Source organism: Mustela putorius, unplaced genomic scaffold, assembly GCF_011764305.1.
Source record: "Mustela putorius furo isolate JIRA1106 unplaced genomic scaffold, ASM1176430v1.1 tig00003929_pilon_pilon_pilon, whole genome shotgun sequence".
Taxonomy (NCBI): Eukaryota; Metazoa; Chordata; class Mammalia; order Carnivora; family Mustelidae; genus Mustela; species Mustela putorius.
This window is the reverse complement of record NW_025422074.1, coordinates 215811-287899: the sequence shown is the minus strand read 5'-3', so window position 1 is coordinate 287899 and position 72089 is coordinate 215811. Positions and strand designations below refer to the sequence as shown.

At 42.7% G+C, this 72089-nt stretch overlaps 1 protein-coding gene and 1 pseudogene across 6 annotated transcripts; both read right to left on the bottom strand.

Annotated features, from left to right (window-relative positions):
* Positions 1 to 9670: 9670 nt before the first annotated feature.
* Positions 9671 to 16117, bottom strand: LOC123388953 (annotated as a pseudogene).
* Positions 16118 to 23167: 7050 nt separating this feature from the next.
* LOC101686484 (butyrophilin-like protein 1) lies at positions 23168 to 38978 on the bottom strand. Of its 6 annotated transcripts, none has more exons than XM_013050881.2 (10): positions 38670 to 38978; positions 37222 to 37316; positions 35108 to 35455; positions 31899 to 32180; positions 31585 to 31785; positions 31314 to 31334; positions 31195 to 31221; positions 29265 to 29291; positions 25685 to 25711; positions 23168 to 25270 (listed from the first exon to the last, which is right to left on the bottom strand). In XM_013050881.2, the coding sequence occupies exons 2-10, from the start codon at positions 37304 to 37306 to the stop codon at positions 24603 to 24605; spliced, it is 1686 nt and encodes a 561-aa protein (XP_012906335.2). In that variant the 5' UTR covers positions 37307 to 37316; positions 38670 to 38978; the 3' UTR covers positions 23168 to 24602. The 6 variants fall into 6 exon arrangements, with proteins under 6 accessions (XP_012906335.2, XP_012906336.2, XP_012906333.2 ...); XM_013050882.2 differs by having other exon boundaries at positions 35108 to 35371; XM_013050879.2 differs by lacking the exon at positions 38670 to 38978 and adding an exon at positions 37564 to 37698.
* Positions 38979 to 72089: the final 33111 nt, after the last annotated feature.

The window sequence follows — 72089 nt, the reverse complement described above, 5'->3', positions numbered from 1 at the left end:
CCTTTGGTATTTTGATTGGGATCAGATTGACTCTGTAATGGTTGTGTAATATGGTCATTTCAACAGTATTAATTCTTCCAATCATAAACGTGGAACGTGTTTCCATTTGTTTGTGTCTTCAACTTCTTTCAGGAAAGTCTTGTAGTTTTCATTGTAAAGGTCCTTCACTTCCCTGGTTTCTTATATTCCTATTTTGTTGCTTTTGATGCTGTTTTCATTTTCTGATGCTTCACCATTAGCGTACAGGGATGCCACTGATTTTTGTAAGTACATTTGTAATATGTCACTTTATTGAATCATTGATTACTTTCAACAGATTTTTTTATTGACTCTTCAGATTTTTCTGTATGTAAGATGATATTTGTAAAGAGTGACATTTTCACTTCTTCCTTCCTGATGTCGAAGGATTTTCTTTCTTTCTCTTGCCTAATTGCTCTAGCTAGGACTTCTGCTACTATATTGAATAGAGGTGGTAAGAGTGTCCTTCCTTGTTATGTTCCTGTTCTTAGAGGAAATTCTTTCAATTTTTCTTCATTGAGTAGGATGTTTGCTATGGGTTTCCTGTAGGTGGCCGTTTACGCAATTCACAGCACTCACCATAGAAGTTTTTTAAAATTTTTTAGTAAACATATAATGTATTATTATCCCCAGGGGTACAGGTCTGCGAATCACCAGGTTGATACATTTCACAGCACTCACCATATCACATATCCTCCTGAATGTCCATAACCCCACCTCCCCCTTCCTACCCCCCTCCCCCCAGCCATAAAGAGAGCTCCTTTGTATGTCAGATGCAATTTGGGGGCCTGTAGGCCCCATGTGATCCTCAACCCCAGGTTCTCAGGTGTTTGTGCCTCCCCTACAAGCCCGTCTTCCTGACCTTCAGCCTCCACCTGTGCCTCTCAAATGACTATTCTGGTCTTTTCAGGTTGTCTCCATCTTCCTAAGTCAGTCTTGTTCAATTGTGTGTTTCTAGGAATGTACCCATTTCCTTTTTTTTTTTAATTTATTTATTTTTATTTATTTTCATCATAACAGTATTCATTATTTTTCCACCACACCCAGTGCTCCATGCAATCCATGCCCTCTATAATACCCACCACCTGGTACCGCGACCTCCCACCCCCCGCCCCTTCAAAACCCTCAGATTGTTTTTCAGAGTCCATAGTCTCTCATGGTTCAACTCCCCTCCAATTTCCTCCAACTCCTTCTCCTCTCTATCTTCCCATGTCTTCCATGCTATTCGCTATGCTCCACAAATAAGTGAAACCATATGATAACTGACTCTCTCTGCTTGACTTATTTCACTCAGCATAATCTCTTTCAGTCCTGTCCATGTTGCTAAAAAAAGTTGGGTGTCCGTCCTTTCTGATGGAGGCATAATACTCCATAGTGTATATGGACCACATCTTCCTTATCCATTCGTCCATTGAAGGGCATCTTGGTCCTTTCCATAGTTTCGTGACCGTGGCCATTGCTGCTATAAACATTGGGGTACAGATGGCCCTTCTTTTCACTCCATCTGTATCTTTGGGGTAAATACCCAGGAGTGCAATGGCAGGGTCATAGGGAACTTCTATTTTTAATTTCTTGAGGAATCTCCACACTGTTCTGCAAAGAGTCTGCACCAACTTGCATCTCCACCAACAGTGGAAGAGGGTCCCCCTTTCTCCACATCCCCCAGCATATGTTGTTTCCTGTCTTGCTAATTTTGACCATTCTAACTGGTGTAAGTTGATATCTCAATGTGGTTTTAATTTGAATCTCCCTGAGGGCTAGGGATGATGAACACTTTTTCATGTGTCTGATAGCCATTTGTATGTCTTCACTGGAGAAGTGTCTGTTCGGATCTTCTGCCTATTTTTTGATATGATTGTCTGTTTTTTGTGCGTTGAATTTCAGGAGTTCTTTATAGATCCTGGATATCAATCTTTTGTCTGTACTGTCATTTGCAAATATCTTCTCCCATTCCGTGGGTTGCCTCTTTGTTTTCTTGACTGTTTCCTTTGCTGTACAGAAGCTTTTGATGTTGATGAAGTCCCAAAAGTTCATCTTTGTTTTTGTTTCCTTTGCCTTTGGAGACATATCTTGAAAGAAGTTGCTGTGACTGGTATCGAAGAGATTACTGCCTAGTTCTCCTGTAGGATTCTGATGGATTCCTGTCTCACATTGAGTTCTTTTATCCATTTTGAGTTTATCTTTGTGTATGGTGTAATAGAATGGTTGAGTTTCATTCTTCTACATATAGCTGCCCAGGTTTCCCAGCACCATTTATTGAAGAGCTTGTCTTTTTTTCCCACGGTATATTTTTTCCTGTTTTGTCAAAGATTATTTGACCATAGAGTTGAGGGTCTATATCTGGGCTCTCTACTCTGTTCCACTGGTCTATGTGTCTGTTTTTATGCCAGTACCATGCTGTCTTGGAAATATAGAGACAATCTACAGAAAGAAAGTCTTCCTTGACTTCTTAAGTCTTTTTCTACTTTCATTTTTCTTGACAATTTATCAATATTTTCTGCCTTTTTTGCTTCCTTTCACTGTATTAATTTAATTTTTGTGTGTATATAAGTTTTGCTTCCTTTCCAATTTTGGGATTGAGTGCCTTCTAACAAATAGATTAAAATGCACCCAGGACAAGTAGATCACCCCTTTTTTCCATCTGGGAAATTATATTGTCTCTTCTTCCTCTCTCTTTTTTTTCCTTTATTTCTTCTTCTTTTCTTTTTGGATTTGACTTCTTTGCATTTATCTGGTGTGTATTTCACAGGGATCATGGTTGATGTTTTTGATTGATTTCACTTGTTCATCCATTCTTCTCTGAACAAAATGACTAAAAGTGGGAATTCACAACAAAAGAAAGAACCAGGGTTAATGCTGTCATGGATCTAATCAATATGGATATAAGTAAAGTGTTGGAGATGGAATTCAGGATAATAATGATAAAGTTACTAACTGGGCCTGAAAAAAGTTTAAAAGACAGTTGACAGTCTCTTTAGTGCCAATATGAAACCCAAACAGTTCTAAATTTAAAATGCTTTAACTAAGATGCAGACTAAACTGGATATTTGAACAGCAATGGTAAATGAGGCAGAAGAGAGAGTAAGTGACATAGAAGACAAGTTGATGGAAAGGAAAGAAGTTGAGGAAAAGAGAGAACAACAAGTAATGGACCATTAGGGGAGACTTTGAGAAATCAGCAATGTCATCAAATGAAACAATATTAGAATTTTGGGGGTCCCTGAGAGAGAAGAAAGAGAAATTGAGGGCCAAAAGGTATATTTAGCAAATCATAGCTGAGGTCTTCCCAAATCTGGGGAAGGAAAGAGGTATTCAAGTCTAAGAGGTAGAGAGGACACTCCCAAAATCAATAAAAATAGATCCACACCACAACATGTAATAGTGAAGCTTGCAAATTTCAGAGATGAAAGCAAAATAATGAAAGCAGCTCAAGACAACAGGTTCTTAACCTACAATATTAGAAACACTAGGCTGGCAACAAATAAAATATGCGTTCTTCTGAAGCACGCATTGAACATTCTCCAAACAGATCACATCCCACATCACCAATCAAGTCTCAAGCAATACCAAAAGACTGGGATAACTCTCTGCATGTTTTCAGACAACAGTGATCTTGAATTCAATCACAGGAGGAAATTTGGAAGGTAATCAAACACTTGGAGGTTAAAGAGCATCCTATTAAAAAATGAAGGGTCAACCAGGAAATTAAAGAACTTTAAAAATTTATGAAAACTAATGAGAATGAAAACACACTGTTCAAACCTTTGGGAAATAGCAAAAGCTGTCTTAAGAGGGAGCTGTATTTCAATACAAGCCTCTCTCAAAAATTAGAAAAATCTCACATACACAAGCTCTCCTTACACCTAAGAGAACTGGAGAAAGAAGAGCAAATATGGCTTAAACCAAGCTGGAGAAGAGAAATAATAAATACTAGAGCCGAAATTAGTGAACTAGAAGCCAGAGGAATAGTAGAACATATCAATGAAAGTAGAAGCTGGTTCACTGAAATAATTAATAAGATTGATAAACTCCCAGCCAGACTTTAAAAAAAGAAAAGAAAAAGGACTCTTGGGCACCTGGGTGGCTTAGTCAGTCAGGAACCTGCCTTCAGCTCAGGTCATGATCCCAGGTCTTAGGATCAAGTTCCGTATCAGGCTCCTGGCTCTGCAGGGAGTCTGCTTCTTCCTCTGTCCCTCCCCCAACTTGTTCTCTCTCTCGCTCATTTTCACATTCTCTCTCTCAGAAATGAATAAATAAAGCCAAATAAATTTGTTTAAAAGAAAAGAGAAGGGACTCAAATTAAGAAAACGATAGGTGAAAGAGGAGAGATCAAAACCAACACCAAGGAAATAGAAACAAATTTAAGAACATATTATAGCAGCTATATGCCAACCAGCAAGGAAATTGAAACAGTAATCAAAAATCTCTTGACAAAGAAGAATCCAGGGCCATATGACTCCAGGAGAATTATACCAAACATCTAAAGAAGAACTAATACCTACTCTTCTGAAGCTGCTTTAAAAAAAAAAAAAAAAAAGAAAAGAAATGGAAAGAAATTTCCCAATCATTCTATGAGACCAGTTTTACCTTGATCCCAGAACCAGATAAAGATCCAACCAAAAAGGAGAGTTACTGACAAATAACCCTGATAAACCTAGATGCTAGAATTCTCACCAAGATACTACTAAATAGGATGCAACAGTACATTAAAAGGATTATTCACCACGACCAAGTGGAATTGATTCCTGCGATGCAAGCAAGGTTCAATGTTCACAAATCAATCAATGTGATAGATCACATAAATAAAAGAAAAGGCGAGAAGCATATGATCCTTTAAGTTGATGCAGAAAAAACATTTGATAAAATTCAAAATTCTTTCTTCATTAAAACTCTTCAAAGTGTAGGGATAGAGGGAACATGCATCAGTATCATTAAATTCATCTATGAAAAGCAGCAAATATCATTCTCAAAGGGAAGAAACAGAGCTTTTCCCTTAAGGTGAAGAACATGACAGGGATGCCCAGTCTCACTACTATTGTTCAACATAGTACTAGAAGTCCTAGCTTCAGCAATCAGACAACAAAAACAAATAAAAAGCATTCAAATTGGCAAAGAAGTCAAACTTTCTCTCTTCCCAGATGGCATGGTACTTAATGTTCATCATCACTAGCCCTCAGGGAGATTCAAATTAAAACCACATTGAGATATCACTTATAACAGTTAGAATGGCCAAAATTAACAAGACAGGAAACAACATGTGTTGGAGGGGATGTGGAGAAAGGGGAACCCTCTTCCACTGTTGGTGGAAATGCAAGTTGGTGCAGCCTCTTTGCAGAACAGTGTGGAGATTCCTCAAGAAATTAAAAATAGAACTTCCCTATGACCCTGCCATTGCACTCCTGGGTATTTACCCCAAAGATACAGATGGAATGAAAAGAAGGGCCATCTGTACCCCAATGTTTATAGCAGCAATGGCCACGGTCACGAAACTATGGAAAGGACCAAGATGCCCTTCAACGGACGAATGGATAAGGAAGATGTGGTGCATATACACTGTGGAGTTTTATGCCTCCATCAGAAAGGACGAATACCCAACTTTTTTAGCAACATGGACGGGACTGAAAGAGATTATGCTGAGTGAAATAAGTCAAGCAGAGAGAGTCAGTTATCATATGGTTTCACTTATTTGTGGAGCATAACAAATAGCATGGAGGCCATGAGGAAATAGAGGAGAAAAGGCTTGGGGGAAATTGGAGGGGAGTTGAACCATGAGAGACTATGGACTCTGAAAAACAATCCGAGGGTTTTGAAGGGGCGAGGGGTGGGAGGTCGGGGTACCAAGTGGTGGGTATTATAGAGGACACGGATTGCATGGAGCACTGGGTGTGGTGGAAAAAAAATGAATACTGTTATGCTGGAAATTAATTAATTAATTAATTAAAAAAAAGAAAACCCAAAAAACTCCACCCCAAAATTGCTAGAACTCATACAGCAATACAGCCATATGACAGGATACAAAATCAATGCACAGAAATCAGTTGCATTTCTATACATTAATAATGAGAGAGAACCACACACCATACACAAGGATAAACTCAAAATGGATGAAAGACCCAATGTGAAGCAGGAATCCATGAAAATCTCTGAGAGCAAAGGCAGTAACCACTTCAACCTTGGCCAGAGCAAAGTCTTGCAAGACATGTCTCTAAAGGCAAGAGAAACAAAAGCAAAACTGAACTATTGGGACACAAACTGAGGGTTGTGAAAGGGGAGGTTGATGGGGGTATGGGGTAAATGGGTGATGGGCATTAAGGAGTACACACGAAGTGATGAGCACTGGGTGTATATGCAACTGATGAATCATTGAACAGTGCATCAGAAGCTAATGATGTACTAAATGTTGGCTAATTGAATTCAAATTTTAACAAAATGTTTTCCCTGTGTTCAATGATTTTTTTTTTTTTTTACCATTGTCTCATCACTCTCATTATTTTTGTTTTTTATTATATGGAGAGGATATTTTTATTTTTCATGTTTCCACTTTTTATAGGTATTTGTATATATTTCCCATTATTTTATTCCCTTAGACTGCTTTGTTGAATCACTGTTTAGTATCATGTTGTTTAGACTCTACGTGTTTGTGTGTTTTCCCGTTTTTTTCTTGTGGTTGATTTCTAGTTACATACCATAGGGGTCAAGAATAGTTGCATGGTATGCTTTCAATCTTTTTAAATTTACTGAGGCTTGTTTTATGCCCTAACATGTGATATACTCTAGATGTTCCATATACACTGGAAGAAAATGTGTATTCTGCTGTTTTGGGATGGAATGGTCTGTATACATCCATGTTGTCCACATGATCTCATTTCTCATCCAAAGACATGATTTCCATATTGATTTTCTGCCTTGATGATCTACCCATTGATGTACTTTGGGGTTAAAGCCCCCTATTCTTGCTGTGCCATATCATCTTGTCTCCTTATGTCCATTAATATTTGCTTTATATATTTAGGTGCTTCAGTGTTGGGTGCATAGATATTTAGAATTGTTATATCTCCCTGTTGGATTTACCCCTTTGCATTATGTAATGTCTTTCTCTGTCACTCGTTACAGTCTGTGCTTTTTGTGTTTTTTTTTAAATATTTTATTTATTTATTTATTTATTTGACAGAGAGAAAGATCACAGGTAGACAGAGAAAGAGGGGGAAGCAGGCTCCCTGCTGAGCAGAGAGCCTGATGTGGGGCTTGATCCCAGAACCCTGAGATCATGATCTGAGCCCAAGGCAGAGGCTTAACCCACTGAGCCACCCAGGTGTCCCACAGTCTGTTTTTTAAATTCCATTTTTTCTGATATAACCATTTCTTCTCTGGGTTGTTATCATTTTGTTTGTTCGGTTATTTTTTGCTTCCAAACACATGCATCTACGTTTTCCATACCTTAGCTTTTACTCTGCATGTATCTCTACATCTGAGATGATCTCTTCTGGGCACCATACAGATAGGTCTTGCTTATTTATCCATTCTCTACCTTGTTATTTGATTGGAATATTTAGGCTCTTTACATTTAACGTAATTATTCACACATATGTCCTTATTGAAATTTTGTTATTTGTTGTCCGGTTGTTTGTAGTTTTCTGTTCCTGTCTCCTTACCTTCCTGCTTTTCTTTGTGACTGATGAGTTTCTATAGTGCTGTTTGGCATTCTCTTTTTTAAAATTTTGTATATCCACTACAGATTTTAGGTTTTCCATTACCCTGATGTTCTTATATAATATCCTGCATTATAGCAGTGTATATGAATTAGACAGTCACTTGAGTCTAAACACATTCTTTACACATCCCTGGGTGGCTCAGTTGCTTAAGCCTCTGCCTTCAGCTCTGGTCTGATCCCAGGGTCCTGGGATCAAGCCCTACATCCAGCTCCCGGCTCAGCAGCCTGCTTCTCTCTCCCTCTGCCTGCTGTTCCCCCTTCTTGTGCTCTCTCTCTTTCTCTCTCTGTCAAATAAAAAAAAAAAAAAAAACCTTTAAAAAATAAATACATTCTTTAAAAAAAAATTCTCTTCCTTTTTCCTTATCTATTCCATATATTATGTACATGCTATCATATTGACATTTTTTTTGTATTTTACATCTTTTAACTCATAACTTAGTTATACAATTTCTGGCTGCTCATTTTCCATTTATTTATTTATTTATTTATTTATTATTTGCCTATTTATTTGACAGACAGAGATCACAAGTAGGCAGAGAGAGAGAGAGGAGAAATCAGGCTCGATCCCAGGACCCCGGGACCATGACCTGAGCCAAAGGCAGAGGCTTTAACCCACTTATCCACCCAGCACCCCTCATTTTCCATTTTTTTAAAATGTCAGTTTCACATTTATTTTAAGAATGTTTTGGCGGTGGTAAACTTCTTTAGCTTTCATTTCTATAGGAAGATGTTGATCTCTCTTTCAAATCTGAACAATAGTCTTGTCAAGTACATTCTTCTTGGTTATAGTTCTTTTTCCTTTCAGGACTTTGTATATATCATGCCACTCATTCCAGCTTGCAGAGAGCTTCAGTTATTTTGACACTGTTAAGATGAAGAGGTTCACTGAGTTATCTTCTGCTGCAGGGTAAAATTTTTTGCTTGTTTGCTACCTGGAAAGATGTGGAATATGACAACACACACACACACACACACACACACACACACACACAGTCATAGTATTCTTTTGGCCTTTCAAAATTTTCCTTCCTCCTCTAACCAGGATTACTCTAGCTGGTGGGCTGAGTTTTGCCCTGGCAGCCTGCTATGAGGCGTCAAAGGGTACAGTGGGAATGTTCACCATCCTCTGAGCCCACACATCTGCCCCTCGGTGATCACAGCCCCTCTCAAGAGATTGTCATCCCATAACCCAAGTATCAAAACATAGGTGCCCTGAGAATACCTTAAGGAACCCCCAAGGGGTGGAGCATGCTGATGTCCACCCTGAGGTCAGCTGCACAGTGCATGTGACAGTGGGCCCTCTCCCAGCACCCTCTGAGTAGGAGATCCACTCTGATTCTAATGTCTGAGATTCCAAGTTAAGTGAGGAGGCATCACTCCCACCAAAGCCCTGAGCTATATAAAGGCAAAGGACTCACAAACAAGGAAAAAGATATTCTTATAGACACTTGGAGAAATTTTATTACACTCATTAATTAACAATGAGTAAATAAGAAATTAAAAGAAAAGCAAGTGCAGAGTAGGCTCCCCTGGAAGTGCCCCTGTGTAAGTGGCGGGGGCATGTCTCCAGGAAGGTCCGCGTGCAGTTACCCTAGAAACGCACGGAATCTGGCGCAGATGTGGTTACAACCCGCACAGTTCTTTTTCCTAATGAGCTCTGAGCCTGTCTGAGGGCCCTCTGGCACGACACCATGGAAGTAGTTGAGGCCACGGCAGCTCAGCTTGAAACTCTGAAATTTAATGGCACCGGTTTGGGGTATGGCCAAGATCAAGCAGTGCAGTCTCGGAGCTGTATACCTGTCCCGGGGTCATGGCCGTCACTGCAGTCGCATGAGGTGTCCCTGGGCAGCAGACAGGACGTGGAGGTTCCGCCTGCCAAGGGGCAGCCACCTGAATTCCCTCCACAGTCAAGGCCAGGACCTCCCCCTGCAGGGAACTGCGTCACCGCCCCTGCGCCTCCTCTTTCTCATCATCTTCCTCTTGTATATCACTTCCTCCACTGCTGTCAGATGGAGAAGATGACTGACAAACTGAGAAGGAAAACACGAATTTTCTTCTTAAAACAAAAGATGAATTACTCCTTAATGAACTACCTTCTGTTGAAGAACTCACTATTATTCTGCATGAATATACTGATTTAAAGCCCTTTGGGATGGTTTCAAGTATCATTGAGCAATTGGTAATAATTCCATTAATGATTAACCTACCTCCAGTTAAAGGGAATGTAATGTTTTTTTGAGACTGTAATTTTTAAAAGCAATCAACAGGCAGCAGGAAAGATATTTGAAATATGTGAACCTGTTGCACATCCATTTATGTGTCACAGTTTAATTCTTCAGAGCACATTGAGAGTAAAGGTCTGAAAATTAAGGACACTATGTATTTTGCTTCATCAGTGGAAGACTTCACTCAGTACATATTCACAGAAATGCCCAGAGTGTCTCAATCACATTCCTCAGTCCCTGCGATGTCAGTGAATCATTTTCCAAGAGCAAGTGTGACCTGAGAGAATGTACCCACTCTCTCAGGCACATGTAGGTCAGGCCCATCCAAGGTCAAGGCTGAAATGGGCAAACTGGGTGGAAGGGATGTGAGTGCCAAGTTATGGGAAAAGGCCTGGAGAACTGGCACTTTGGGCTCTCACCTTGAAAGCGTCAAGGGAGAGAGGCCTGGGGCAGTAAAAGCAAAAGAGATCCTGACCAAACCTGAGAGGCTAATTGGAATCAGCCTGTGTCAGAGTCTCTGTCAGAGAAACTTATCTGCAAAGGCTGGACTGTATGCTGAAACCATGAGGCCAGGATCCAGCTCTCTGCTGACCTTCACCAAATAATCAGGCCCACCGTTCACCAGGTGCCATTTCATTCTGAACATTATGTACTTTATTTCAATAAATAATTTACTCTAATCCTCAGAGGAGAGTCTTTCCTCATTTTAAATCTGAGTGACAGAAACTCAAGGTTCATTTGGTTGTGTGGCCAAATCCTACAGGAGCCAGGTGTACCCCAAGCTCAGCTGAGCTCTAAACAGAAGGCATCAGATTGGGAGCACCAGCAATAGGAGTGCTCCAGAGATCAGACAGGCAGGAGGGGAGACAGAGATCATATTCGAACTTCTACCCTAAATAAGGGAATTTCTATTAGAAAGCTTTGAACTTAACTCTCTTAACATGTTTCTTGAATTTCTTTTTATAATCTGTATAATGTCTGTAAATATTTATTAGCTGCACATTGAAAATATATTCTGAAAGGAGTAGATGATCCAAAGAGTTCATTGTTCTGCTTGTGTTTCTCCAGTGTTCCCAGCACCATTTCTTTTTTTTTTTTTTTTTTTTTTTTTTTTTTTTTTTTTTTTTTTTTTTTAATTTTTTTATTTTTATAAACATATATTTTTATCCCCAGAATGGGAGAAGATATTTGCAAACGACATATCAGATAAAGGACTAGTGTCCAGAATCTATAAAGAACTTAGCAAACTCAACACCCAAAGAACAAATAATCCAATCAAGAAATGGGCAGAAGACATGAACAGACATTTCTGCAAAGAAGACATCCAGATGGCCAACAGACACATGAAAAAGTGCTCCATATCACTCGGCATCAGGGAAATACAAATCAAAACCACAATGAGATATCACCTCACACCAGTCAGAATGGCTAAAATCAACAAGTCAGGAAATGACAGATGCTGGCGAGGATGCGGAGAAAGGGGAACCCTCCTCCACTGTTGGTGGGAATGCAAGCTGGTCCAGCCACTCTGGAAAACAGCATGGAGGTTCCTCAAAATGTTGAAAATAGAACTGCCCTATGACCCAGCAATTGCACTATTGGGTATTTACCCTAAAGATACAAATGTAGTGATCCAAAGGGACACATGCACCCGAATGTTTATAGCAGCAATGTCCACAATAGCCAAACTATGGAAAGAACCTAGATGTCCATCAACAGATGAATGGATCAAGAAGATGTGGTATATATACACAATGGAATACTATGCAGCCATCAAAAGAAATGAAATCTTGCCATTTGCAACAACATGGATGGAACTAGAGCGTATCATGCTTAGCGAAATAAGTCAAGCAGAGAAAGACAACTATCATATGATCTCCCTGATATGAGGAAGTGGTGATGCAACATGGAGGCTTAAGTGGGTAGAAGAATAAATGAAACAAGATGGGATTGGGAGGGAGACAAACCATAAGTGACTCTTAATCTCACAAAACAAACTGAGGGTTGCCGGGGGGAGGGGGTTTGGGAGAAGGGGGTGGGATTATGGACATTGGGGAGGGTATGTGATTTGGTGAGTGCTGTGAAGTGTGTAAACCTGGTGATTCACAGACCTGTACCCCAGCACCATTTCTTGAAGGGACTATACTTTTTATTCAGTCTTCTTGGCTTCCTTACCTATTATTGGTTGACCACATGTGTTGGTATTTAATTCTGGGCTCTCTATTCTGTTCTATTGGTGCATAGGTTGCTTTTTTTGCCATTACCACATTGGATTCTGTTACTATGGCTTTGAGGTATGGTTTGAAATGAAGAAATGTGCTACCTCCAGCTTTGCTCTCTTTTTGCAGGATTGCTTTGGTTTTTTAGTCTCCTATGCTTCCACACAAATTTCAGAATGATTTCTTCTAATTTTGATTGAGATCACATTGACTCTGTAATGGCTTTGTGTAATATGGTCATTTCAACAGTATTAATTCTTCAAATCATAAACATGGGATGTGTTTCCATTTGTTTGTGTCTCCAACTTCTTTCAGGAAAGTCTTATAGTTTTCATTGTAAAGGTCCTTCACTTCCCTGGTTTCTTATATTCCTATGTTGTTGTTTTTGATGCTGTTTTCATTTTCTGATGTTTCACTGTCAGCGTACAAGGATGCCACTGATTTTTGTAAGTCAATTTGTAATATGTCACTTTATTGAATCATTGATTACTTTCAACAGATTTTTTTTAATTGACTCTTCAAATTTTTCTGTATGTAAGATAATATTTGCAAAGAGTGACGTTTTCACTTCTTCCTTCCTGATGTCGAAGGATTTTCTTTCTTTCTCTTGCCTAATTGTTCTAGCTAGGACTTCCACTACTATATTGAGTAGAGGTGGTGACACTGTCCTTCCTTGTTATGTTCCTATTCTTAGAGGAAATGCTTTCAATTTTTCTTCATTGAGTGGGAGGTTTGCTGTGGGTTTCCTGTAGGTGGCCTTTATATGTAGAGGTATGCTCCTTCTATATCCAATCTATTAAGAGTTTTATCATAAAAGAATGGTATATTTTGTCTAATTTCTTTGAGCAACTTTTGAGACGATCATGTGATTTTTGCCTTTCATTTTCTTGGTGTATTGAATTACACTTATTGATCTTTGTAGGTTCAACTATGCTTGCATCCCACAGATAAATCCCATTTAGCCATGGTGTCTAATTTTTTTCATGTGTGAACTCAGTTTGATAACACTTTGCTGAGAATTTTTCCATCTATATTCATCAAGGATTCTGGTTTATTGCTTTTTTCTTATGGCAGTGTCCTTATCTGGTTTGCTATCAAAATAATACTGCCGTTGTAGAATGAATTTGAAATTGTTGCCTCCTCCTTAACATTCCGGAAGAGTTTGAGGAGTATTGATATTAATTTTCCACTGCATGTTCGCTAGAATTCACTAGTGACGTCATTTGACCACGAGGTTTCCTTTTGGGCATTTTGGGGTTTTTGTTTTGTTTTTAATTTTTAATTGTTTTTTAATTGTTTTTAATTTTTAAATAAACATATAATGTGTTTATCCCCAGGGGTACAGGTCTGTGAATCACCAGGTTTACACACTTCACAGCACTCACCATAGAAACTTTTTTAAATTTTTTAATAAACGTATAATGTATTATTATCCCCAGGGGTACAGCTCTGCGAATCACCAGGTTGATAGACTTCACAGCACTCACCATATCACATATCCTCCCCAATGTCCATAGCCCCAATCCCCCTTCCTACCCCCCTACTCCCAGTCACCCTCAGTTTGTTTTGTGGCAGTAAAAATCTCTTATGGTTTGTCTCCCTCCCAATCCCATCTTGTTTCATGTATTCTTTCCCTACCCCCCCCAAACTCCCCACGTTGCCTCTTCACTTCCACATATCTGGGAGATCATATGATAGCTGTCTTTCTCTGATTGACTTATTTCTCTAAGCATAAAACCCTCTAGTTCCACCACATTGTCGCAAATGGCAAGATTTCATTTTTCTTTGATGACTGCATAGTATTCCATTGTGTATATATACCACACCTTCTTGATCGATTTGTCTCTTGATGGACATCTAGGTTCTTTCCATAGTTTGGCTATTGGGGACATTGCTGCTATAAACATTTGGGTTATGTGCCCCTTCTGATCACTATGTTTTTATCCTTAGGGTAAATACCCAGTAGTGCAATTGCTAGATCGTAAGGTAGCTCTATTTCAACTTTTTCAGGAACCTCCATGCTGTGCCCAGAGTGGTTGTACCAGCTTGCATTCCCATTAACCATATAGGAGGGTTCCCCTTTCTCCGCATCCTCGCCAGCATCTGCCAGGCACTCCAGCCAGGGCTGCCACAATCTCATTACAATAACGTGGGAGGACTCTCCTGCGAGGATGATGTTGGGCCCTGAGCCATGGCAGGAACAGAAGGTTAAGCTGTGGTGGTTGAGGGCATGGGGGTCCTGGAAGCCACTAACTGGCCCCTTGTCCCCTAAAAATAAAGGCCCCTCAGAAAAGCTGGGGGGTCCAACACCAGGCTTGTTGATGGGCTTCCATGCTAAACCATTCCTGCTGCTGAGATAGAGTGTGTGCATGCCAGGGGACAAACAAATCAGAGCAGCAGTCATCAAAAAGCACGCTGTGAGGAAACAGGTTTCCCAGGCTGAAGTCCCTCACTGGCTGATGGTAAAATGCTTGCTCATGCCCATTGAGCTGGGTGGGTATAGTGTCCCACAGTGTGGTGGGCAGCCCCTGGGCAGGCACATTGGCAGGCTGGTCAGGCTGGTCAAAACACCTGCAGGTCTGAGAGGACATCGCTGGATGCTATAGAGGCTTTGGGGTAGGTATCTGGGTGGGCAGAACCAAATTTGGGGGGCTTTATGGGAATGGAGGCAGCCTCTGATCAGTGGACAATGTGCTGATATCTGGGGGACACCCTGAGTGATGCAGGACAAGGCATGTGGCATTGTTGTCAAAAACTTTTTGGGCAGCCGCTCTTGGGTATCAGCTGGGCCCTTGGGCAACCTCAAGCAGCTGAGGGGCACATGGTAGTGACAGGAAGGGATTCCAAGGGGAGAAGCTGGGTAAGGGGGTTACCCAGCACAGGAGAAGAAGCAGAGGGGGAGGAATTGGAGAATGTGAGAACCAGAGCACTGAGTGAGGAGGGAGAAGGCTGATAGTGAGGGATAGCTATCAGAGCCTCGAATATGGGGATGGGGGAATGCTCCAAGAAACCTAGGGGTTAGGATTGCTCAGGAAAGGCCACAGGATGTGTAGCTGAGCAGGGAGTAAAGTCCTCTCTCATCAAAGCCAAGGTGGTCCAGGCACTGGCTCCCACTGATCCTGAGGTGGATCATGCTAGGTCTTAATTTGGAGGTACTGATAGCCTCACTCAGGCTGGGGTAAGCTGTCTCCTCAGGGCCCTGGGGGATGGGAAATGCCAGGGGAAAGTGAAAGATGGTGAGATCAGGTAAGGAGCTTCCTGTGTTCATGGCTGGTGAAAGGGCAGGCACATTGGCAGGCTGGTCAGGGAGCACGTGGTGATCTCATTAACATCAGATAACTGTTAATTCCAGGGAGTTCACAGGACAAAGATCAGGACGAACATAGGAACAGCTTCCAAGAATGGCATGGCTTCAACAATTCTTTGTCCTCTAACAAGTTTTCTTCAATAACAGGGGCTTTGGAGTGCACTTTGCCATTCAGAAAACCTCCATGGTGACTGTGCAAGATGCTAGGAGAGGCAGGGCCTGCTTAAGTGTCCTGAGGGCTAGGGTTCCTCATACTGGTGTGAAGTCAGAGTCAGTACTTGTCTTATTCAGTCAGATGGTAGTAGAAAGAACAGTCCCTTCTCAGCAGGGATATTGTCCCAGGGCACATCCTCCACCAGCTGGGCTCTGGGGGGAAGAGACAAATAGGCAGGTCCAAAGGGAGAGCTCTCTTTCTGGAAGGGATAGCAGTGGAGTAGGGATGAGATTTTTCTGGAATCTCACTGTAGCTGTTCCAAGTTCCTGGTGCCCAGATATCCACAATGAATACAGAGGCAAGGTGAGAGGCCTCTTGGAACTCAGCCAGGTCAGAGCTAATCTGGTTATCAGTGGGAAGAGAATGGCCATAAGGAGAGCTCCTTTGTATGCCATGTGCAATTTGGGGGCCTGTAGGCCCCATGTGATCCTCAACCCCAGGTTCTCAGGTGTTTGTGCCTCCCCTACAAGCCCGTCTTCCTGACCTTCAGCCTCCACCTGTGCCTCTCAAATGACTATACTGGTCTGTTCAGATTGTCTCCATCTTCCTAAGTCACTCTTGTTCAGTTGTGTGTTTCTAGGAATGTACCCATTTCCTTTTTTTTTTTTAATTTATTTATTTTATATTTATTTTCAGCATAACAGTATTCATTATTTTTCCACCACACCCAGTGCCCCATGCAATCCGTGCCCTCTATAATACCCACCACTTGGTACCCCGACCTCCCACCCCCCGCCCCTTCAAAACCCTCCGATTGTTTTTCAGAGTCCATAGTCTCTCATGGTTCACCTCCCCTTCCAATTTCCCCCAAGTCTCTTCTCCTCTCTATTTCCTCATGGCCTCCATGCTATTTGTTATGCTCCACAAATAAGTGAAACCATATGATAATTGACTCTCTCTGCTTGACTTATTTCACTCAGCATAATCTCTTTCAGTCCCGTCCATGTTGCTGAAAAAGTTGGGTATTCGTCCTTTCTGATGGAGGCATAAAACTCCACAGTGTATATGCACCACATCTTCCTTATCCATTCGTCCGTTGAAGGGCATCTTGGTTATTTCCATAGTTTCGCAACCGTGGCCATTGCTGCTATAAACATTGGGGTACAGATGGCCCTTCTTTTCACTCCATCTGTATCTTTGGGGTAAATACCCAGGAGTACAATGGCAGGGTCATAGGGAAGTTCTATTTTTAATTTCTTGAGGAATCTCCACACTGTTCTGCAAAGAGGCTGCACCAACTTGCATTCCCACCAACAGTGGAAGAGGGTTCCCCTTTCTCCACATCCCCCAGCATATGTTGTTTCCTGTCTTGCTAATTTTGACCATTCTAACTGGTGTAAGGTGATATCTCAATGTGGTTTTAATTTGAATCTCCCTGATGGCTAGTGATGATGAACATTTTTTCATGTGTCTGATTTGTATGTCTGCATTGGAGAAGTGTCTGTTCATATCTTCTGCCTTTTTTTGATATGATTGTCTGTTTTGTGCGTGTTGAGTTTGAGGAGTTCTTTATAGATCCTGGATATCAACTTTTAGATATATAATTTGTTGGTATGCAATTATTCATAGCTTTCATGATTCTACATATTCCTATCCTATTGACTGTAATAACCCTCCTTTATTTCTTCTTTTTTTATTATATTATATTAGTCACCGTACAGTACTATGTCTCTCTCTCTTTTTTTTTTTTTTAGAGTAGCTAACTTTTTGCCAGTTTGTGTTCATCATCTTCTAGAACCTGCTTTTAGTTTCACGGATCCTTTCGGTTGTTTTTTTTTGGTCTCTATTTCATTTACTTCTGCTCTGATTTTAGTATTTCTTCCCATGTTAACTTGGGGATTAATTTGTTCCTCTTTTTCTAGTTTGTTGAAGTGTAAAGGTAGATTGTTTATTTGAGATCTTCCTAATTTTTTTGTTGCTCTAAACTTCCTCTCTGAACTGCTTTTACTGCAACCCACAAAATTTGATATATTGTATTTTCATTTTCACTTGTTGGAGACCATTATTTTATTTCCCTTTTGATTTCCTCTTTGACCTATTGATTGTGTTACCAAACTCAGACTAGTTGAGCACCCAATGCCCAGTAAGCCAATGTCTGAGACATGGGTGTTGAGGCAAAGAAAGCCTCATTATCACAAGGAAAGCCCAGTGAGAAGGCTGGCTATCATTCCCAAAGCTGCATTGCCCTCTGGAGGAGAAGGGACAGCCACTACTTGTTTTGGGAAGGAGGTGAATGTATGAGAGGAGGATGAGGTGTTCCTGGAAACTTTGAGACAGTGGGCCTTGAAACAATCTGGAGCTCTATATTCTTCTGGAAAATAAGGCATCCCATTCAGGACCTGGAATGATCAGGTATGTCAGATAATTTTGAGACAAATGTTTCTTTCCACTCCCCATTAGGTTCCTATAATCAGTGGGTAAACAGGGAGTCGGGGTAAAAAGCAAAGTAAATGATTGATCATGCATGAGGTTAAGTAATGTGTAAACGTCCTTAGTAGGGAATAAAACGTGACGTGCATGTAAGTTAATAATGCACCTAAGACAATATTGTTCTGCATATGCTTTCAAGACTAGCCCAAAAACCAGGTATTTGGCTTCAGTTGTTTAAAACTTTGTCATCTCTCTCCCACATATTTTTAGGTCTACTCAGTTTCCTCTTGTTCATTTTTTACTTTCATACCAACTTGGTCACAGAAGTTGGCTGATATGGTTTCAATCTTCTTAATTTTGATAAGATTTCTGTGTCCCATCAGGGGATCCATCCTGGAGAACATTCAAGGTATACATGAGAAGAATATGTATTCCTCTGCAGGTGGACAGAATGTTCTGTAAATGTCTGTAATTTTTTTCTGAAGTGTGGTTATGCTCTGTTTCCTTACTGATTCTGCACCTGGATGGTAAATCCACTGTGGACCATCAGGTATTGAGGTTCCCTGCTGTTATTGGATAATTGTCTATCTCTCCCTTAAGATCTGTATTTGTTTAATGTATTTCAATACTCAGGTATTGAGGGCACATCTATTTACAACTGTTATATCTTCTTTTTGGCTTGAACTCTAACTTGTCTGATACACACATGGCTACACCTTCTTTCTTTTCGGTACCATTCGCTTGGGTTATGCACATCTGTTCCTTCACTATAAACCTACGTTTGTCCTTACAGCTAAAATGACCCTTCTGAAAGCATCACATACTTGGGTCTTGTTTTTAATTTCTCAAGGCACTCTCCGTCATTTGATTGGTAAAGTCAACCCACTTACGTTTAAGTGATTATTGATATGTAAGGACTTACTATCATCATTTTATCTTTTCTTTTCTGGTTGTTTTCTATCTTTATTATTTCTTCTTCTTTGTGTTTCTGTCTACTTTTATCACTTGCTGGTTTTCCATGATGATTCCCTCAGTTTGCCCCTTTTTAAGGTTCTCTCTGCTCTAGATATTGTTTTGTCTTACCCTGAGGTTTGTATAAACTGTCTCATAGATTAAATGGTGCTTCTCCTGCTGTTAGCAACTTTTCTTCATTTGCCTACATGGCTGTTCTCATTTTCCTCCTCCCCTTTTACATTTTTGCTGTCACAAACTCTTTTCCTGGTATAGTTTGTTACCAACTGTAGTAGCTCTAGTTATTTTTAATAACTTTAGCCATTGCTGTTTTCATTGAGTGTTTAATGCCTTATTCTAAAATAAGCTTACAGTTTCTCACTCTGTCTGCCAGCTTACTCAGAGTCTCTGTACCATCATTGTTTCATTACACTATTAAAATTCTGCTCAATATGTCTTGGAGGCAGGGCTGGTAGTGGGGAATTCCCTCAAGTGTTCTTTGTGTCGGAAAGTCTTTATTTCTCCTTCATGTCTGAAAGATAAATCCTGGATACAGATTTCTTGTCTGGCAATATTTATTTGTTAATGCTATGAGTATGTCATTCCTCTCTCCTGGCCTACAGAGTTTCTACTGAGAAACCTGCTGATTATCTCTCCTATGGGGGCTTAATTTTACATTACTTTCTTTTATACTTACAAGATTCCTTCTTTATCTTTGACATTTGACAGTGTCAATGGAAAGTGTATTGGAGATGATATTTTTGTATTGAGATAATAAGATTATCTATTAAATTCACAGACTTCTATGTCCAGTTCTTTCCCCAGGATTGGGAAGTTCTGAGACAACACTTTTGTAATAAGAGCTCTGCCCCTCTTCTCCTTCTCTTCTCTTATTGATATACCCAATATTCTTAATTGGCTTTCCTAATGGAAACTGGTAGCTCTTGCAGAATTTCTTCATTTTCTAAGTTGTTTTCCTTTTAAGTAATCTCTACATGCAATGTAAGGCTTTGGATCACAACCCAAAGATCAATAATCAGATGCTCCACTATCTGAAGCAGCCAGGCACCCCAGGGTTTCTTCATTTTAAAAAATAATAATAAACCTTACTTCTCTTCACTTCCACCTGAATCATGTCTAGATTCCACCTTTCAGACCATGTATTCTCCCTTTCACCTGATCTGCTCTATTTCCAATCTTTCTAATGCATTCTTCATCTCATTTACTGAGTTCAGCTCCAAAATTTCTGTTTGGTGCTTTTTTAGAAATTTGGTCTCTTGGGTAAAGTACTCCTTATATCCATTCATTTTTTTACTGAGTTCATTGGATTGCCTGATTCTCTTGTATCTTGTTGAATTCTGTTCTGACCGTTATTTTGAATTCTCTATTACTTAGATCACAGTCTTCTGTAAATGTAGGCTTGGTGGCTGGAGAAATGTCATTTCTTTTTAGCAAAACCATATTACCCTGATTTTTCATGCTCTTTAATGAGATTTTTCTCTGCCAAATAGTTTGAAGTAGCCAACACCTTTTGTATGTAGGCAAAAATTTGTTAACTATGATTCTAACGTTCATGGGTGGGAGGTTAGAGGCCCTTCTTTAGTATTACAGCAGGTGGCAGAAGAGCATAAGTTTTTGCTTTCTCTTACCAGAGTAGCTCTGGTGGCTGGTGGCTGTATAGACCAGGCTCAAAGGGAAAAAAAAAAAAAAAAAAGAGGACACTGGCAACTCTGGGGGGGCCAGTATGTACTAAGTCCATTGGGTTTGGGGCATGCCCCACACTCCAGGAGGAGGATCCTCAAGTTCATGAATCCCACGGAGCTAGGAGCTCTCTTGCTGAACTCTCAGGGCAGACAGAGAATAAAGTATTTCTTCTTCTCTGCCTCCTTCCTTCCCTTGCCTTTTCCTTTCCCCCACAGTCCTCTCCTGGTCACAGATGTCCTACCTCAGAGGACATAGCTCTTCACAGCTATGGGGTCCTCCAATCATAGCCCAAAGGGACAAGTAGCCTTTCACTCACCCCTATCCAGCCCCACCTTCTTGACTCCAGGAGTCACAGGTGAGCATTACCACCACTGTAAAAGCCAAGGTAACAGGCCCCACCAAGCTGCCTGGGCTTTGGTCTCCCTGAAGACCAATCCACACCCTCTTGGATGTAAACATGGATGGATCTCTTTGGTGTCTCGTGTGCTGTCCAGAGGAACCTTTGTTGGGTTTTGGAATCCTACTACATAGAATGCGGGAGACAAATTGAAGGACTCATTCTGCCATGATGCTGACCTCACTTCTCCCATGAATGATGGTTTTAACCATTCTTTCTGGAATTACATGGGCAGCTGGTCCACTAGTTTCAAAAGATTCCTCTTTTTTGTGTGGATAATTCGTATCACATCCATACCTTTGTTTCCTCTCCATTTCAAAGGAAACATACCCATAGCCCATCTAAAAGGAATCCAGTGTCATAAAGCCACAAGGTAGACTGTAAGAGGAGATGAACATGTCAGATAATATATTAACACATAGAGTATTTTTAAAAATATACAAAGATACCAAAGAGTATATTTATAACTTTATTGTTGGGATAAATATTTTGATAAATTTGAAAATTCCTCTACTACCCTTTCCCATGTCCTGTGAGCAGTGCAATGCCCTCCCCCAACATACAATTCAGTTTAGATGTTTGTATCACTCAGTGTACAGTCAGGAGGCAGAAACCACATCACTCTTGTTAACAGGGAAAATTGGATATAAAGAATTAAGAAAGATGTATTTAATTATGAAAGAGATAAAAGAAGCTCTAAGGAAACCAGAAGGAGAAGATATAGGAAGCTGACTTTACGTCTAGGGCTGAGGTAGAGCATCCAAAAGATGGAACACATTTGAAAGAATAAGACTGACATTCTGTTTATTGGACAAGGTGGGACCAGAGTCCCCAGGGAGGAAAGAAATCCACCAACATGCTGCAGACCAAGCCTGCTGGGTAGGAAAACTCTCACTAGAGAACTGACAAGATTCCCTGGGAGGCAGCGCTCTGGTACACAACCTGCTACAATGCCATACTCATTCACCCAAAGGCAAGGGAAACTAAGTCTTCTCCGGCCACTCTCAGTAGCATCATAAGGTCAAGGGGGAAACAACACCAAAAGTGGGACACCTAGGTGGCTCACTCAGTTAAATGTCTTCCTTCAGCTCAGGACATGATCCCAGAATCTGGGGATGGAGTCTTGCTTTGGGTTCTCTGCTCAGCAGGGAGTCTGCTTCTCTCTCTGCCTGCCAATCTCCCTGCTTGTGCTTATTCAATCTCTCTCTGACAAATAAATAAATAAATAAATAATTTTTTTTAAAACACGAAAAGAGGGATTCCTGGGTGGCTCAGTCTGTTAAGCCACTGCCTTCGGCTCAGGCCATGATCCCAGCATCCTGGGATAGAGTCCTGCATCAGGCTCCTTGCTCCACAGGGAGCCTGCTTCTCTCTCAGCCTCTGCCTGCCACTGTGCCTGCTTGTGTATGCTCTTGCTCACTATCTCTCTCTCTCTCTCTAACAAATAAATAAAATCTTTAAAAAATTAAATTAAGTTAAAAACACGAAAAGAAAAAAGGTTTTTCTCCTGCTATGTCTTGCTGTGTTCCCTCTGTTGCTATGTAGAAATTCAGTGCCTGCATAAACAAAATCTGACTTGCATATGCCTCCCTGGATGAAACTAATTGAAAAACAAAGGAGGAATGCCCAGAAATTTATGCCTCCATTGAAATTTCTTGACTGAAAGTGGCCACATTCTTACTGTGGCTCAAGGCTCTCATCTAGAAAGTAAATGTTTAATTTTCAAGAAAAAACAGACACATGTGGTGCTCATGTACTTCATGAACTCCTAGCCTCTTTGCTCTTACCACACGCTGTCCCATATATTACTGTCCTGACCATTAAGGCTACACATTCCTCCTTGCTTTGTGCTTGCACGTTCTGTATTGATATGACCCCAATGAAACTGGAGAAAAAGCTTGCCTGGAGGCCTTTTGCCTCTAGAGTGTCTGGTCCCCAGGCCTCTCCTTTCTCCTATGAAGGTGTCTGGAGGAGTCTTTTAATTCACCATCTCAGGGTTTGATGGCCAAACCCAACAGTGCACTAATTGACAAAGGCGGTGCCAAATGTGCCACATGGCAAAAATGAAACATTTATGACATCCAGTATCAACAAGTAGGGCACATACAAGGTAGATTTGAATCAAAAGACAATGAATTGAAAAGGAGCAGATTTCACACTTTCAGTTCCTCAACTTCCACATAAACCATTTACTCACATTGGAACTTCTATATAACAACACAACAACTCCACATTTTCACCCATCTACAGGGCTATACTTAAAAGTTTAAAAGTTCTCAGTCTTTCCCCAAAGTGGAATAAACAGGCAGTCTCAGGCATTGAATCAATTATATTGATTCCTTAAGTCCAGCTACACTCATTTAACTCCTCTGTTACCTAGAGACTACTTTTGAAATATTACCAGGGACAACTGGCATAAAATCACACTGGTAAGAAGGGAGAAAGAAAATAGATAATTAATACAAATGACACATCTACATGACAAAGAAAAATATGCAAAGGGACTCCAGTCCTTTTCCTATTTTTGGTCACAGGCAGGAACTGAGATCTGTGACCTCCTTCTTCCACTTCCAATTCCGTGTCTTCTCATCTCTCCCAGAACCACAACAAGTCAGCGTTCTCTACTTCAGGAGCCAACAAACCTTTATTCATCAAGGTCTGAGTCCTCAAGAGTCTGGCTTCCTTCTGTTTCCTGTGGGTTCCATCCACCTTTACAATTGGACTGTGAAGCCGTACATAGATCCTGGAACTGTGCTCATGGTCAAAGCTTTCTGCAATTCACCCAGGATCTGAAAACATTCATCTTCATTTAACTCTTTATTCTGGTAGCAGTTCTGTTCTTTCCAACTGCTGTTGACTCACAAGGAAAAGCAAACTCTCATTTTTTTATTCCCTGAATTAATGTAGCATCAGTATTTCAGAAAGAAACAAATATTTACTAAATTTCATTAAGATAAGTATGTCTCATCCATTCCAGAATAGGAAGCCTGTAAAATAGAATATTATACTCCACTCTTCTTCAAGTCTATACATTTCTTCAGAAATGTTCAGATGGACAATGTTTTTTAGTCAGAGTGCACATTTCCTAAATAGAGCAGGTAACCCACCTGTAGCCTCTGGTTTCATCTGCACAACTCAAACTATATAAAATAAACACCATTTAATTATTCAGAATAATTAAGACCTCATTTCATTTCATACCAAAACAATATAAAGATTCCATGAAGTAATGTTCATGATCAAAAGAAACATGACTTCGAATAACAAAATTAAGCCAACCCCATTACAGCTGAAAAAGTCAACATTTATCTTCTAATACCTGAGCATAAGGCATGAACCAACTATTCTCATAACCTCACCCCAGCAGTCTATACCCAGAAAAGAAGGGCAAGAGACCCAGTCATTCAGGACTAGCTTCAGAGGCTATTACCCCTGGGGCTCTGCAGCTCCAGGAGGAGCCACCATGAGGAATCTGGTGTTAGAGCATTAAGGGGACATAGCTTCAGGACCACAGGGGAGTAATGGAGATTCAGCCCCTGGGAAATCACCATCAACACCACAGCCTGAACTGAACCCCTGCCCTGGGAGGCTCCCAGGTTCCTCTGAAGAACAAGGAAGGTTGTTAAAGGGTAAAGGGGTCTGCACAGGCCCACCCACCCCAGAGCAGATGGTCAGGGATACATTTCCTGACCTCAACCTGAAGTATGGAAGCAGAGTCCCAGAGGCGGAAGCAAGAGGGAAGGAGAAAAGGTGGGAACCATCAGTCATGTTGTAGAATGAGACATCCCCTTCCTTCAGGTCCAGGAAAACACCTACCCTCTGGGGAATTGGCACAATGTGTTCTCCATTAGCAGGGAGGGAACCGAATATATTATCATACATCGCCACAACCCAGAACCCCTTTTCTGGGGATTCCTGGTACCAGCCTTTCCTCTCCACATCTCTCCTACAGACCCCCAGGGCCCACTCACTTCTTTCTGCATTCTTGATCTCCACCTCCCAGTAACAGCACCCTGATGTGATTCCTTCATGACCCAAGACACTATAGACTCCATCTTCTGAGCCCTTGCATGAGTCTTTAAAGGTCACACTAGTCTTGTCATCAGAGAGAGCAAGGATGGAATGGGCAGACTCTGGATCCAGACTGACAGTCACTGCAGAGACAGTTACCAATTATTCAAGGACTTGTCCTACCACATAATAAGGCACACAACCACCACCCCACCCCCAGACACCTAGCTGCATGCAGGGAGGGCTAAACCTCATGAGATGAGAGCCTTTTGGCTCAAGCACACAGCCTCTAACTGGAAGAAATAAGCATAAGACTGATCTGGGGGTTAGACATGTCACAGGGCACTTGAGGGCCAGACAGGACTCCAGCACTAAAGAATACTCATTTATATCCAGTATCAGTCACACCAAGTAATCTCAGCTACATGACTTTCACCGCCTCATCCCACCCCACCACCATTGATGATGCCAGCATCTGTATCACCACAGCAAGCTGAAGGAGATGTCAGAAGCCATGGGATAACAGTAGGAGCACCCAAACGACAGAAGTAACTCACAGGTCTGGAACTTCTCCTTCCGCCAATCTACAAGAAAACCACATTGCACAAATGTGAACAACAAATCAGAGACTTGAGGAGACTGTACAGACCAGAGTTGATACCTATCTCTGAAATACACTAAACCAAGGGTTATAAGGGGAAATGTTTTGGAAGCATGCATCTGCTGAATTTATTTTTCATTCACATTAGTTCTCTCTCACACACACTCTATCTGTCTCTCTCTGTCCTCTCTGACACACACAAACATGCACACATTCTCTCTTATACACCCACAGCCATCGTGCTACACTGTTCCCATGAAACCCAAGCCATAAAGCTTAACACCACTGAGGGACTGGGAACTTACCTAAAAAGAAGGCTTTTTGCACAGATTTCATTATCAAAGTAAGCTTTCTCAATCCCTAGTCACACATCCGTCCTGAAAACTAGATTTTCTTTTGAGAAAGAACTGAGGAGATCAAAATTTCTGAGGTCTCCATTTACTTATAAAGAACAGGCTAAACTGAACTTGCCAGTTGACTCAAAACCATGGTAGGGGCAATACAACTGCACCCAGTTGTATACAAGCTGCACTTGGAGGATAACTCTCAGCCATAGGTGAGGAGAACGCAGGACATGGCACAAGAGAAATCTTGCCCCATCAAGAGGTAATAGAGAGGGCGCCTGGGTGGCTCAGTGGGTTAAGCCGCTGCCTTCAGCTCAGGTCATGATCTCAGGGTCCTGGAATGGAGTCCCGCATCGGGCTCTCTGCTCAGCAGGGAGCTTGCTTCCTCCTCTCTCTCTCTCTCTGCCTGCCTCTCTGCCTACTTGTGATCTCTCTCTGTCAAATAAATAAATAAAATCGTTAAAAAAAAAAAAAGAGGTAATAGGGAAGATTCAAGGAAGGAGAGAGAGAAGTTCAAAGCAAGAAAGTGATGTCTTTGCTTCCCTTTATCATGGAGTATTGCAAGGAAAAACATCCCTGTGTGTAAGGGGAAACCCAAAAACACTGGGTCTAGTCATCTCCTTCTCCTTATAATCACCTAGAGAGATCAAAAGCAAGGATACACCACACACGATCAGCCCCCAAATATGGCTGTGTCCTAGACCCCAGAAACTGTGAATATGTTTTGGCAGAGAGGACTTTACAGATGTAAGATTAGGAACTGGAGATATGAATGGGGCAGGGGTAGAATAACAATTTCTCCATAAACCTAGATGGAACCTCAAACCCAATTATCCTAAGGACCATATCAATCTACCCTCTATAAAGTGAGGTCCTGAAATGAGCAAGAGAAGAATACAGGGACCCTGTCCCTCAGTGATGCAAAGTACGAACTCCTCCAACCTTCATACTCCCCTTTGGGAAGAAGAAAGGAAACTAACTAATCACAGCAAATGTATATCTGTCATAAGACCCTGAAAAGTCTGCATGGTAAAGCTGTTACCTCCAATAGGAAAGAGACTCCAGAACAAAATTAGAAGATTAGAATGTAAGAACAGGACACGTTCTTGAATATTTGCCAACAACATGGGACCCCTATTCTCCCACAGGTTTATTCAGATAAAGTAGTATGTCCAGCTCTGTTGATTTGCTTATACCAACAGATCACATGAAGTGAGTGGACATGTCACATTTTGAGAAAAGAGAACTTTACTTATTCTTCACTAAGACACTAGCTGACAGCAAACTCTACATTTCTATATGACAACTGACAAAGATTAGCAAAGAAAAGAAATCAAGCAGAGGAGAAGGAAGAGGAGAAAGGGAGTTGGTGTTTCATTCTGAGTCTCTACAGTGCACCCAGAGCTATGTTGTGCACTTCTGTGGACCAAGCGCATACTTCACCTCATTTCCACAGCAAGCTGTTCATTAGAAATTATTCCTCCAATTTCATGAATAAGATCAGATCAGACATTTGTTCACATCACATTATGAGCCCACCAATGTGAAAGTGTTGATTCTACTGTAAGGGTGTCCTTAACAAAATAAAGAGAACATATATAAGGTATACTTTAAAACACAGGCATTTCAATCCAGCAGAGAATGGGGTGATGCTAAAAGAAGACTATTTAATTCACATTTTTAACTGATAAGTCTCAAGATTCATTGAGGCTCTCTAAAGAGTTTTCCTCACACATCTGGTCCCCATAGACTCTTACATCCCTGGCTCCCCCTTCTCCGTTCTCACAGGCTTTATCCCTCATCATAAGTAGAAACAGCCAGGACAGAAAAGGCACATATTATGGACTCAAATCAAAGGATTATTGGCCTAGATTCATAACCCACCCCAGTGCTAGAGGGTGCTCTGGATAGCCTTTCATTGCATTAGCAACCCTAGGATCATACTCCTCCCGCCGGCTACTATGGGAAGGGTGAGATGGCCTCATTATCTGAAGCAAACCCAGTTAGAAAATTACTTCCCAACACCTTAAAATAAATATGTCTTTTCAGAAATCTCTCAAACATGTATCAAGGAGTTTATTACTTTTTGTGTACCCAATAACTTTCATGTCCTTTGTGTACTTCCCACTCTAACCACCATGGCTGTCATTTGTGGTCTCTCTCCTACCCAAAGCCACCCAAAGGGTCTCTTCTACTCTCAGCCACCCAAAGTGTCTCTGAGAGGAATCACAGGCTCTCTACTTTCCTTCTCATCTCCTCCTCTCTTCTCCAACCAGCTTTTCTTTCCCTGATTTACTCCCAAATTTTCTCTGGTAAACAATTTTCACTGCTCTGAGCCTCTCCTATTGCAATCCTCACACATTGCCCCTAATAAATCTAACCAGTACTGAGCCCATCAGGTAAACCCAGAATTCTCCTAAAAAGAGAGATAATGGTTTGAACACCTATAAGTTACTGTCCTTTAAAAAATTAATTTCTTAATGCTATAAGACAAACATGTACATAAGATTTTGTATATAATGGCCAGTATCTCACAAACCCACTACCAGGACTCCCTAAGCATCCTGGAGACTCTGGATCTGAGAATCAGAACAGCTGACATAAAGATAACTACTTCCAAAACAACCATGGCTTGGACAAGGAGTCAGAGCATGCAGAAGCAAAATGAAGACAATCATTCCAGAGAAACAGAAAAAACAAAAACAAAAACAAAACAAAACAAAACAAACAAACAAACAAACAGGAAAACCGAAGCAAGATCCAAAAAGAGATTGGAATTTCAGGGTAAAATGGATTCAAAAAAAGGATCCTTTATGGAAGACCTGAGTCCTAAGCAGGCAAGCTTGATTTCTGAAATCTTCCAGAGACAGCAAATTCTGAAGTACACCGTCAATGCCATGGTCCAACTGCCCTTACAAATGACCACTCTGTTCTCACTGTACCAACAAACTAGCAGTTGAACAAGGTGTGTTCAGAGGGTGTTGCTAATTCTCACAGCAACCTACAGTAGAGGATGGGTCAGAATAGAGGCAGATCTGTGTTCCCAAGGACAGTCCTTGCAGTCTTCAGAATACAACAAACATAACAAGGAGATCAGAGACACCAACCCCATCCTGATGTGAGGTCCAATGACAGAGAAGGTGTCACAGTGGAGGCTGGGAAGGTAAAGCCACGGGAAACTGAGTCACTTACCTGCATACAGTTTTGCCTTCTTCAGGGCTGAAAGGGAAGACACCGTGGTGAGACATGGGCCAGAACAAGTCTGCATATTATTGATCTACTGGCACTTGACTCCTTTCTGTGCTACAGGTAACACTATAACAAAGTAAGGAAAGATGCTAGAGAGGAGATACCCTCCTGACATGGGCAGACAATAGGATGTTCAGGGAAATTCCCTGGACCACAGGTCAGAGAGCCAGCATTGCAGGCTGAGTTCCATGCCTGCCAGTTATAGCTGTGTGACCTTTGCCAAGTTAGCGTCCTGAGTGTTAAAAACCACAACATTAAAATACAAACTCTGAGAAACAAACTGAGGGTTTTGGAGGGGAGAGGAGTGGGAGGTTGTGTGAGCCTGGTAGTGGGTACTAAGGAAGGAACATATTACATGGAGCACTGGGCATGCTGCATAAACAATGAATTTTGGAACACTGAAAATAAATTAAAAAAAATAAAAGATACATGTAGTTGAAGAGTAAAAACATCAAAATAAGAGGTAAATTAAAAATCAAAATCACTTTTAACTATTAAACTTCTATTCTCCTACAGACAAGTAGTCTTAAGAGTCAACCAAGAAAAACAATTTTAACCAGAAGAGACAAAATTTTAAAAAATAAACAAATAAATTCAATAGAGTCCAAAGAGACAAATGAAAATAACATAGAACTGAATGGTTGATTATAACATTAAGAATCTCTAAGGTGGAAAAACTCTTAAGTTATTCGTTCAATTTTATGCACAAGTTCAGTTATCTATATGCATTTGATTTTATGAACAATAGAAGAGACACAACTTCTGTGGAAACACTGAACCCATCAGAGTCAGGTAAATCTCCTAGGGTCAGTGGAGAAGAATTTTAATCTCTAAAGAAATTTCATGTTTATAAAAAATTGGTAGCAGTGTGGGAGGGACTTAGCATAAATACAGTCAACATCTAAATCTGTTTCTTCTCTTTTTTATGGGGTGCAGTAGGATTCAACAGTAAGTCAAAACGTGCATTTCAAATACATTTTGATAAAAAAAATAGTATTCCTTAAAAGAACAATACACCATGTCCAACCATTCTTTATTACCAAAAGAAAATACATAATACTAACTAATTTCATCCACAGAATTTTTCTGAAATGAATCCCAAATCAATTGCATCCCAAAATAAAGAAAGTTTCACATGGAAAGAAAAACAAGCAAAATTATTATTCCATCTGCTTTCAATTTGGTTTAAAGGTCAAAAATTATACAATGTATGAAAATATTTTAGGGAATAAAGTATACATTATTCCATGAATGTAAGAAATCATTATTACATCCAATGATTTCCAGGAAAGAGAGATATGGGAAATAACAGAAAGGGGAGATGAAATAAGGACCAGGATGTTAGGTGAGCTCTAGGGTAAAAGTGGCCAGACGTTCTCAGAAAACACATCACTGGACCAGTAACAACTTATCCCATGACATGCCCAGCCAAGCTCTTCCCAGTCCTCTACCCAACACTTTGTGATCAGTACCTCCAGGAACTGGAGAGAAAAGACTCTCCCACGATGGTGTTATGTGGAGGGATCACAATCCTGAATTTAACGACCCCCATTTCTTTATATAGTTTCTCTAAAATATTCCAGAGTATTCAGGTTGACTGAGAACCAGTTGCATTGAAAACTAAGAGCTGCAAAGGTGGTGAATAGATCAACCCAAGATGCACGACAGACTCCAGTGCCACCATCATTCCAGGTTTCAAAACACCATGTGCGAAACAATAGCCCAGATGGGGAAAGCCCATGAAGCAAGCTCTGCCTCCCACCAGTTTCCACTTCTGCACCAAGGACATGTCCTCATGTCTCTGCATGAAACAGAGAGGGGACACTATGGCTTAGGGGGCAAGAGACCCAAGGATATCCGGGTAGTCACTCACAGGCCAGGTAAACAGATTTCCTCCAGTCTGAAAGGCAACACAGGAAACAGGTGAGCTAAGATCAAGAATGTGTCCTACAAACATAACACAGAAACTTCTGGGAAAAAGACACAACATACCAAGATCTGCTTGGAGTTCATCTAAAAAAAAAAAAGTGAAAAATACACATAAACTCCCATCACTAACAGCAGCAAAAACTGCACCTGGAAAACCCACAAGAGCATCTATATGTCTCCATGAAGATCTAACACCAGACCCCTCGTGCCTCCACAGCCGCACCTGTCCTCTCTGGTCCTCCTCAGCCCCCCTGCTCCTGGCCAAGGGCCTACTGTCCACTTTTCCTCTACACCAGCTTCCACACTTGTCTGCCATGGCCCTGTCCTGCCTTACCTCTGGCCTTCAGTGCCTCCTCCTTTATCCGCTGGTCCTCCTTCTTGTCTCTGTGCAGTTTCTCCCATTCCTGCATCTCCTGGAGCTTTGCAGTATGTTCTCTCATGATGTAGAAGACAGCCCCAAGGAGTAGGAGCATCAGCACAGTCAGGATCACCATGAAAGCCAGCTTCCAGGGAGAACTCCGAGGGAAGAAGGGTTCTGTGCCCAGCCAGACACCCCATCGGGGCACTGCTCAGGACGGCCCAGCCCAGCACACACAGGGACCCCCAACCAGATCATCCCACCCTCTAGGAGTGGGAAGTAGTACTGACCTGGGATGAAAATGGCCATTGCCTTCTCCTGGCCCAAGATGGGGTTGAGGACTGAGCAGGTCACATTCCCTGAAGAGGGGTCCCTCACCACAAGAGTTGCATTTATGGTGAACAACCCTTCAGCATCTTGGGCTTGGGTCTCAGAGAACGTCAGGAACTTCTCTCCACTTAGAGCTCTCCATTGCACTTGGGGTTTTGGGAACCACCCTAAGGCCATGCACACAACTCGGACCCCATCCTCCTCTGGCCCTGTGATGTGCACTTGAGGAGCAGAGCCCACACCTAAAGAGAGAAGCTGGAGAGCACAGGGAGGCCACCCAGAGTCCAGGGATTCCAGCATAACCTTCCTGTACAGCATTGCATTTTAGGGGCTCCTTGGGGGGAGTGGTCCCTACAAGGATTAATGTAAGGGGTCCTGCCATGGAGAACAGAAGGAAGGATCATGGAGACCTGTGGCAGGCCCAGAGAGCAGGCTCTTCTCCCCAGCCATGAGGGTGGGAATTCCATCACCCAGAGGAACAGAAGGAGGAATCTGGTTCCAGGATCCATCCTTCTCTGCTCTTCTCAACTCACACACTCTCCAGAGCATTTGCGGGCACACCCACTGCCACTCGGTCATCACTTCCACCAACCTACATGCCTCCTGAGCTCGCTCCCTAATGTCCACATCTCTGGTTTAGCTGTGCCAGGATTCCTCACAGATGCTTCAGACTCAAATCCTGAACTAATTCATGTTTGGCCCCATCTCTGAGGATAATGATGAAAATACACCCAATCTTTCCTTCTTCTTTACATCCAACCAGCCCTCTGCCACCTACTGTTAATGCCTTCACACTCTGCTTCTGGGCTCCATCCTGTGACTTGACTGAGCCACTGAGAGTTCAGGGAATGTGACTCTAGCAGAGGTTGGAAACAGCTTCCACCATTGCCTTGTCCTCTGCCACAGGACATACATCTTTAGGCTAGTGCAGCATTTCCAGCTGAAGCTGTCCTAGATCAACAAATAGCCACCTGGACAACACCAGCTGAGCAAACCCAGCCAAGGTCCACTGTCAGGACAAAATATATTAAAAGTAAGATTTTATTATCCCTGCTGAAAATAGGGAAAGAGAGCCCCTTCCCATCCTTTTCTTATAGCATTTACTTGAGGAAATTTTTGTTTCTGGGTGTCTTCTCTCCTCTTTGAAATGTATATAAATACTTTAAAAAGAAAAAAATAGGCCTTTGCCAGCTCCATAACCTAAGAATGTGTTTCTAAAGGACCTGGGAACCCTCTCTTTGAACTTCTCAGGAAGACAGAAGCCCTCTCTCACCCTTCTCTGCCAGGGTAGGAGCCTAACCTCAGTGGGCACCATGATACACGTGTGAAATCACAGCTTGTCATCTTGATCGGAGAATTGGTTAAAAAAAAAAAAAAAAACACTACTTTAACTTTTATTTGTCTGGGAAACTCTACATCTCTCCTTATATTCCGAATGATCCCCTTTCTGGTTTCATGGGTGCATATTTTTTTTTCTGTTGAAAATTCACTGACTATATGTAAAAGTGTAGATTCACTATATTGCACACCTGAAATGAATATAACACTCTATGTTAACTACACTGGAATTATTTTTTTTTATTTTTACAGTAGGAGAATTTGGTTTTCCTGGGAATAAAGCCAATTAGCTAACTTACATGCTCACCCAATTTCCAGCAAATATAAGGTGCACCATCTAGGACAAATGGTGCTGACAAGCCCACCTACTTGAGGGATCATAATTGTTGATCCTGAGAACATGTATGGAATGAGTTCTGTCTGCATTTGGAAAAGATGATATTTCTTCTGTCTTTGCATATCTTGATAGAATCTCTGTGATGCACAGTGCATTGTAGTTAATGCTAATTTAATAATAAAAAGGATCTTTCTTCCTACTATCTTAGAGACAAGATTCTGGGTTGGAAGATTATGCTTTTAATTATATTTCCCCTACATAACTGAAGATTTATGAGTAAAACTTGTTAAGATAGGTTTGGCTAAACACAGCCCAGCTGAGCTGAACTCCCTGAATGCCAGATTAAATACGTTTGGTGTTATAGACCACTGAGATTTCTATGTCTGTGTTACACAGCATTATGGAAGCAACCTGCAGCTTACACATAAAATCAATATTTCTACCACTAAACAACCAATTTAAAAAAAAAAAAAAAAAAACCTGTGAGTACCTGAAGTCCCTTGTCCCCAAATCTCCTCACTCAACTGGGTCTACTTTCCAAACCTCTCTGATGCTTGAGTGCTCCTTTCCCTCCACACTGTCTCTAATTGAATGCAGGGGGCCATCCTCTTCACCCCATAACTACATCCAGGCCTCCAATCTTGCTCACCTTCCATACACCTTCCATTACAGCTGCCAAAGCAAACCTGCCCTCACACACCTCGCTCCACTGCTTTGTTGAAAATTCCCTCAGCCCTGCATCTAAATGGCATAAGAGCACACAAAGCCTTTGATGGTCTGGTATTACCACCCCCACACTACCCCACAAACAAAACTCCTATCCACCTCCTCCCCAATCCCACCATCTGCACCCATCAGGGTGCAACAATTCGGTTGACTGCTAGAACCACAATCACTATGCTGTGTATGCCTCACACAGATCCATCAACCAAAAGGCCATTTCAGAACACTGCCTGCTTCACTCAAATATCTGCTCAAGTATGCGTTACTCATGGGCTTCTCCTGATAATTCCCATCTCTGTGCATCCGGACCTGGAACACCTCCATATTCCAGATAGTCACTTCGCACCACCCTCCCATTCACCTCCACACCAATCATGTGGCCTCTCTCTCCACCCAGACTCACCAGCCATACTCCTCCCTCAGGTGTCTCACATGGGGGTTCTTCTGCTTGGAACTCTCACCCCTAAAATATTTATTTGGCTAAATCTCTACTCACCATCATCTAACATTGTCTATATCCTATCTATTTGGTTATTTATTGTCTGTATAATATAAACTCTACAGGGCAGGGACCTTTATTTGTTACACCAAGATACCCAGGTGCAGAGAACATAGCTATCAAGTACCAGGAGTTCTATATATTTAAACTGAATAAATGAAGAGTGAAAGACCCACTTTCCCTCTTATATAAATTGAGGGCTATTAACTTAGACCCTGAGGTGGCTCCGAATTCCAGTACTACAGGTCTCTAAATATAGATCAGCAACCCACCTGCCACCTTCAGTTCCAAACCAGCCTCTTCATAGAATATTCCCATTCTGAAGAAGCAGGTATACAGCCCGTTGTCGAAAGCCTGGACATTGTGGATGCGCACAGCAGCCTCCCCCTGGGTGAGGAAATCCTTCACCAGTGAGGTTCGCCCTCTGTACTGAGCCAACTGCTCTTCTCTCTGCTCCCGCTGGTTTTGATAGATGAGCACTGCTTCTGAGAACTTGGAGCGGAACCACCGCAGCTCCATATTCTGCACATCCATGGCTGGGGACACACGACATGGCAGCATGATGTCCCCACCCAGCACTGCCACAATGGGTTCGGAGGGGCCAATCACCATAAACTCCTCTGTGGACACAGACATAGGAGTGAGAAAGCTGGAGAGATGCAGGTCAGGGAAGGAAACTTGCTGTCAGGAAAGAGGCCCTAACTAAGGGTCTCAGCTGTGACATCTCCTGATGGAACAATTTTATCCTACAACTTTAAAACACACAAATGGTGTCAAAGAGTCTCTCAACAGCCTGTGCTCCTGACTCCAGGCCCTTCCATGAAGGACTCTCTAACTTAGTAGGTCCAACCTTACCACAGGCATCACAATCACCAGGAAGGCCTGTGAAACACAGACTGGTGGGCTCTACCCCCAGGCCTCCTGGTTCAGTAGGTCTGGAGTGGGTCCAAGAATGTGCATTTTAAGGAGATGGTGAGAAGCAGATACTGATGTCCCAGGGATGGCACTCTTGAAAACCACAACTCTAACGTGTCTCCTCTTAGGACAGGTCTGAAAACTCACCAAAAAGCACTACTATGGCCTAGTGGTAACATCCTACTCATTGCAGCACACCTGAAACCTTCCTACACCTGCTCCTAAATTTATTATTTCTGCCTATGTCTTTGTTCTCTGCTGAATTCTATGTGTGCTAGAAACTAGAGCTCACAGCTACTTCCAGTAAAACCTGCCTTCACTCCACTGCTCACAGGACCCAAATCACTACCTGTTCCCAGAGAGGGTTCATCCCACTGCCCCCAGCCTCTTGTAGGCCTTGGTGTTCTGAGACCTGGTACATATGTCACAGCAGGACACTTCTGCAGGACAAACCCCACCTGACAACCAAACACTGACTTCTCAGCTCCTGTGCTACTTAAATTTGGCTGAGTCACCATCTGTCTCACCTGGGGGATGACAATTACTAGTCTCCCTGTGACATCCTCTCTCTAGGCAATGTCTGTAAACCTTTAAATCTGGAACCAAAATCATGTCCCTCCTCTACCAAAGCCCTTCAATGATTTTGCAGTTGCCCAAGTGATTCCAAGCCCATTAAGGAAGACCCTCCCTGCTCTCTGATCCCCAACTCCTGCTTCTCTCCCCCTCATTCACTTTGCTCTGGCCAACACTCACCTCTTCTGCTCCTTGAACACTTAGGAACACCTCGAGATTTGTCTGGCTGCTCCTCACTGTGGAGAACCCCTACCCATGGGATCCAGATAGGCTCCTCCCACCTCCTCCATGTATTTGTTCTCATCTCACTATATACAGTGACCACCTTATGGAGCACCGCTGCCTGCCCACATGCCATCCTGCAGCCCTGACTGCCCCAACTGGCTACGTCCTTGTCCTATGCTCTTCACTCCTCTAACAAACATAGACTGTACAGGGTTGTGGTATTTAGTACTCACTGTCCCTGCCAGAATTTAAGCTCTGTAAAGATAGAGACTGGCTGCTTTGTACACAGAGAAGCACCTAACATGTACTCAGTACCCTATAAATATTTGTGAAATAGAAGTACCAGTAAAGCTAGGAAACAAAAAGCCAATAAAGCCAGGAAACAAAAAAATAAAGAGACAATTATTTTCATACTTTTCATAGTGAAATCCACATTTTTTACTTTAGAGACATAAACTCGTTAGAAAACTGTTATGCCTCCCCTGCCCTTATTTTGCAGTTCTGGGATTCCTCTTATGTGTTTAATTTCAAATAGCAGTTGGGGCATCTCCAGAATCTGTGCAGAGCCAGGGCCTCCACCAACAGCCATCTGTCCTGATGGAGACCCCAGCAGAACTCCGGGGGCTCTCACCAACCCCAGGGAGACACGGGGCAGGGGAGGGGACACACTCACCTGCAGAGCCCCCAGCAGGCAGCTGGAAGAGGAGAAGCAGGGAGGAGAGTTGGGACAGCAAAGAGCCCCTGCAGCAATTCTCCATTTCCTCAGACCTGGGGAGACACAGGGCAGGGGGCAGGTGACACATCCAGAAAGGAAGCAGGGCCAGGCCAGAGCTCTGGGCCTCAGAGCAGACAGAAGGGCTCAGGGCTTGCAACAGTCCCCAGCAAGAGCACAGCCTTTCCTGCTGCTCAGTAGGCTGATGGGTGGGGGCCCCACAATCCTCATGCCAAGATACCCCGCCTAGCCCTTTGGAAACTTTCCCAGCCTGCTCTGCCCACAGGACCACACCCTTCCCACCTCAGCACAGAGGCCTCTTCCATGTCTGCGTAAGTCACAGGCCACCACAGAGGTCCAGGGACACAAGGCGTAGACTCAGGGCCCTCCCCATGAAGGACACACCAGCTCCTGTGTGCTGTTCTTCTGCTGCCCCCTAATTATGACCAGGGAATGACTGAGAAGCCTGACAGTCAGACTGCGTCCTCCTGAAGGACACTATGGCTCCTACCACAGGCACGTTGTTCTGGGGTCCTTTGATAGGTGAGTTCATCCTGATTTTAGCTCCTGCCTCCTGCAGCCCTTTTCTGCTGAGGACCAAGGACGTGGACTTGCTCATAGCTGAGGCCAGACAATTCCCCATGAACCTTTAATCCTCATCTTCTCTATATTTGAGGAATTTCGGCCTCAGGATAAAGGATCCCAGCAGAGCAGTGGGAAGCACAGGATAAAATGAGACCTGGTCAAAAAGAAGGGCTTCAGGGGTGCCTGGGTGGCTCAGTGGGTTAAGCCTCTGCCTTCGGCTCAGGTCATGATCCCAGGGTCCTGGGATGGAGCCCCGCATCGGACTCTCTGCTCAGCAGGGAGCCTGCTTCCTCCTCTCTCTCTGCCTGCCTCTCTGCCTTCTTGTGATCTCTCTCTCTGTCAAATAAATAAATAAAATCTTAAAAAAAAAAAAAAAAGAAGAAGGGCTTCAAACCGCTGACCCTGAGGGGGGAGAGGGGAAGCCAGTGGTCCAGCCAGTGGACCTTAGCAGTCTCCTTCATACTAAGCCACCTGCTGCGGGAGTCACCTGAGGCAAGTTTCTTGACCTGCTCTGCCCCAGGTCCTATCTGCCATATGGAGAGAGTAATAAGATCTCATCCCACTGTATAAGAAGTATCCTATAAATGTATTCTTGGAGAGTCAGTGCACATTAGAACAGTGCCTGTTCCTAGTAAAGCTACAGAAATGTCATTAAGTAAATGAGTAAAGTGGAGTCCCCACTGTAGTTGTCCTGGGTCATCTCAGAACCTCATTATTACTCGCCCCAGTCTCTCAGCACCCCCAGTATCTCAGCGACCTCCTCCCAAGCATCTGCTCCCCACTTTCCTCTTCTTGTCCAGCAAGTGTCTTCAGAACCCACTCACCTGCTTGAAAACCTGGGACTTCTGGAGCGTCTCTAACTCAGTACTGTGAGACCTCAGCCAGCCCCAAATCTGTTCTCAGAGATTGCACACGCGGTTCACTGCTCAAGCCCCAAACCCTGCTCCAGATCTAACATTGGTACCACACGATCCTCTTGTCTGAGAGGCAACTGGTTCCAGGAGAGTGGAGAAGCACAGCCTGGCACAGGTTGCAGAGGCCTCAGCTGAAACAGGGACCTGGGGCACTCAGCACTCTCAGACAGAAGAATCCTGTGCTGACTCCTTCCACCATTTGAAAGTGAAAGCTTACAAAGTGCAGCCCTAACAGACTCTGCCCTGCCCTCTGGACGGTGCACCCTAGTTATCAGGAAGGAAACAGCATGATCAGAGCCACAGAAACAGGGCAGGTACAGATACACAGACCCACTCTGCAGTGGGAGACTCCATAATCCTTTGCTGAACAACTGCTACTCTCCATGTTGGCTAACTTCTAGACCAGAAGCAAGGAGTGTGTGTGGCACAGCCAAGATTAAAAAAGCCCTATGCTTGGGGCTACTTGTACTTTCTGTTCACTACCAAAACTATTCTGTTGGTTGGTGAATCCTGTCAGCTGGTGAATGCTATGTGGCAGAAGACTTTGAATAGCCCCCAGTGCAGCTGCTTTGCTTTTTATCACCAGGAGATAACCCAGGTGCTCCACACAGTGTGGCAACAGAGGGGTTAAGCCTGCGCATCACAGAATCTTCCAGGACCAGCTCCAGGACATTGGCCCTGCCCCAGCTGAATGGAGAGCACCCTGTGGTTTCTTAATACTATACTATCACACGAGGCCTGGGTAGACTCCCCACAGGCCACAGTGTGCACCAGGAAAGGTGGATTCTGTGGTCTCTGAAGGAACACTGTGGAGCACAAGGGCTTCCTTTCCAGCCCCTCCCTTCCTGCAGTTCCCCATCTCAGTAAAGGGCACCTAGGGTCACCCAGTTATGCCTGCCAGAAATTGGAGGGTCATTCCACCACACACTCCACTTTCCTAACCAGTCTGCTGCCAGTGCACCAGAAAGTTCCAAGACTTTTCTCTAATCCATATCCATGGCTACCTTCCAGCTCTACACACATCTCACATACCCCCTCACCCAGACACAGTGTCCCTGCTTCCCCATGGGCATCCCCTCTCCACCTCCAGCCTCGCCCTCTCAAGTTTATTTTCTATCCAAGGTTATAACCTCTCAAACCATCATATATCAGCTCTGCTTCATCCCTTCCAGGGATCCCCGTGCTAAACTCAGCCAGCCCCAACTTCCTCTCTGACCTCAGAGTGCTCTCTCCTGGCCTGGCAGTGTTCCTTCAGTTCACGGAGATTTCCCAGCCTCAGGCCTTCTCACAAGGCCCTGGTTGTTCCTGTTCACCATCGTCCTCCAAACTGGTCACCATTCCAGTCTCATCTAAAGTGACCTCCTCAGAGGATCCTTCGAAAACATTCTCATCCGCAAATGTGCCCCATACACGTGCTTTTTGGGGTTTAGTGGTGCCCTGTCTTCTCCACAGCCCTGATATGTGACCTCCTGAGGAATGTCCATGGCATCCACAAAGGAAGGCACTGTGTGCCCTGGTCACGTGTCCAGCCTCTCCCAGCCTGTGTTCACTCTCAATTGTTCTGAATGATCCACTCTGTTTTCATGAAGCAGGACTGATGGACCCATTGGTGCATGGGAGTGATTGGTTTCTACCCAGATGTCTGGTCTGAGATATTAAACTCTGGGCAAACCTGGGGCTTGTTATCATCCCCAAAGGTCTATTCTGCAAATGTCCACTTAGACTCAGGAATATTGGGAAAATCCATCTCAAGTGAAAAAAAAAAAAAAAAAACAGGGGCCAATATCATCCTCCAAGTCCACCCTCCACTGCCACTGCCAATCTCTGCCCAATGGGGGATTCCTCAAGGCCTGAAAACATAGTGGAATTTTGTGAAAAGTCAGAGGGAAGAAAACCAAATTTTATTGAGTACCTACTAAGTGCCAGGAACTGCAATACACAAGTTATACTTATGAAACTTCATTCTCAGACATGCAGAGATAAAGGAAGACAAGAGTCCTGCCATCTAGTAACCTTTCATCCAGGAACTTGCTGGAGGAGGGAGGGCAAGAGCTGCAGGGACACTGCTCCCCACACCCTCACACGCCCCATTCCTCAAGCCCAGCCCAGCCCCAGCTCCACACAACTCAGGCTGTAAGAGGAAAAGGAAGGGGACCTTGGACTCAGACATGGCCCAGCATGATTGGGCCAGAAAGCTTATCTCCCCTGAATGCAGCCACTGGATCCCATGATAGGAGGGGAGGGATAGGAATGACAAAGCACAGGGAAGGTTTCCTGAAGGACACTGGAGGGACACCTGAAGATGCTGCAGGAAGAACACAAAACAGCAGGCTTCACTGCCCTCCCCCTGCTCAGCTCACTCAAACTCCAGGTGCTTTATCCACAAACACTGTTCATTGTCCATGAATGATTTTTCTTGCTCATAATAAATTATCCTGATGGAAGTAGGATTATTATACTTTCTACTTTCACAGCCATATAATACATCTTACGTTTAGTTGCTTCAAGGTTTTTTTGAGCAGTTCCAGAAAACATGCCATAAAACATGGGCTACGGTAAAATGAAGTGTGATTTCATAATGTGCCAGTTGGAGGAAAGGATTAAACCCACATATTACAGACATCCAATAAAATAATGTTTAATTATGGTTTGGTGGCGGGAGAACTGTCAGTTTCTTTTAGCAAGATTATGTAACTACATTTTTCATGGTCTTTCATGAGATTTTCCTCTGCCAGATCATTTGAAGTATCCAACACCTTTTTCGTGTAGGTCAAGATTTATTCACTTCAATTCTCACTGTTCCTGTATATGCAGTTACAGACTCTTGTTTAGTATTTCAGCAGGTGGCAGAATAGCACAAGTGTTTGGTTTCTCTTTCCAGAGCAGCCCTGATGGTTCACGCCAGGCTCAATATAAAGAAAAAAAGTAGGGGGCTGGCAACCTACTAGGGGCAGCATGTACAAAACCCCAGGGCTTGGGGCGTGCCCCACACTCCAGGAGGAGGATCCTCAAGTTCAGGAGTCCCAAGGAGCATGGAGTTCTCCTGTTGAACTCTAGGAGCAGACAGTGCATAAAGTATTTCATCTCTACCTCTTTCCCTTGCCTTTTCCTTCCTCCCACTGTCCCTCCTGGTCACAGATGTCCTACCTCAAAGGACCCTGCTCTGTGGATTCACACCTATGGAGTCCTCAAGCCACAGCCCACAGGACCAACTAATATTTCACTCATGCCTTTCCACCCACACCTTTTCGGGCACAGGAGTCACTGGTGAGCATTACCACCACTGTAAAAGCCAGGGTAACAGACCCCACCAAGCTGCCTGGGCTTTGGTCTCCCTGAGAACCAATCCACACCCTCTCAGATGTAAACATGGATGGATCTCTTTGGCGTCTGGTGTGCTGTGCAGAGGGACCTTTGTTGGGTTTTGAAATCTTACTAGTTGTAAACAGAAAGGGAGAGACAAATGGAAGGACTCATTTTGCCATGATGCTGACCTCACTCTTCCCAAGAATGATGGTTTTAACCATTCTTTCTGGAATTACATGGGCAGTTGGTCCACTAGTTTCAAAAGATTCCTCTTCTTTTGTGTGTAGATAATTCATATCACATCCATACCTTTCTTTCCCCTCCATTTCAAAGGAAATATACCCGTAGCCCATCTAAAAGTAATCTAGCATCATAAAACCACAAGGTCTACTGAAGGAGGAGATAAACATGTCAGATAGTATATTAACATATAGAGTATTTACCCAAACTACTAGAATTCATACAGCAATTCAGCAACGTGGCAGGATACAAAGTCAATGTGCAGAAATCAGTGGCTTTCTTATACACTAACAATGAAAATACAGAAAGAGAAATTAGAGAATCAATTCCATTTACCATAGCACCAAGAACCATAAGATACCTGGGAATAAACCTAACCAAAGAGGTAAAGGATCTGTACTTGAGGAACTACAGAACACTCATGAAAGAAATTGAAGAAGACACAAAAAGATGGAAGATTATTCCATGCTCTTGGATGGGAAGAATAAACATTGTTAAAATGTCTATACTGCCTAGAGCACTCTATACTTTTAATGTCATTCCGATCAAAATTCCACCAGTATTCTTCAAAGAGCTGGAGAAAATAATCCAAAAATTTGTATGGAACCAGAAGAGACCCAGAATCGCTAAGGAAATGCTGAAGAACTAAAATAAAACTGGAGGCATCATGTTACCTGATTTCAAGCTTTACTACAAAGCTGTGATCACCAAGACAGCATGGTACTGGCATAAAAACAGACACATAGACCAGTGGAACAGAGTAGAGAGCCCAGATATGGACCCTCAACTCTGTGGTCAATTAATCTTCGACAAAACAGGAAAAAATATACAGTGGAAAAAAGACAGTCTCTTCAATAAATGGTGCTGGGAAAACTGGACAGCTATATGTAGAAAAATGAAACTCGACCATTCTCTTACACCATACACAAAGATAAACTCAAAATGGATAAAAGACCTCAACGTGAGACAGGAATCCATCAGAATCCTAGAGGAGAACATAGGCAGTAATCTCTTTGATATCAACCACAGCAACTTCTTTCAAGATATGTCTCCAAAGGCAAAGGAAACAAAAGCAAAGATGAACTTTTGGGACTTCATCAACATCAAAAGCTTCTGCACAGTAAAGGAAACAGTCAAGAAAACAAAGAGGCACCCCACGGAATGGGAGAAGATATTTGCAAATGACAGTACAGACAAAAGGTTGATATCCAGGATCTATAATGAACTCCTCAACCTCAACACGCACAAAACAGACAATCATATCAAAATGGGCAGAAGATCTGAACAGACACTTCTCCAATGAAGACATACAAATGGCTATCAGACACATGAAAATATGTTCATCATCACTAGCCATCAGGGAGATTCAAATTAAAGTCAAATTGAGATATCACTTTACACCAGTTAGAATGGCCAAAATTAACAGGACAAGAAACAACATGTGTCAGAGGGGATGTGGAGAAAGGGGAACCCACTTTCACTGTTGGTGGGAATGCAAGTTGGTGCAGCCTCTTTGGAGAACAGTGTGGAGATTCCTCAATAAATTAAAAATAGAGCTTCTTTATGACCCTGCCATTGCACTCCTGGGTATTTACCCCAAAGATACAGATGTAGTGAAAGGAAGGGCCATCTGTACCCCAATGTTTATAGCAGCAATGGCCATGGTCGCCAAACTATGGAAAGAACCAAGATGCCCTTCAACAGACGAATGGATAAGGAAAATGTGTTCCATATACACAATGGAGTATAATGCCTCCATCAGAAAGGACGAATACCCAACTTTTGTATCAACATGGACGGGACTGGAAGAGATTATGCTGAGTGAAATAAGTCAAGCAAAGAGAGTCAATTATCATACGGTTTCGCTTATTTGTGGAGCATAACAAATAGCATGGAGGACATCAGGAATTAGAGAGGAGAAGGGAGTTGGGGGAAATTGGAAGGGGAGTTGAACCATGAGAGACTATGGACTCTGTAAAACAATCTGAGGGGTTTGAAGTGGCAGGGGGATGGGAGGTTGAGGTACCAGGTGGTGGGTATTATGGAGGACACAGATTGCATTGAGCACTGAGTGTTTTGAAATAATAATGAATACTGTTTTTCTGAAAATAAATAAATTAATTTTTTAAAAAACCATATAGAGTATTTAAAATATGTACAAAGTTCCCTAAGAGTATATTTATGACTTTATTGTTGGGGAAAAGATTTTGTTAAATTTGAAAATTCCTCCACTACCCTTACCATGTACTGTGAGCAGTGCAGGGCCCTCCTACAAGACAGTTCAATTTAGATGTTTGTATCACTCAGTGTCCAGTCAGGAGGCAGAAACCACATAACTCATTTTAACATGGAAAATGTCATATAAAGAATTATTAAGCGCATATTTTAAATTTGCTTATGAAAGAAGTAAAAGAAAGTCCTAAGGAAACCAGAAGTAGGAGATACAGGAAGCAGATGCTACCTTCAAAAACAGAAGACATTTGAGAGAATAAGCCTGACACTCTGTTTATTGGAGAAGGTGGAACTGGGGACCTCAGGTAGGGAAAGAAGTTCACCAACGTGCCGCAGACCAAGGCTGCTGGGCAGGAAAACTCTCACTAGAGAACTGGCAAGAATCCCTGGGAGCCAGCCTTCTAGAATTGCTGCAATGTACAATTGTAGCCTGCTACAATGCCATACCCATTTACTTAAAGGCGAGAGAAACTAGGTCTTCTCCAGGCCACTGGCAGTAACATTGTAACATCAACGGGTGAAAACACTGAAAGTGGGACGTCTGGGTGGCTCAGTGGGTTAAGCATCTGACTTTGGCTCGGGTCATGATCCCAGAGTCCTGGGAGCAAATCCCGCATGGGACGCCTTGCTCAGTAGGGAGCCTGATTTTCCTCTGCCTGCCGCTCCCCCTGCTTATGCTTGCTCACTCTTTCTCTCTCTGACAAGTAAATAAATAAAAAATCTTTGAACACATAGCAAAAGAAGAATAAAACTTTGTCCCCAGCTATGTCTTGCTGTATTCCCTCTGCTGCCCTGTAGGAATTCACAGTCCTGAGACAATTAAAATCTGACTTGTATACACCTCAGTGGATGAAGCCAACTGAAAAACAAAGAACACTGGCCTCCTTTGAAGATTCTTGGCTGAAACCAGCCAGATTCTAGCTGTGGCTCAAAGTTCTCATCCAGGGAGTAAATGTTTAAATTTCGAGGAGAAACAGGCACATGTGCTGCTCATATACTTAACAAAGTCCTAGCCTCCTTGCCCTTACCACACGCTGCCCCACATATTACTGTCCTGACCATTAAGGCTACACTTTCCTCCTTGCTTTGTGCTTGCACTGGGTGTATTGATATGACCTTATGAAATGGGGACAAAGCGTGGTCTGGTGGCCTTTTGCCACTAGAGCATCTGTCCCCAGGCCTCTCTCTCCTTTGTCCTATGAAGGTGTCTGGAGTAATCTTTTCATTCACCCACTCAGGGTTTGCGAGCCAAACCCAACAGTGCACTGACTGACAAAGGCGGTGCCAAGTGTACCACATGGCAAAAATGAAACATTTATGACATCCAGTATCAACAAGTAGGGCACATAGAGGGTAGGTTTGAATTAAAAGGCAAAGAATGGGTAATGGGCAGATTTCACACCTCTAGATCCTCATTTTCTCATACATCATTTTCTCATACTGGAACTTCCATATAATAACATCACAACTCCACATTTTCACCCGTCTACATGGCTACACCTAAAAGTGAAAAACTTTCCGCTCTTTCCCCAAAATGGAAAAGACAGGCAGTCCCAAGCATTAAATTGAACAATTATATTCAGTTTCTTCAGTCCAGCCACAATCATTTCACTATTCTGTTACCTAGAGATTACATTTGAAATATTACCATGGACAACTTGCATAAAATCACACTGGTAAGAAGAAGGAAGAAAGAAAATACATAATTAATACAAATGACCTGACAAGAAAAAAAATATATACAAAACTAATACAGTCCTTTTCCTACTTTTGGTTACAGGCAGGAACTGAGATCTGTGGCTTCCTTCTTCCACCTCCTATTCTCTGTATATAATGGGCAGATTTCACACCTCTGATCCATAGCAGGTCAGAGTTCTGTACGTTGGAAGTGGACACGCATTTATTCCTGAAGGTCTGAACCCTCAGTAGTCTGGCTTCCTTGTGTTTCCTGTGGTTTCCATCCACCTTTACAATTGGACTAGAAGTACCGAGAAGCAGTACATAGATCCTGGAACTGTGTTCATGGTCAAAGCTTTGTTCAATTCATCTGGGGTCTGAAAATGCTCTTCTTCATTCACATCTTTATTCTGGTAGCAGTTCTGTTCTCTCTAACTGCTCTTGACTCACAAGGGAACCCAAATTCTTATCTTCCCATCCCTGAATTAATGTAGCACTAGTATTTCACATATAACAGATATATACTAAGGTTCATTAAGATAAGTAGGTCTCATCCATCCCAGAATAGGAAAGATATACAATAGAATATTATACTACACTCCACTTAAAGTCCATCAGCCATACATTTCATCAGAAATGTTTAGATAGACAACATCTCTAGTCAGAGTGCACATTTCCGAAAACAAAGCTGATGACTCACTCATAGCCTCTGGGTTCATCTGCACAACACAGACTGCATAAAATAAACACCATTTAATTCTTCAGAGTAATTCAGACCTCATCTCATTTCATATCAAAACAATACAAAGACTCCATGAAATAATGTTCATGATCAAAAGAAACATGACTGACAATAGCAAAATTCAGCCAACCTCATTACACCTGAAAAAGCCAACATTTATCTTCTAATACCTGAGCATAAGGCATGAACCGCCTATTCTCATAGCTTCACCCCAGCAGTCTACCCTCAGAAGAGAAGGGCAAGATACCAGGTCTTCCAGGACTAACTTCAGAGCCATTAACTCCAGGAATTCTGCAGCTCCAGGAAGAGCCACATGAGGAAACTGGAACCCTGTTGGCACCATTTGGGGACATAGCTTCACGGCCGCAGGGGAGTAATGGAGATTCAGCCCCTGGAAGATTACCAGTAAAACCACAGCCTGAACTGAACCCCTGCCCTGAGAGGCTCACAGGCTCCTCTGAAGAAAAAGGAGAGTTGTTAATGGGTACAGTGGTCTGCACAGGCCCACCCTCCCCAGAGCAGATGATCAGAGACACATCTCCTGACCTCAACCTGAAGTATGAAACAGAGTCCTAAAGGAGGAAGCTAGAGGGAAGGAGAAAATGTGGGAACCATCAGTCATGTTGTAGAATGAGACATCCCCTTCCTTCAGGTCCAGGAAAGCCCCTACCCTGTGGGGAATTGGCACAAGGAGTTCTGAATTATCAGGGAGGAAACAAAGTATATTTGCATACATCCCCACAACCCAGATCCCCTTTTCTGGAAATTCCTGGTATAAGACTTAGACTTTCCTCTCCACATCTCTCCTGCAGACCCCCAGTGCCCATTCACTTCTGTCTCCATTCCTGTACTCCACCACCCAGTAATAGCACCCTGATTGATGCCCTCCTGACCTAAGATGCTACATTATTTTTCTGGGTCCTTAGTTGTATCCTTCCAGGTCAAACAAGACTTTTCATCAGAAACAGCAAGGTTTGGATCTGCAGACACCGGATCCAAAGTGACAGACACTGCAGAGAAAATTGCCAATCATTTGAGTTCTCCCCTTGCCCTATAACAAGGCACACATCAACCACCCCCACCATCAGACACCTAGATGCATGTGGGCAGGGGTAAGCCTCCTGAGATGAGAATCTTGTGACTCAAGAACATACCCAACCCACCAGAAGAAGTAACTAAAGACTGATTCAGGATTTTGATATCTCACAGGCATTTGAGGAAAGACTGGACTCCAACACTGAAGGGTATCTCTTTAGCATCCGATATCATCCACACCCACCAACCCCACCTATGTGACTTTTACCACCATATCTCAACCCACCACCATGGATGGGGCCAACATCTGTATCACCACAGCAAGCTGAGGACAGGTCAGCCACGCTGGAGCAGCAGTAGGAAGACCCAGAAAGAACTCAAAGTTACTCACAAGGCAGGAAATTCTCTTTCTGCCAATCTATGAAAGAACTACATGTTTCTTGTTAAGGCTTTGAGAAGTCTTAACACATTGGGATCTATGTCTAGTCTTCTGAAATACACTGATGCAAGAGTTACAGGGAAATATCTTTCAGAAACATTCCCTGATGCATTTATTTCTTACACGCACACACGCGCATACACACACACACAGAGCCATCATTCTACAGCCTTCCCATAAAAGACAAGCCATAAAGTTTAACACCACTGAGAGGCTATATAACAACCTGAAAAGAAGACTCTATGCCCAGATTTCACTCAAATTATGTTTTCTCAATCCTTAGCCATATATCCGTCATGAAAGCTAGGTTTTCTTGAAACAAATGGGGAAGACCAAAATACAAGTACACAAGGCATATTTTAAAAGATACTTTAGAGGTGCCTGGGTGGCTCAGTGGGTTAAAGCCTCTGCCTTCGGCTCAGGTCATGATCTCAGGGTTCTGGGATTGAGGCCCACATAGGGCTCTCTTCTCGGCAGGGAGCCTGCTTCCCCTTTTCTTTCTGCCTGCCTTTCTGCCTGCTTGCGATCTCTCTTTCTGTCAAATAAAAAAATAAAATCTTTTTAAAAAGAAAACACACACATACTTTAAAACACTGGCACTTGTAACAATCAGTTAAAAATCCGGCTCCTGATTTAGGCTCAGTTCATAATCTCAGAGTGGTTGGATAAAGCCCCCCTATCAGGCTCCAGATTCAGCATGGAATCTGCTTGAGATTTTCAACCCTCTACCCACTCCAATGGCTCTAAATAAATACATAAATAAAATCTTTTTTTAAAAGATTTTATTTATTTGAGAGAGAGACAGAGATGGTGAGAGACAGCAAGAGCAGGGAGGAGAGGGAGGAACAGTATCCCCACTGAGCAGGGAGCCCAATGTGGGGCTTGATCCAAGGACCCTAGGGTCATGACCTAAGCCAAAGGCAGCTTTTTAAGAAACTGAGTCTCCCAGGGGCCCCTACTATTGTTTTTTTAATTCAAAAAAGAGAAAAGAAACCAAACTGTAGGAGCCAAGATGTCCCTCAACAGATGAATGTATAAAGAAGATGTGGTTCATATATACAATGGAATATTATTCAGCCATCAGAAAGGATAAATATCCACCATTTGCATTGACCTGGAGGAACTGGAGGGGATTATGCTAAGTGAAATAAGTCAAGCAGACAAAGGTCATATGGTTTCACTCATATATGCAACATAAGGAATAGCATGAAAGGCATTATGGGAATGAAGGGAAAACTGAGGGGAAGGAATAAGAGAGGGAGACAAACTTTGAGGGACTGTGGACTCCAAGAAACCATCTGAGGATTTCAGAAGGGTGAGGGTAGCCTAGTGATAGGTATTAAGGAGGGGATGTGCCCTCTATAATACCCACCACCTGGTACCAGCTGGTGGGTATTATAGAGGGCACAGATTGCATGGAGCACTGGGTGTGGTGAAAAAATAATGAATACTGTTATGCTGAAAATAAATAAAAAATAAGAGAAAAAAATTAAAAATCAGTAACATCACTTTTATAATAATGTCAAAAAAAAAAAGGAGGGGATGTGCTGTGATGAACACTGCATGTTAAATGCAAATAATAAATCAGGGAACACAACTCATGATGTACTGTATGATGACTAACAAAATATAACAAAAACTATTTTATCAGTATGCTGCATGGGGAAATATTTTTAAATTAATTAATTAATTAAATCATGCAGATGATTCTGCAGAGAAGGGGAAATGCTATTTAAATATGATATTTGATCATCATTTTTCACATACATCCCAAGAATCAGCAAGGCTCTCTAAGGAGCCTCACACATCTGGACCCCTGGTTTCCTTCACCTCTGGCTTCCCCTTCTCTGCTCTCACAGTTTATATCCCTGATCATAAATAGAAACAGCCAAAAAGAAAAACCACATATTACACAGGTTCAAAGGGCCCAGATTCTTAACCTACCCCAGTACTAAAGGAATCTCTGGATAATATTTCATTTCTTCAGGATCTCCAGAGCACTCTCCTGTCCACACACCACTGGAAGATCAAGGTGATCTCATTATCAGAGGCAAATCTGGTTACATGATTACTTTCAAAGAGCTTAAAACAAGTATAAGTCCTCTCAGAAATCTCTTAAACATGTAATAGGAGTTTATTACTTTTCATACATGCAAATAACTTGCACACCTTCTTGTATACTGCCCACTCAAACCGCCACAGCTGTGATTTGGGGTCTCACTTCTACCACTCTTATCTGCCCAGAATCTCTCCAAAGGAATCTCGGCTCTCTACTTTCCTTCTCAGCTCCTTCTCTTTTCCTAACACATATTTTTCTTTTCTGATTTGAACTCCACTTTTCCCTAGTAAAGAATTTTAACTCTCCTAGTTTTCTCCTTTTGCATCTTCACACTTTGCCTCCAATAAACCCAACCAAGTTAAGCCTATCAGGTAAGAGCAATATCCTCCTGAAAGGAAAGATAATGGTTGGAAACAATTATCAGTAGCTGTTTTTAAAAACACATATATAGGGGCACCTGGGTGGCTCAGTGGCATAAGCCTCTGCCTTCGGCTCAGGTCATGGTCTCGAAGTCCTGGGATCAAGCCCCACATTGGGCTCTCTGCTTGGCGGGGAGCCTGCTTCCCCCACCCCCTGCCTGCCTCTCTGCCTGCTTGTGATCTCTGCCTGTAAAATAAGTAAATTTTTTTTAAAAAATTTAAAAAAAAACATATATATCACATATTCTAATGTTAAATATTTAATATATAATAAATATTTAATAGTATAATATGATTATAACATATATAAGTTATTGCTCTTCTTACACAACAATACACAAAAGATATTGTATATAATTGCAGGTGGTACATAGACCCCACCCCCAGGAATCCATAAATATTCTGGTGGCTCTGCATCTCAGATTCAGATCACCTGCTCTAAAGTATTTAATTCCTCAACACCTAAGGAGGCTTAAAGGAAGAAACCCAGTTCAACAGGGAGTCAGAGCATGAGGAAGCAAAATAAAGACCAACATGCCAGAGGTCTAGCAAGAAACAGGAAAATCAAAATGGATTCAGAACCAAGAATCCACCTAGGAAAACTGAGTCCTAAGCAGGCAAGTTTGATTTCTGAAATCCTCTACACACAACAGTTTCTGATTTAGAAAGTCACAATCCTGTTCCAGACTTTCCTTATAAATGACCTCTCTGTGGTCAATGCACCACTTAAACATATGATTTGAGCAGTGGGTTCAGAGGGTGTTGGTAACCCTAAAAATGACCTGCAGCAGAGAATGGGTCAAAATGGAGGCAAATCTGTGTTCCCAATGACACTCCTTACAGTCTTAAGAGAAAGAGGACAAAAGTGACAAGGGGAGCATGGACACCAAGCCCTTCCTGGTGTAGAGTCTGTAACATAGAAGGTGGCTGAGTTGAACATGGGGAGATAAGGTAACAGGAACCTGAGTAGCTTACCTGCATACAGATGTGCCTTCCTCCAGACTGGAAGGGAACACACCCTGGTGAGACCTCAGTCAGAACAAGCCTGCTCAGCATTCATCTACTGACCCTTGCCTCCCCTCTGAGCTACAAGTGACACTAACTGCAGAGTGGGGACAGGCTGAAAAGGAAATGATCTCCTGCCACATGCTGACATACACTGTATAAAAAATTACAGGGATAAAATTTCATAATTATAAAAACATCATTACTACACCTGGTGATTTTGAACACAGAGATCTTTGAGAAATAACCCAAGAGGAGAGATAATTTCAAGCAGGATGCAAGGTGAACTCTAGGGTAACAGAAAACACAATCACTGTTTGGGGGCATTGACAGCTCATTCTACCACATTCTCACACATAGTCTGTCCAGGCCTCTACCCATCACTTTGTGATCACAACTTCCAGGAACTGGAGAAAACACACTCTCCTTGGTTGGTATTAGGGAGCTAAGATCACACTCCTAATCTTAGTGACCCCATTAATTTATATAGTTCTTTTCTTGAAATCTCAGAGGAGCTGACTTTTGGATTCAAGTGCTTACAGAACTAGTTGCACTGAAGGCTAAAGAGCTAGCAATATGGCACGCAGGTCAGCATTGGAATAAATCCAAATGCATGATAGATTCCAGAAACCACCGTCACCCCTGGGTTCTCAAGAACTGAGTGGGAAATAGTGGCCTAGATTGGAGAAAGCTCATAAACAGGGATCTTCCTGCCACCAGCTTCTGCTTCTGCCCCAGAGAAGGGTCCACATGTTTCTGCCTGAAACAAGGAGAGGGGACACCTTGACTTAGGTGGAACCAAAGACCCATGGACACCTGGACAGTCACTCACCAGTCAGGTAAACAGATTTCCTCCAGTCTCAAAGGCAACACAGGAAACAGGTGAGCTAAGAACCAGAACGTCTCTTTCAAAGAAGACAAAAAAACTTCTAGAGTAAAAGCAGAATTTACCAAGATCTACTTGGAGTTCGTCTAAAAGAGAGTGGGAAATAAGAATGAACTCCCATCTCTAAGAACAGCAAAGATTGCACTTGACAAACCTACAACTGCACATGTCAGTAACCTAGAAGTTATAGCTCTAGATCCATCGAGTCTCCACAGATCCATGTCCTCTCTCGACCTCCTCAGCCACTTGCTCCAGGGCAAGGACCCTCTGTCCACTTTTCCTCTGCACCAGCTACCACACTCACAGACTGTGGCCTCTGCCCTCTGTTATGTCTGGATTTCACTGCCTCCTCCTTTGCTTGTTTTCATCCTTTTCTCTATGGAGTTTCTCCCATCCCTTCATCTCCTGGCACTTAGAAGTTTGTTCTCCCCTGGTGTAGTAGGCAGTCCCAAAGAGTAAGAATATCAACAAGGTCAGGATCACCATGAAAGCTGACATCCAGGGAGAAGTCTGGGGAAAGAAGTCCTCTGTGTCTGGCCATACACACAGTCAGGGGCACAGCCCAGAAGAGTTCACACAGCACAGCCAGGGACTCCCAGTCCCTCCCTATGGCCCTACTGGGAGAGGGAAACAGCACCGACCTGAGAAAAAATGGCCATTGCTTTCTCTTGGCTCAGGATTGGGTTAAGAATGGAGCAGGTCACATTCTCCAAAGAGCTGTGTTTCACCACCAGCACAGCCTCCGCACTGAACAGCCTTTCAGCATTCTGGGCATGGGTCTCAGAGAATATCAAGAACTTCTCTCCACTGAGGGCTCTCCACTGCACCTGGGGCTTTAGGAACCATCCTGATACCTTACACAACAGTCGGACCCCGTCCTCCTCTGGCCCTGCGATGTGCACTCGAGGGGCAGAGGCCATACCTGCAAGAGAGAAGCTGGTGAATACAGGGAGGGCTCCCAGAGACCAAGGATGCAAACAAAGTCTTCCTGTGCACACCTCCGGGGGCAGCATTTCATTCAGGGGCTCCACTGGGGAGTGATCATGGCAGGGAACAAAGCAGGAGCCCTACCACAAAAAAAAAAAAAAAAAGAAGAAGGAGCTTGGAGACCTGCGGTAGACACAGAAGGCAGGGCTCTTCTTCCAAAACATAAGGATGGGAAGTCCATTGTCCAGAGTGACAGAAGAAGGAATTTGCTCTCAGATTCCATCCTTCTCTGCTCTTCTCACCTCACACACTCTCCAGGTCATCTGCACCCACTGCCACTTGTTACATAACTTCACCTTCAAAAAATCTAACTACCTCCTGAGCATCCTCTCTAATATCTACATCCCTGAGGGTTATCTCTGCCTGAATTCCTCACAGATGCTACAAATTCAAATCCTGAACAGGTTCATACTTGGTCCCATCTTTGATAACCTGATGATGAAAACATTCCAATCCTTCAGCCTTCTTCACAGCCAACTCACCCACAGCCACATACTGTTAGTGCCTTCACACACTGCTTCTAGGCTCCATCATGTGACTTGACTCAGCTAATGAGATTTCAGGGAATATTGATGAAGGAACAGGAGACTGGCTTAAGACAAAGCAAAAGCTGGCGCCTTGCACCCCCTCTTCACCCGCTCCCCTCCATATGTGTGGCATTCCTCAGGAACCCCTGACTGCCATAAAACGATAAATAGTTAACTTGCAGGGATTGCAATCCTGGAAAACAGGAATCTCCATTGCTCTACAAGATGTCCTAGAGACCTAAACATGGAGGTTACCTTAACAATAGCACAAATTTCCAGAGGCAAATAACTCTTGGTTCCTGAAGCCCTAATGTCTCCCTCCCACCATAAACTGGAGGAGGCTGAGGTAGAAGGGAATGTAAATGATAGCAGGATCATAATACCCCACCAAGAATCTCCCAATTATCTTGACGTTAATGCCTGACCTAAAGACGACATTGATCAAGCCATAAGGGCAAGGACTCCCCCCCCCCCCGGCACCTTGTAGGCCCTCCCTAACATGTGAGAACTCTGTTGAAACCTCCCAACCCTTCACCACCTCCGCGCAACCGTGGGGGTATATAGCATGCCTACCCTCACAACCCGGGGCAGCAGCTCTTCCTGCCCACGGGTCCTGTCCCCGTGCTTTAATAAACCACCATTTTGCACCAATGACGTCTTAAGAATTCTTTCTTTAGTCGTCGGCTCCGAACCTCCTCACCCCACCGAACCTGACTTAGGTTCTGGGACTTCATCATTTTTGGCGAGCCAGCCAGGAGATTTGTGAGTCTTTACATGTGGACTCTGAGCTTCGGTGCAATTTGGTGAGTACTTTCTCTCCTTTTCCTTTACTCTCATTCCAGGGCTTTTTCAAGGAGTATGGTCTTATTGGAACACTTGCATGTCAATTGCTCAGGCTGTAATCCTCTAGCCCGTGGCTACTCCAAGGGGAGGAGAGAATCTGCCTTTTGGCTGTAAGCTAGTACCCTGGCCGGAATGGCAATAAGACCCAGAAACTTGATGGCCTCACTCTATTCCTGTTCTTATAGAAAGTTGTCTCTCTTGGGCACGGGACAGCCACCTAAGTCACCAGGATGGCTGCCAATCATAAGACTCCCTTGTGAGGTTTCCTCCTGATTGATCTAATGTGATCCCCTCCACATCCCCGGTCTAGCCACTTCTGGCCACGGGACCTCCACTGGGAGTCGGCCGAAACCAGCACCCGAATGAATTAAAACGCAACTGGGGACCGTTTCCTAGGGAAGTTGGCTGCAAGGACCACATGTGTTGGAATGTCGCAAAGACCATGATGGATTTCAGTCTTTACTGTTTCTTGTCAGTATCTTCTACTAACTGCCTAAAGCTATGAAATTGGGTAATTTCCCCTTGCCAAACTTTTCTAGTATTTCCATGGGTTAATATGGCAAAACAGTATGCAGTTTTCAGGACAGGCAATGGCATGGCACAATTTCCTAGTCCATTCACCAGGCACCCATCTGTAGCCTGGGATGCGATGGGGAAGTGGAGGGACGCCTGCACCCCTCCAGGGCCTTTTAAGGCATAATGGTGATCTCAATAGCATATCTTGAGGGACGCCTCTGGTCGCTTTTGACACCTAAAACCTCTGACATACCCTGTGTGGGACGCCACCGAGGAGTCAGGGGATTTGGTAATGGACCTTCATTACTTTTCTGGAAGCATGGCCTCAGTAGGCTTCTTCAGTTCCCAAGGACTCTACCTTGGGGTGCCTTTTAACCCACTGGAAATAATTTGGATTGCAAAACTTAGGAAAGGACTGAGTTCCTGTAACACTGCATGGCCTCAGTGGGATCTATCAGTTAGATCTCCTCTGCAGGAAGCAGGGCAAATGGACCTAGGGTGCCTGCATTGCTCATACCGAGGCCTTCATTGCTCTACACCAGGACCCCAGACTAAGGGGCTTTTGTGGAATGTGTTTGCCCAAATGGGTCAGCTAGTAAACCTTCCCCTGACATATTTGATGGTAATTACGTAAATAAGCCTTCGTCTACTAAACCCAGGTTGCGGGGCCATCCCTAGCAAAGGGGACTCTGGCTTTATTTCTATTTCTCTTAATAGATGTGGGGGCTTCTCCCTCACTCACTTCCCGTGTTAATGGCTATAACTTGAGCCTACTGGGGTTGGTCTAACTTGAGACAGAGACCATAAGGAATATTCCCAAGCAGCTGCCGAAACTCTCTTTGTTTTGGGGAAGTTTCCCTGTGTTCTCTGGCCTGACTTGGACTGCCTAACCCCTCCCCCCTTGCTGGTGGGAAAGCAAGGCTTCTGCTCCTCTGTTGGGGCTTATGAGCTCTAAAACTGGGAATCCTTTCTCTGCCTCCTGGCAGCACTTTGTTTCCTCTGTCTTCCCCTTCTGTTTCTGGACCAACGTGCGTGCAGCCTGCATGACTAGCTTCTAGATCATGCACCACGGCTCCTTCTCTCTCCACTGTCAAGGAGCAAGAAGAGCACCCCCTGGACCTAACACCCCCCACTCCAGATCTTCCCACGCATGTCTCAGGTAAACATTCAAAGTGGAGTGGGTCCAGGTGGAAAGTAAATAATATTGGAACTAAGTTAAGTTTGTTGATTTAATTAAGATAAGACCTGTCTTTTAAGTTAACAGGAGTAAATGTGAAACTTCAAAGTTTACTGAAGGTCAAATAAGCTCATGTTATTTGTTAAAATTTGTTAGCAAAGAAATGACTAAACAGGGTTATTTGTCTGTCTCAAATTTCTAATGGGTAATTGCTAAAGTAGCTTTCAAAGTCTTTGGTAACCTGAAAGTTTTAAAGTTTTGCTTGGATGACAAATGGAATTAAATTGTGGGCATCTAGGTCTTAACCAAACAGGATAAAATGCTAAGTCGTTAATTACTGGATCTAGGTTTGTGCTTTTGACTTCTTACTGCAAAGAAACTAAGAGTATTTAAATCTGCTGGTAGACATGTTTTCCACGTAACGGATTCATAAATTGCCACCTGAAGAATTCTGTTGTAACAGTTCACAATTGGTTAATAATTAAAGGTGTTTCTAAGAATACAAAGTTCTGCTTAGTGTAACTAAGACTGATGGAAATAAAGGGAAACTCTGTATGTAGGAAAGTAGGAGATATGTAAGAAAGATTTAAGGAATGGGAATACATTTTGTTGAAGGTAAAGGAAGGTAATTTTGACCTAAATGAGATGGTTGTTTGGAAGGAAATGGCTTGAGACAAAACCTGAATGCAAATGAAAGTTGTAGAAGGTTTGTGAAGGGAAATCTTCAGAGAAAGAATTTTAGCTGTGGTCGAGAATGGACTAAGATTGAAATGAATGGGTTTTAAAGGTACATTGGTACAAGACTGAAATTGTCTCTGTTCAAAGGACAATGTTTTCTTAGATTAATTGATCTGCTGTTAAGAAAATGTAAATGGTTTTCTCTTTGCCTGCCCAGAAAAACCAGTTTCTATGTTCAGTTTTATCAGGTGTCAACATCCCTAATTATATTTAGGCATATGTGCTTTAAAACTTTCTAAAATTTTAGCAAATGTTGACAGGATTTAAATTGTAAATCTCTTTAACTCAGGCTTTTCCTTGGTATGTGAAGTTGCTCACGAAGTACTACTGAACCCATGATAAACCTTGGATTACATTTGGGAAAATACTATAACTATTCTAGAGATTCTACGCACTTCCTAAAGTTTTAACATTTTGAGAGATCACCGCTTGATACTGTAATTATGGAAATGTTATGTATCACAGAAATAACTTGACTTCCTTGCAGCTAAATTGTAAACTCTCGTGTCTCTTTAGCTCTAACCATACCCACTCTGAGTTTTTGTCATTTATAATTGTTTTAATTCTCTTATTCTTAATGAGTTTTATCTTCAAGGAGATTCTTATAAATGACTTTCAGGACAAATACAGATATTTGATATACTTGAAAATCCTAAAACTGAAATGGGTAAGAATTTCCAAAACTGACTAAAGCCGAATTCAACCGGAATTAGTAACATGGGACTAAGTGAACTAAAAGATTATAGTGTTGTGTCTCTTAATGTTTTGTCTTACTTTAAACATTGCTGGTTCTCTCTGATGTTTGCTCTTACAGACTAGGGATACTCCCTCCTACTTATCTGTAACTTATAGAGATGTAAAAGTGCTAATTTGTAAAAGTGCTCAAAGCATTCACCTTTTCTCTCAATCTGAACCCTCTGAAACCAAAAGGTCTCAGTTAAGTATTCTTTCTTCCATGGCAATCGGTCATTTGCATAAGTTCAATAAGAATCTGTTCTCCTTGTAACAGGACACCACTGGAAACTGGTTATTTTACCAAGGCTTTGACTGAGATGTCATATTTGAAAAGACTCAGATATGACCAGACAGTTTAAAGGAACTAAGGTTGACTTTATGAAACCTGGAGCCATAAAGCCCCTTGGGACTGTTGGCCTGATACCTTGCTTACAGAGTTCCCAGCAGCCTCACCAGGTGAGTAAAGAATGTCACTCCTTCGTAGGTGCAGCCTCAGAAGAGGAATTCACCCAAAGGTATTGCAGGCATGCCTGATGGCAAGTACAGGGCTTGGCTTCTGGCCCGGAGAGGCTACTAAAAGTTCAACCTAGAGATTCCTTATACAGAGTTCCAGCAAAGTAGATTCTAAAAGATCTATTGATCACACTCACTGTTCTTGCTGAGCTTATGTAAATAATGAGCCAAGATTGTCAAAACTGGACTTGTTTCACAAGTGAATTAGTCCTGATTTGGCTATCTCTGGAAATTAGGGTTATTTTAGAGAGAAAAATTGTGTTTTAGTAACACACCTTTATGGATGTTAAATCCTAGATTTGATTGTCTTTAAAGGTTTGTTTACCTAAGCTAAACAATTTGAGGTAAACTTCAGAGAAGTTGTACAATAGCTTCTTTAGTCGATCTTATTATTTTGTGGGGATATTAGCAGACCCCACAGCACATGATTAAACAACTGGAAAATGGGATTGATTCCCCTGAAATTGTATAACTTAACTAACACCTTATGTGTGGCTGGGATAATGAAATTGCCTAAAAGCCAACCTATCACACTCCATAGGATTAACTATGGACTTGCGGAGATAATGGATGACCCCACTTTCTTTATGAGTGGATTGAATGATGCATGGGGAACTCCCCTTATCTCTTGACAAGTTTTCTCACTTGCCAGTGATCCTCTGTAATCAGGATATTGTTAAGGCTGGACCACTCAAAGGTCTTCTTATTGGTTTTATCCCTTAGTCCTATTTATCCTAGAGGCCACCTCTGTTGAGGTGCAATTGCAAATAGATGCTTTAGCTAAGCATAGAACAGCCCTCATAAAAGGAGCCTCAAAGCTCACTATGAGACAGTCCTTGACTGTAATGACTTCACATCAGGTCCAAATTTGTCTTAGAAGCCAAAGGCCACCAATGGATGATGGAGGCCGACTTACTAAATACTGGGCTACACTAACAGATATGCCAGAAATAATACTTAAAACTTGTCAAACTTTAAACCTAGTTACCTGTATGCCTGAACCTGACCACTGTACTTCTTTCTCTATAGAGCAAAAATGTTCAGAGGTTATTGATCTTGCTTACTCTATATGGCCAGATTTAAGATGCCCCTGTTAAAATTATGAATGACAGTTGGTTTTCTGATGACAGTAGTTTTCATAGAAAGAATAAGAAAAGCTAGGTGTGGCATAGTGCTCACTAGCACTTTGCAATTGCCAAAGCCTAAGAATTAACATTTATACTGACTCCAAATATGCCTTCCTGGTACTACAATGGAGCTATTTGGAAGGAAAGGGTATTGCTACCAAGCCATAACTCCCCAATCCAATATGGGCCTAAGTTACTAAACCCTCCTTATCGCTATACTAAGGATGGTATATATCAAATCTGGGATGCGCATCTGTGGCTTACACCCACAATTGGACGGCTCAGTCAAAAGGCAGTTTTATGCTGGGAACAAAAGAATCATATGTTTGGTACTTGGGCAAATAACACACGATATCTAGGATGGCTATCATTAGAAATGTGTTCCCAAGTAATAGTACTCCAGGCTACTGACTGGTTTGCTACTGACTGGGCAAGGTGACCTGGCATTAGATGGCCAGCTCCAAACGGAACCCACTGGATATGTGGAACCAACCTGTGGCCCTGGCTTCCTCCAGGGTGGATAGGTCGCTGTACTTTATGATTTGCCTGGATTCATGGGCGCATTACTAAAACCATTACAACTCCAGCTAATCTCCCCAACTTGAAACAAAAATGGACACGATCTGTTTTTAAATGGTATGATCACTTAGCATCCATTTTTGTTCCATCTGCGGGACTAGAGGATGTCATGTGGCATGTAGAAGCCCTTAATAAATATACTACACAGGCACTTAGTGATTCACTAAATAGCATCTCCCTACCTAAGACCGAAGTTTCACAAATACGCAAGGCAGTCCTACAAAATAGGATGGCCTTAGATGTCCTGACAGCAGCCCAGGGTGGCACATGTGCAATTATCAAACAGAATGTCGTGTGTACATCCCAGACTATCACAAAAATATCACAGGACTAATAAAGGATATGAATGTCCAGATTAAGGCTCTACAAGGTCCTTCTCTCTCTCTCAGGGAATGGATAAGTACTTGGTTTGAAGGAGGACTATGGCCAACAATTAAAAATCTCTTTCTTGGGGTTCTCACTCTTATCGCCTTTTAATCTTAATATGTTGCTTTTTTCAATATTTCTCTACTTGGTGCCGAGACTCCATTGCTACAATGACTACACCACAACAGACGATCCTTGTCGCGCGGGAGGACGCCTCTTCACTGTCAGCGCTGGATTCAGCTGCCTCCACTTTTCGTAACACCCTTATAGTTCCTACCCTGACCAATATTGACCCAAGCAGGTAGGGACAGCTCTACGCCCCTATTCAGCACGATGAAGTTACAGAAGATGAGACCTTCCACCTTCAACCACCTTAAAGATTTAAGGGTCAAAATTGTTCAGGGGGGAATGATGAGGGAGCAGGATGCTGGCTGAGGATAAAGCAAAAGCTGACGCCCCTCTTCACCTGCTCCCCTCTATATGTGTAGCATTCCTCAGGCACCCCTGACTGCCATAAAACAATAAATAGTTAACTTGCAGGGATCGCAATCCTGCAGAACAGGAATCTCCCTTGCTCTACAAGATGTCCTAGAGACCTAAACAGGGAGGTTACCTTATCAATAGCACAAATTTCCAGAGGCAAATAACTCTCAGTTCCTGAAGCCCTAATGTCTCCCTCCTACCATAAACTGGAGGAGACTGAGGTAGAAGGGAATGTAAATGATAGTAGGATCATAATACCCCACCAATAATCTCCCAATTATCTTGATGTTAATGCCTGATCTAAAGACGACATTGATCAGGCCATAAGGGCAAGGCCTCCCCCCAGCACCTTGTAGGCCCTCCCTAACATGTGAGAACTCTGTTGAAACCTCCCATCCCTTCACCACCTCCCCCCAACCATGGGGTATATAACATGCCTACCCTCACAACCCGGGGCAGCAGCTCTTCCTGCCCACGGGTCCTGTCCCCGTGCTTTAATAAACCACCATTTTGCACCAAAGATTCTTTCTTTAGTCGTCAGCTCCGAACCTCACCCCACCGAACCTGACTTAGGTTCTGGGACTTCATCAATCACCATCCTGCCTTCCTTGGGAATGCATTTCTGCCATAAAAGGCCCTGGGGGGGTGCCGGCATCCCTCCTCTTCCCCATCACATCCTATGCTGCTGATGGGTGCCTGGTGAATCGACCAAAACACTGCGCCATGCCATGTCATCGTATGTCCTGAAGACTGCATACTGTTTTGCCATTTTAACCCATGGAAATATTAGAAAAGTTTGGCAAGGGGAAATTACCCAATGTCATAGCTTTTAAGTAGTCTGTAGAACACACTGATAAGAAACAGTAAAGACTGAAATCCATCATGGTCTATGCGACATTCCAACACATGTGGTCCTTACAGCCAACTTCCCTAGGAAACGGTCCCCAGTTGCGTTTTAATTCAATCAGGTACTGGTTTCGGCCGGCTCCCCGTGGAGGTCACGTGGCCAGAAGTGGCTAGACCAGGGATGTGGAGGGGATCACATTAGATCAATCAGGAGGAAACCTCACACGGGAGTCTTAAGATTGGCAGCCGTCCTGGTGACTTAGGTGGCTGTCCCGTGCCCAAGAGAGACAACTTTCTATAAGAACAGGAATAAAGAGAGGCCATCAAGTTTCTGGGTCTTATTGCCATTCTGGCCAGGGTACTAACTTACAGCCAAAAGGCAGATTCTCTCCTCCCCATAGAGTAGCCACGGGCTAGAGGATTACAGCCTGAGCAATTGACATGCAAGTGTTCCAATAAGACCATACTCCTTGAAAAGCCCTGAAATGAGAGTAAAGGAAAAGGAGAGAAAGTACTCGCCAATTTTGCACTGAAGCTCAGAGTCCAAATGTAAAGACTCACAGCCCCACGTTTGGGCACCATATGATGAAGTTCTAGAACTTAGGTGAGGTTCAATGGGCTGAGTTCCAGAGCCGATGACCAAGAAAGAATTCTTGAGACATCTTTGGTGCAAAATGGTGGTTTATTAAAGCACGGGGACAGGACCCGTGAGCAGGAAGAGCTGCTGCACCAGGTTGTGAGGGATGGCAGGTTCTGTACCCTGTGGTTGGGGGAAGGTGAGGAAAAGGGAGGTTTCAATGGACTTTTCATATGCTAAAGAGAGCCTACAAGGTGCCCAGAGACTGCTGTAGTCTTTCAGCAAGCCATTAACATCCAGATAGTTGGGAGATTTCCTGTCTTGCAGGATTGTGATCTCTGCATGTTAGCTATTTGTTTCTTAGGGTGGTCAGAGGTGCCTGAGGAATGCTCCACATATTACTAAGGGGGGGGGGGTGTCTAATGGAGAGGGGGTGCAATGTGCCAGCTTTTGCTTTGTCTTCAGCCAGCCTCCTGCTCCCTCATCACAATTAATGAATAACTAAATTTTATCTTTGAAATTAATAATATACTGTATGTTACTAATTGAATTAAAAGAAATATTGGAGTGGGAGACGGACCATGAGAGACAATGGACTCTGAGAAACAAACAGGGTTTTGGAGGGGATGCGGGTGGGGGTTTGGGTGAGCGTGGTGGTAGGTATTGTGGAGGGCACATATTGCATGGAGCACTGGGTGTGGTGCATAAACAATGAATTCTGGAACACTGAAAATAAATTAAAAAGTAAATAAAATTTTTAAAAATAATTGCTATATGGCTGTTACAGTAGGTAGTATAATATTAACTCAATTAGCATCAGAATAACCTATATTTAGAGCAAGAAAAGTCATTCATGGTCAGTGTACAGTGTTTGTAGCTAAAACACCCAGAACGTAAGCCCGATGAGCTTCAGGAGGCAGTGGAGTTTGTTGCCTTTTTTGTTTTGTTTCCTTTCCAAGGTGCCTTCAGATATCCTTCCACTATCCTTCAGGAAAATCTTCCCTGTGCTTTGTTGTTCCTTCCTCTCCCCTTTCAACATGGGGTCCAAGGGCAGGTATGCAGGGGGATAAACTTTCAGGCTCTATCATCTGCATCATTGCTGGGTCCAAGGTCCCCTTCCTCCTCCTCTTTCACCCTGCATTGTACAGAGATGGGGGCTGGGGTGGGCTTGAGGACTGGGATGTGGAGGGGTGTATGAGACAGTGTTTCTGCAGCTCTAGCCCTCCCTCCTCTGGAAAGTTCCTGCATGAAAGGTTACTAGGTGACAGGACTGAGGTCTTCATCTCTGTTTGCATGTGTGAGAATCCGTGTTTTGTGAATACAATAGCTTAGTTCCTGGCACTTAGGAGGTACTCAATAAAATATGACTTTCTTCCCTGTGTCTTTTTTTTATGGGATAATTAAAAAAAAGTTTATTTATTTAATTGACCGAGAGCACAAGTAGGTAGAGAGGTTCAGTGGGGAGCCCAATGCTGGGCTTGTTCCTGGTGCCCTGGGAACGTTACATCTGTATCTTTGGGGTACATACCCAGTAGTGCACTTGTGGGGTCATAGGGTAGCTCTATTTTTAATTTTTTGAGGAATTGTCACACTATTTTCCCAAGTGGCTGCTCCAACTTGCATTCCCACAAACAGTCTTGATGAAGTTTTAGAACCTAGGTGAGGTTCGGTGGGCTGAGGTCCGGAGCCGATGACCAAGAAAGAATTCTTGAGACATCTTTGGTGCAAAATGGTGGTTTATTAAACCACGGGTACAGGACCCGTGGGCAGGCAGAGGTGTGGCTGCCCAGGGCCTGTGAGGAGTGGCTGGTTATATACACAGGAGTGGGGTAGGTGAGGACAAAGGGGTGTTCAGAAGGGGTATTGGGGTAAAGAAGACTATCAGGATATTGAAGGCCTGGTTACTGTCAAGCCAAGGCCACTTTCCCTCTAATGAGGCACTAACATAAAGACAATTGGGAGTCTGCTGGTGGAATGTTACATTCCTGCTATCAAGCATCCTTGTTAATGAGATTTAGGTTTAGAAGAAATTTAACTTTATTTACTTTTCTTTTTACCTCCACCTCCTTTTTTTTTTTTTTTTTTATGGAAGGGAGGGTGATGTTAGGGCTTGAGGAACTGAGTTAAGTGTCCTTGGAAATTGGGCTATTGATAAGGTAACTTCTTTGTTGTAAATCTCAAGGACATTTGCAAACCAAGGGAGACTCCTGACTTACAGGACTGTGATCTCTGCAAGATAACCATTTGTTCTTCTTTTAGGGCAGTCAGGGGTGCCTGAAGAATGTCACACACATCACCAAAGGGAGTGGGTGGAGATGGGGTGCAAGGCGTCAGCTTTTGCTCTGTCCTCAAGCAGCCTCCTACTCCCTCATCAGTGTCAGAGGGTTCCCCTTTCTCCACATCCTCTCCAAGATTTGTTGTTTCCTGCTTTGTTAACCTTTGCCATTCTAACTGATGTAAGGTAGTATCTCAATGTGTTTTTTTTTTTTTTTTAAGATTTAATTTCTTGTGCCTGAGTTTTCACGTCTGAGAGACCACCAAGGAGTCAAGCACCGATGCAATCACATGAGGGTTTATTTGACAAGCTTAAGCTTGGGCCCAAGTATACCCGACACAGTGGAGTAGGGACTTGGACCCCGAGCCAGATTATAGTCAGAGTTTTTAAAGGCAGAGTAGGGGTGGACTTGGCGGTGGATGAGGACAAAAGGGGGTGTTCAGAAGGGTTATCAGGGTAAAGAAGACTGTCAGGATATTGAAGTCCTGGTTACTATCAAGCCAAGGCTGTTTTTCCCTTTAATGAGGCACTAGTGTGAAGACAATTGGGAGTTTCCTGGTAGAATGTCACATTCTTGTTATCAAGTATCCTTGTTAGTGAGATTTGGGTTTAGAAGAAATTTAACTTTCTTTAGGGCTTGAGGAACTGAGTTATTTGCCTCTGGAAATTGTGCTATTGTTAGATAGCTTCTTTGTAAATCTCTAGAACATTTGTAAACCAAGGGAGACTCCTGTTTTGCAGGATTGTGATCTCTGCAAGCTAACTATTTGTTTTCCTTTTCAGGCAGTTAGAGGTGGCTGAGGAATGTCACACATACTGCCGAGGGGAGGGGAGCAGGTGGAGAGGGGGTGCAAGGTGCCAGCTTTTGCTTTGCCAAGATGGTTGTACTTATGTCAGGGCTAGACTCAAGGTGGGTACAGCCCTGTTTTTCTTGGCCTCCACATTATTTTGTTGTTGGACACAGAGAGATTACAAGTAGGCAGAACAACAGGCAGGGCGGGGTGGGGGGGAAGCAGGCTCCCCACTGAACAGAAAGCCAGATGCAGGGCTTGATCCCAGCACCCTGAGATCATGACCTGAGCCAAAGGTAGAGGCTTCACCCAGTGAGCCCCCCAGGTGCCTCTCAATGTCGATTTGATATGTATTTCCCTGATGGCTAGTGATGTTGAACATTTTTTCATGTGTCTGTTAGCCATTTGGAGCAGTATTCAGCTACTCTTAACTGGGTTTGCTCATACATTTTCGTCATATTGGGGAAATATAATTAAAAGGAAATCTTTGAGAAATGTCCTTCACACAGATAGTGGGAAAGAAACCCTTTTATTATAGAATTAAATTTACCAAAATGTGATGTGTATCATAGGCAATCTTTGAAGAGATGCAAAGACTAAGAAAATCACTATTTTCCATAGCCATGCAGACACAGCTCATTACACATATCTTCTCAGGATAGATGGTTACTAGCTCTCAAGTAAAATGACCTGACAGCACCATCTGTCACAAACAGTTCACCCTAGATTTACATAGTAATAGGGTGACCATCTATGTTAGCTACTTGGCCTCACTAGAAGAAAAACATATTTTCACATTTTTATAACAGGAAGCGGTTTTACACGAGGATCCTGGTGCCACTGAGGTTAGGCATATACCCTGGCACAGGAAGGAGGAGAGAGGGGTGTTGTCTTCCATGAGTGAGCCGTTCAAAGAGAAGTTTCACAGATCTTTAAGAAAGACATTCCTGGATCACAAAGCTGGCAAAAGGCCTATCTCTGTTTTTCAATACATATGTTTCAAAGAGGTGAGAGAGCACCCATAGTCACAAGTTTTCTCAATAAATAATGAAAAAAAAAAAAAAAGGAAGAGACTCTCTTCCCTTATTTTCAACAAGGACAATTAAGCCTCTTTGCCTTAGTTTTTATTTGTCCTGACAGTGGACCTTGGCTGGGTTTTCTCACATGGGTTCTGTTTAGCCGGCACCTGGCTGGTCCAGGACAACTTTAGCTAGAAAGGCAATGCTAGCCTGAGCATGTCCTTTTCATGGGAGAGGGCAAGGCAAATGGTAAAAGAAGTTTCCAGCCACTCCTGGAGTCATATTGATGAAGTCCCAGAACCTAAGTAAGGTTCGGTGGGGTGAGGAGGTTCAGAGCCGACGACTAAAGAAAGAATTCTTAAGACATCATTGGTGCAAAATAGTGGTTTATTAAAGCACGGGGACAGGACCCGTGGGCAGGAAGAGCTGCTGCCCCGGGTTGTGAGGGTCGGCATGTTATATACCCCACGGTTGCGGGGAGGTGGTGAAGGGATGGGAGGCTTCAACAGAGTTCTCACATGTTAGGGAGGGCCTACAAGGTGCGGGGGGGGGGGGAGTCCTTGCCCTTATGGATTGATCAATGTCGTCTTTAGGTCAGGCATTAACGTCAAGATAGTTGGGAGATTCTTGGTGGGGTATTATGATCCTGCTATCATTTACATTCCCTTCTACCTCAGTCTCCTCCAGTTTATGGTAGGAGGGAGACATTAGGGCTTCAGGAACCAAGAGTTATTTGCCTCTGGAAATTTGTGCTATTGATAAGGTAACCTCCCTGTTTAGGTCTCTAGGACATCTTGTAGAGCAAGGGAGATTCCTGTTTTCCAGGATTGCAATCCCTGCAAGTTAACTATTTATCATTTTATGGCAGTCAGGGGTGCCAGAGGAATGCCACACATATGGAGGGGAGTGGGTGAAGAGGGGGTGCAAGGCGCCAGCTTTTGCTTTGTCCTCAGCCAGCCTCCTGCTCCCTCATAATTCCCCCCTGAACAATTTGGACCCTTAAATCTTTAAGGTGGTTGAAGGTGGAAGGTCTCATCTTCATAACTTATTCCTGCTGAATAGGGGTGTAGAGTTGTCCCTACCTGCTCGGGTCAATATTGATCATGGTAGGAATGCATAAGGGAGTTATGAAAGGTGGAGGCAGCTGAATCCAGCGCTGACAGTGAAGCGGCATCCTCGCGCACGACAAGGATCGTCTGTTGTGGTGTAGTCATTGTAGCAATGGAGTCTCGGCACCAAGTAGAGAAACATGGAACAAAGCAACATATTAAGATTAATAAGGCAATAAGAATGAGAAGCCCAAAAAGGAGATTTGGCCATAGCCCTCCTTCAAGCCAGGAACTTAACCAATCACTAAAAGAGAAAGAAGCATCTTGTAGGGCCTTAATCTCGGTGTTCATATCCTTGATTATTCCTGTGACATTTTTGCGATAGTCTGGGATGTATACGCAACATTCTGTCTTGATAATTGCGCATGTGCCACCCTGGGCTGCTGTCAGGACATCTAAGGCCATCCTATTTTGTAGGACTGCCTTGCGTATTTGTGAAACTTCGGTATTAAGGAGGGAGATGCCATTTAGTGAATCATGGAGTGCCTTTGTAGTATATTTATTAAGGGCTTCTACATGCCACATGACATCCTCTAGTCCCGCAGATGGAACAAAAATGGATGCTAAGTGATCATACCATTTAAAAACAGATTGTGTCCATTATTGTTTCAAGTTGGGGAGATTAGCTGGAGTTGTAATGGTTTTAGTAATGCGCCCATGAATCCAGGCAAATCATAAAGTACAGCGACCTATCCACCCTGGAGGAAGCCAGGGCCACAGGTTGGTTCCACATATCCAGTGGGTTCCGTTTGGAGCTGGCCATCTAATGCCAGGTCGCCTTACCCTGTCAGTAGCAAACCAGTCAGTAGTCTGGAGTACTATTATTTGGGAACACATTTCTAATGATAGCTATCCTTGATGTCATGTGTTATTTGCCAAAGTACCATATGTATGATTTCTTTTGTTCCCAGCATAAAACTGCCTTTTAACTGAGCCGTCCAATCGTGGGTGTGAACCACAAATATGTATCCCAGATCTGGTATATGCCATCCTTAGTATAGCGATAAGGAGGGTTTCGTAACTTAGGCCTATATTTGATTGGGGAGTAATGGCTTGATAGCAATCCCCTTTCCTTCCAAATAGCTCCATCAGCATGTAGTACCAGGAAAGGGTATTTGGAGTCAGTGTTAATGTTTATTCTTAGGCTTTGGCAATTGCAAAGTGCTAGTGAGCACTATGCCACACCTAGCTTTTCTTATTTATTTATTTTTTTATGAAAACTACTGTCATCAGAAAACAACTGTCATTCGTAATTTTAACAGGGGCATCTTAAATCTGGCCATATAGAGTAAGCAAGATCAATAACCTCTGAACATTTTTGCTCTATAGAGAAAGAAGTACAGTGGTCAGGTTCAGGCATACAGGTAACTAGGTTTAAAGTTTGACAAGTTTTAAGTATTATTTCTGGCATATCTGTTAGTGTAGCCCAGTATTTAGTAAGTCGGCCTCCATCATCCATTGGTGGCCTTTGGCTTCTAAGACAAATTTGGACCTGATGTGAAGTCATTACAGTCAAGGACTGTCTCATAGTGAGCTTTGAGGCTCCTTTTATGAGGGCTGTTCTATGCTTAGCTAAAGCATCTATTTGCAATTGCACCTCAACAGAGGTGGCCTCTAGGATAAATAGGACTAAGGGATAAAACCAATAAGAAGACCTTTGAGTGGTCCAGCCTTAACAATATCCTGATTACAGAGGATCACTGGCAAGTGAGAAAACTTGTCAAGAGATCAGGGGAGTTCCCCATGCATCATTCAATCCACTCATAAAGAAAGTGGGGTCATCCATTATCTCCGCAAGTCCATAGTTAATCCTATGGAGTGTGATAGGTTGGCTTTTAGGCAATTTCATTATCCCAGCCACACATAAGGTGTTAGTTAAGTTATACAATTTCAGGGGAATCAATCCCATTTTCCAGTTGTTTAATCATGTGCTGTGGGGTCTGCTAATATCCCCACAAAATAATAAGATCGACTAAAGAAGCTATTGTACAACTTCTCTGAAGTTTACCTCAAATTGTTTAGCTTAGGTAAACAAACCTTTAAAGACAATCAAATCTAATTTAACATCCATAAAGGTGTGTTACTAAAACACAATTTTTCTCTCTAAAATAACCCTAATTTCCAGAGATAGCCAAATCAGGACTAATTCACTTGTGAAACAAGTCCAGTTTTGACAATCTTGGCTCATTATTTACATAAGCTCAGCAAGAACAGTGAGTGTGATCAATAGATCTTTTAGAATCTACTTTGCTGGAACTCTGTATAAGGAATCTCTAGGTTGAACTTTTAGTAGCCTCTCCGGGCCAGAAGCCAAGCCCTGTACTTGCCATCAGGCATGCCTGCAATACCTTTGGGTGAATTCCTCTTCTGAGGCTGCACCTACGAAGGAGTGACATTCTTTACTCACCTGGTGAGGCTGCTGGGAACTCTGTAAGCAAGGTATCAGGCCAACAGTCCCAAGGGGCTTTATGGCTCCAGGTTTCATAAAGTCAACCTTAGTTCCTTTAAACTGTCTGGTCATATCTGAGTCTTTTCAAATATGACATCTCAGTCAAAGCCTTGGTAAAATAACCAGTTTCCAGTGGTGTCCTGTTACAAGGAGAACAGATTCTTATTGAACTTGTGCAAATGACCGATTGCCATGGAAGAAAGAATACTTAACTGAGACCTTTTGGTTTCAGAGGGTTCAGATTGAGAGAAAAGGTGAATGCTTTGAGCACTTTTACAAATTAGCACTTTAACATCTCTATAAGTTACAGATAAGTAGGAGGGATTATCCCTAGTCTGTAAGAGCAAACATCAGAGAGAACCAGCAATGTTTAAAGTAAGACAAAACATTAAGAGACACAACACTATAATCTTTTAGTTCACTTAGTCCCATGTTACTAATTCCGGTTGAATGCGGCTTTAGTCAGTTTTGGAAATTCTTACCCATTTCAGTTTTAGGATTTTCAAGTATATCAAATATCTGTATTTGTCCTGAAAGTCATTTATAAGAATCTCCTTGAAGATAAAACTCATTAAGAATAAGAGAATTAAAACAATTATAAATGACAAAAACTCAGAGTGGGTATGGTTAGAGCTAAAGAGACACGAGAGTTTACAATTTAGCTGCAAGAAAGTCAGGTTATTTCTGTGATACATAACATTTCCATAATTACAGTATCAATCGGTGATCTCTCAAAATGTTAAAACTTTAGGAAGTGCGTAGAATCTCTAGAATAGTTATAGTATTTTCCCAAATGTAATCCAAGGTTTATCATTGGTTCAGTAGTACTTCGTGAGCAACTTCACATACCAAGGAAAAGCCTGAGTTAAAGAGATTTACAATTTAAATCCTGTCAACATTTGCTAAAATTTTAGAAAGTTTTAAAGCACATATGCCTAAATATAATTAGGGATGTTGACACCTGATAAAACTGAACATAGAAACTGGTTTTTCTGGGCAGGCAAAGAGAAAACCATTTACATTTTCTTAACAGCAGATCAATTAATCTAAGAAAACTTTGTCCTTTGAACAGAGAATTTCAGTCTTGTACCAATGTACCTTTAAAACCCATTCATTTCAATCTTAGTCCATTCTCGACCACAGCTAAAATTCTTTCTCTGAAGATTTCCCTTCACAAACCTTCTACAACTTTCATTTGCATTCAGGTTTTGTCTCAAGCCATTTCCTTCCAAACAACCATCTCATTTAGGTCAAAATTACCTTACTTTACCTTCAACAAAATGTATTCCCATTCCTTAAATCTTTCTTACATATCTCCTACTTTCCTACATACAGAGTTTCCCTTTATTTCCATCAGTCTTAGTTACACTAAGCAGAACTTTGTATTCTTAGAAACACCTTTAATTATTAACCAATTGTGAACTGTTACAACAGAATTCTTCAGGTGGCAATTTATGAATCCGTTACGTGGAAAACATGTCTACTAGCAGATTTAAATACTCTTAGTTTCTTTGCAGTAAGAAGTCAAAAGCACAAACCTAGATCCAGTAATTAACGACTTAGCATTTTATCCTGTTTGGTTAAGACCTAGATGCCCACAATTTAATTCCATTTGTTATCCAAGCAAAACTTT

Excerpts from the sequence above, each read along its gene's own strand:
- LOC101686484 (XM_013050877.2), bottom strand. The coding sequence starts at position 36,681 with ATGGCATGTGGGCAGGCAGCGGTGCTCCATAAGGTGGTCACTGTATAT. Across the intron at positions 31,786-31,898 it reads AATGGCCATTTTCATCCCAG|AACCCTTCTTCCCTCGGAGT; the intron begins GTCAGTACTACT and ends GGCTGGGCACAG. Across the intron at positions 25,712-29,264 it reads GAAGGCAAAACTGTATGCAG|ATTGGCGGAAGGAGAAGTTC; the intron begins GTAAGTGACTCA and ends GTTTTCTTGTAG.